Raw genomic sequence first — 72089 nt, forward strand, 5'->3', positions numbered from 1 at the left:
CTCTTTCGGAGTACACACTGGAGGGGGGGCAACTTAGGTAGAATAAAGCCAGTTTCTGCAAGGGCCTCCAAATTGCCCCTTTTTCCTGCCAGTATACGTACGGACTGTCTGACGTGCCTACTTGGATGCGGTCACTCATATAATCCTCCACCATTTTTTCAATGGTGAGAGAATCTAATGCAGTGACAGTAGACGACATGTCAGTAATCGTTGGCAGGTCCTTCAGTCCGGACCAGATGTCAGCACTCGCTCCAGACTGCCCTGCATCACCGCCAGTGGGTGGGCTCGGAATTCTTAGCCTTTTCCTCGCACCCCCAGTTGCGGGAGAATGTGAAGGAGGAGATGGTGACGGGTCACGTTCCGCTTGACTTGACAATTTTCTCACCAGCAGGTCTTTGAACCTCTGCAGACTTGTGTCTGCCGGAAAGAGAGATACAACGTAGGTTTTAAATCTAGGATCGAGCACAGTGGCCAAAATGTAGTGCTCTGATTTCAACAGATTGACCACCCGTGAATCCTGGTTAAGCGAATTAAGGGCTCCATCCACAAGTCCCACATACCTAGCGGAATCGCTCTGTTTTAGCTCCTCTTTCAATGTCTCTAGCTTCTTCTGCAAAAGCCTGATGAGGGGAATGACCTGACTCAGGCTGGCAGTGTCTGAACTGACTTCACGTGTGGCAAGTTCAAAGGGTTGCAGAACCTTGCACAACGTTGAAATCATTCTCCACTGCGCTTGAGTCAGGTGCATTCCACCTCCTTTGCCTATATCGTGGCCAGATGTATAGGCTTGAATGGCCTTTTGCTGCTCCTCCATCCTCTGAAGCATATAGAGGGTTGAATTCCACCTCGTTACCACCTCTTGCTTCAGATGATGGCAGGGCAGGTTCAGGAATGTTTGGTGGTGCTCCAGTCTTCTGTACGCGGTGCCTGAATGCCGAAAGTGGCCCGCAATTCTTCGGGCCACCGACAGCATCTCTTGCACGCCCCTGTCGTTTTTTAAATAATTCTGCACCACCAAATTCAAGGCATGTGCAAAACATGGGACGTGATGGAATTTGCCCACATGTAATGCACGCACAATATTGCTGGCGTTGTCCGATGTCACAAATCCCCAGGAGAGTCCAATTGGGGTAAGCCATTCTGCGATGATCTTCCTCAGTTTCCGTAAGAGGTTGTCAGCTGTGTGCCTCTTCTGGAAAGCGGTGATACAAAGCGTAGCCTGCCTAGGAACGAGTTGGCGTTTGCGAGATGCTGCTACTGGTGCCGCCGCTGCTGTTCTTGCTGCGGGAGGCAAATACATCTACCCAGTGGATAGTCAATTGCTTATTGGAAGTGGTACAAGTGGTCTTCCGACTTCCCCTCTGGGATGATGACCGACTCCCAGCAGCTACAACAGCAGCGCCAGCAGCAGTAGGCGTTACACTCAAGGATGCATCGGAGGAATCCCAGGCAGGAGAGGACTCGTCAGACTTGACAGTGACATGGCCTGCAGGACTATTGGCTTTCCTGGGTAAGGAGGAAATTGACACTGAGGGAGTTGGTGGTGTGGTTTGCAGGAGCTTGGTTACAAGAGGAAGGGATTTAGTGGTCAGTGGACTGCTTCCGCTGTCACCCAAAGTTTTTGAACTTGTCACTGACTTATGATGAATGCGCTGCAGGTGACGTATAAGGGAGGATTTTCCGAGGTGGTTAACGTCCTTACCCCTACTTATTACAGCTTGACAAAGGCAACACACGGCTTTACACCTGTTGTCCGCATTTGTGTTGAAATAATTAAACACCGAAGAGCTGATTTTTTTTGTATTTTGACCAGGCATGTCAAGGACCATATTCCTCCCATGGACTACAGGTGTCTCCCCGGGTACCTGACTTAAACAAACCACCTCACCATCAGAATCCTCCTTGTCAATTTCCTCCCCAGCGCCAGCAACACCCATATCCTCATCCTGGTGTACTTCAACAGTGACATCTTCAATTTGACTATCAGGAACTGGACTGCGGGTGCCCCTTCCAGCACTTGCAGGGGGCGTGCAAATTGTGGAAGGCGCAAGCTCTTCCTGTCCAGTGTTGGGAAGGTCAGGCATCGCAACCGACACAATTGGACTCTCCTTGGGGATTTGTGATTTTGAAGAACGCACAGTTCTTTGCTGTGCTTTTGCCAGCTTAAGTCTTTTCTTTTTTCTAGTGAGAGGATGAGTGTTTCCATCCTCATTTGAAGCTGAACCACTAGTCATGAACATAGGCCAGGGCCTCAGCCGTTCCTTGCCACTCCGTGTCGTAAATGGCATATTGGCAAGTTTACGCTTCTCCTCAGACGCTTTTAATTTTGATTTTTGGGTCATTTTACTGAACTTTTGTGTTTTGGATTTTACATGCTCTCTACTATGACATTGGGCAGCGGCCTTGGCAGACGACGTTGAAGGCATTTCATCGTCTCGGCCATGACAAGTGGCAGCAGCTTCAGCACGAGGTGGAAGTGGATCTTGATCTTTCCCTTTAACCTCCACATTTTTGTTCTCCATTTTTTAATGTGTGGAATTATATGCCAGTATCAATAGCAATGGCCTACTACTATATTTACTGCGCAAAACTAAAATGCACCACAGGTATACAATGTAGATGGATAGTATACTTAATGGATGACGAGTGACGACACAGAGGTAGGTACACATCAGTGGCCTACCGTACTGCTATATATAGTATACTGGTGGACACTGTCAGCAAACTGCAAAACTAAAATGCACCACAGGTATAGAATGTAGATGGATAGTATACTTAATGGATGATGAGTAACGACACAGAGGTAGGTACACAGCAGTGGCCTACCGTACTGCTACATATAGTATACTGGTGGACACTGTCAGCAAACTGCAAAACTGTCTAAAATGCACCACAGGTATAGAATGTAGATGGATAGTATACTTAATGGATGACGAGTGATGACACAGAGGTAGGTACAGCAGTGGCCTGCCGTACTGCTATAAGTATATATATAGTATACTGGTGGACACTGTCAGCAAACTGCAAAACTGTCTAAAATGCACCACAGGTATAGAATGTAGATGGATAGTATACTTAATGGATGACGAGTGACGACACAGAGGTAGGTACACAGCAGTGGCCTACCGTACTGCTATATATAGTATACTGGTGGACACTGTCGGCAAACTGCAAAACTAAAATGCACCACAGGTATAGAATGTAGATGGATAGTATACTTAATGGATGATGAGTGACGACACAGAGGTAGGTACACAGCAGTGGCCTACCGTACTGCTATATATAGTATACTGGTGGGCACTGTCAGCAAACTGCTAAACTAGTCTAAAAAAATGCACCACAGGTATACAATGTAGATGGATAGTATACTTAATGGATGACGAGTAACGACACAGAGGTAGGTACAGCAGTGGCCTACTGTACTGCTATATATAGTATACTGGTGGACACTGTCAGCAAACTGCTAAACTAGTCTAAAAAAATGCACCACAGGTATACAATGTAGATGGATAGTATACTTAATGGATGACGAGTGACGACACAGAGGTAGGTACAGCAGTGGCCTACCGTACTGCTATATATAGTATACTGGTGGACACTGTCAGCAAACTGCTAAACTAGTCTAAAAAAATGCACCACAGGTATACAATGTAGATGGAAAGTATACTTAATGGATGACGAGTGACGACACAGAGGTAGGTACAGCAGTGGCCTACCGTACTGCTATATATAGTATACTGGTGGACACTGTCAGCAAACTGCTAAACTAGTCTAAAATGCACCACAGGTATACAATGCAGATGGATAGTATACTTAATGGATGACGAGTGACGACACAGACGTGGGTACAGCAGTGCACTCTGCACTGTACTACTCCTATATAATATTAATTATACTGGTGGTCCCCTGTCCCCACAATAAAGCAGCACACTGTGAGCACAGATATGGAGTGTTTTTCAGGCAGACAACGTATACTGGTGGTCACTGTCAGCAAAACTCTGCACTGTACTCCTGCTATAGCTGCTCCCCAGTCCCCACAATTAAGCAGTGTGAGCACTCAGCACAGATATATCATGCAGCACACTGAGCACAGATATGGTATGGAGCGTTTTTTTCAGGCAGAGAACGGATAAAAAAAACTGGTGGTCACTTATCAGCAAAACTCTGCACTGTACTCCTAACAGCTGCTCCCCAATCCTCCCCACAATCAAGCAATAAAAAACAAACAAGAATCAACTGTCTTCTACAATAAACGGAGAGGACGCCAGCCACGTCCTCTCCCTATCATCTCCATTGCACGAGTGAAAATGGCGGCGACGCGCGGCTGCTTATATAGAATCCGAATCTCGCGAGAATCCGACAGCGGGATGATGACGTTCGGGCGCGCTCGGGTTAGCCGAGCAAGGCGGGAAGGTTCGAACCTGCCTCGGACACGTGTAAAATGGGTGAAGTTCGGGGGGGTTCGGTTTCTCGGAAACCGAACCCGCTCATCACTACTTGTTACCAATCTTAAGCAGCATACTTGTTCTTCCTCTTATCCACACTATTTATTTATTTACTTATTATTTATTAACAGTTATTTATATAGCGCACACATATTCTGCAGCGCTTTCCAGAGAATATTTGACCATTCACATCAGTCCCTGCCCCAGTGGAGTTTACAATCTATATTCCCTACCACATGTACACGCACACACTAGGGTTCATTTTTGTTCGGATCCAATTAACTTACCAGTATATGTTTGGAAACTGGGAGGAAACTGGAGTACCCGGAGGAAACCCATGCAAGTACAGGGAAAATATACAAACTCCACATAGTTGGGTCATGGTGAGAAGTGAACCCATGACCTCAGTGCTGTGAGGCAGCAATGCTAACCATTACACCATCCATACTGTCCACGCTACAACAGAGAGGCAAGGATTCCTATCCCTAGATACACTAAATGAACAGTTTAGTACATCAAATAATTACTATATTATTGATCCTGAAAGAATGCTTATAGTCTAGGTCATGTTCTTTTAAGTGATAGTTATAGGATCTCTCAAAATATAAATCTTGGATGTTACAGTGGTCCACAATGAAGGTATAAAGAAAATATTAATCTTTTAATATTCAGTCACAATAATAACCCTTAAGATGTAGATTACTTGGAATAATTCAATTATAGTAATATGCTACATGGATTTACAATGTAATCTCTCTTGGTAGCAGAAATAATACTTTACAGTAAATAATATCTCAATGCTTTTACCACAAATCTAACATAAGTTACTCCTGCAAACAAATGTGGTTTTGGTGTACTCCTACAAACCTATTGACTATTGTGCAATTTTCCTACCGATACTTGCAGCTGCATTTGTAATAGTCACCAACCTCCAAAACTATCTCCCTGGGCGGGGCACAATTATTACAATCTGCATTTTTAATGCAGATTTGATACATATTTTCATCCTAAATTGCAATGTGAAAACGAATATTTTCACGTGAATGTAGTAAAATCCTTTTGCAAGGAGACGGGCTCTGATAAAAGCCTGCCATTGTGAAGAGCTGGAAGCAGCTTGATAGCCTAGCAGTATTCAACTATTGGTTTCCACTGGTGGTGCTTAGCATCAATGGCATAGTACCACTGACAGGAAAACATCAATGGTTTGACCCACTGAATGACATGCCTGCTTTGTGATATGGCAAACGGTGTGTGAATCAGAGAAGGGGACAGGCTTGAATGGCATAACATGGGACAAGGATAAGCTTCATGTCCCTGCAGAAGAAAAGAAAAAAACATTGCTGCCTCTGGCCCTCATTCCGAGTTCATCGCTCGCTGCTGTTTTTCGCAGTGCAGCGATCAGGTTACTACTGCACATGAGTATGCACCGCAATGCACACGTGCGTCGTACGGGTACAAACAGCATCGTTGCTGTGCAATGCTTCTAGCGACTAATCCATTCGCACAACCAATCGCATGGAGATTGACAGGAAGAGGGCGTTTATGGGTGTCAACTGACCGTTTTCTGGGAGTGGCAGGGAAAACTCAGGCGAGTCCAGGCGTTTTCAGGGCGGGTGTCTGACGTCAATTCCGGGACCGGACAGGCTGAAGTCATCGCAAGGGTTGAGTAGACTGCAAAAAACTTTTTCGTACTGCTCGGCTGCACATGTGATTGCACACTTGCAAAGCGAAAATACACTCCCCCGTGGGCGGCGACTATGCGTTTGCACGGTTGCAAAAAGTAGCTAGCGAGCTATCAACTCGGAATGAGGGCCTCTGTGCTAAAGATAGACTGAAACCATTGTTTCAAGTAAAACAAGACCAGCCCTGCAGCTACTTACCCAATGTGATGGATCCAGCGATGAAGGTCCCGGGTGTGACGTCAGACATCCGCCCTCCAAACACCTGGACACGCCTGCGTTGGACTCACCACACCTGGAAAATAGTGAGTATCCACCCCGGAACGCCTCCCGCCTGTCTGTCTTCTTGCGATCGCCACTGCGATCACTTTTATTGCTGGTGGCATCGCGGCCCAGCGAGACTCACATGCGCAATGTGTACGCTGCACATGCGCATTTCCAACCCGTTCGCACCACAACGAAGAACCACTGCGTGCGAATGGGTCGGAATGACCCCCAATGTACAGAGCAGGCACATACAAAGTACAAAACTTACAGAGCAGATGCACACGTAATGTACACAGCAGGCACATAGAAGATAACAAAGCAGGCACACACAGTGGACACATCAAGCACACACAAAGAACAAGAGCAGAACTTCAGCACAGATTACAGAGCATACACACAGTTGCCACTAGTTTTGAAGAACACTGCACAATAAACAAGATTGTGGCTAGTGGTATAACGGGTGTAGTAGGGTATGCCGGCGGCCGGGCTCCCGGCGACCAGCATACCGGCGCTGGAATCCCGACCGCTGGCATACCGACAGCTGGGCGACTGCAAATGAGCCCCTTGCGGGCTCGCTGCGCTCGCCACGCTGCGGGCACGGTGGTGCACTACGCACGCCACGCTATTTATTCTCCCTCCAGGGGGGTCGTGGTCCCCCAAGAGGGAGAAAAAGTGTCGGTATGCCGGCTGTCGGGATCCTGGCGCTGGTATACTGTGCGCTGGGATCCCGACAGCCGGCAAACTGAAGACCACTCGGTATAACATTATACAAATGATATGCAGAGGCAGAGAGGGCACATTGTTAGAGTCTGCGCTGTGGTTGACAGACATTTCTAAAGGATATCTGCAACACTTGATAGGATTTGGTGTCTTTCTTTCATAAACTTAGGGAAGCATTCGAAAAACATGAACAATTTTAAATGTAAAATGGATAGTTCTAGAGCGGTAGTAGGTTATACTTTATGTGAGAATGTGTGCCACTTCAGATTTTTCTGCCTGCCTGAATACCTGGGCTGAATACTACTTTGCAGAGGAGTCAGGGGTTCATGCAGGCAGAGTTCTATGTACCCCATCTCTACGATGGCCAGTATTCTCCCAATATATTGAGAGGTGGGCATAGGCGTGCGCAGCACATTTTATTAGGGGGTGCACCATTGGAGGGGTGTGTCTAGCACCGCCTTTTGGGCTTGTCTAGAACCATCTATTGATGGTCAACGCAATATAAATTTTCCACCCTTGTACCAATCCTAATAAAGCAGATACATTGTCAGATGTTGTGGTGTGCACCAAACAAACACCCCTGATGGCACTCACTGCAATTACACTGCTCCTCCTCAGCCTGGTCTGGCTACCCCTCACTTTTCCCTGCAAGCTGCAGCAGCTTACTTACAAATCAGTCACTCACTGACACTGACAGTCACAGACTAGTACTGCTTCCGCTGCTGGAATAATGAGTGACGTGTCAATGCTGCTGCTGACCGCCTGCCAGTATTGAATTTGTCTTCCTAAGAGTAACGCTGGCTGCATGCTGATCCTCATCAGTGGCTGGCATTGTCATAGCATAGAAGGAGAGAGGTGGGCGTGTGGCGGGTGTGACGGGTGGGCGTGCGAGCAGCATGACGTCATCACGTCACATCACGCTGTTTTTGTACATGGAGGTGGAGCCGGGAGTTTGAAAGCCGGTGGCAGTGGCACCCTTGATTAACCCAGGCGTCCAATCAGTAATGCAGTCCTGACAGGGTGCAACGCAGAGGGGACAGTAATCAGCCTGCTCGGCGATCGCTGCGTCAGGCATGTGAGATCAGGGTGCCAGATATTAGGGGGTGCCTGTGCGCACCAGGCACCCCACCTGCGCACACCTATGGAGGTGGGTTTACACACACCAAGGCTATTTTTTGATTGAAGCAAGCATGGGGAGAGTATACAAACTCTGCACAGTCAGGGCCGTAGTGAGAAGTGAACTCAAGACCTCAGTGCTGTGCGGCAGTAGTGCAATCCATCACCCCATCCGCGCTTCCATATTCCCCTGTATTTAAAACACATTTCTCAGCATGACATACCTGGGATTTGAACTCAAAAGTTCATGCACTGCAGTCAGACACCTAGCGCATGGAGGTGTTTGCTCCTGCATAGGAAGCCTGGGTAGGTCTAACTACATGAAGCTAAATGTAATTATCATTAAAAAACCATTGCAACTAAGCAAATCTATGTATTGTGTGGCTGCACAGGACATGAACAAACAAAAAATGTTTTATTGAACTGAAACAGTTTGCAATTTATTTTGAATTCATATTATGGGTCCGATTTATCATCATCCGCATCTGAGGAAGCGTATTTGCTGTGATAAAATCGACCCAATCGCAGTGCAATAATTGATTACGTTGCACAAATGTATCAATTATCGCATGCTTGCAAGAGAGCTCTATCTAGGGAGGCCAATCCCGGGCCGTTTTTTCAATCCCGGGATTCCCGGGATCCCCGGGATTGAGTTGGTCAATGAAAATATTATTTATTCTATACTTTTTCTAAGATAAAAATGAATAACCAGTACAAATAAAAAGGTGTGAAAATGACTTGCTTTTATTGTCCTTATAAAAATAGAAAATACAAGTATTAAATCCTTAAAAGGCAAGCTTAAATTATTCAAGTATCAACAGAATGGTGAATGGACCTTGATCGGAGCCAGACTATCAAATATCTAAATCAGACACTGAGCATAGCAGCAAGTATTAAAGGCTATTATTATTTTATTCTTAGCCTTTATTTATATGGCGCCACAAGGGTTCCGCAGCGCCCAATTACAGAGTACATAAACAAAATAATAAAAACTGGAAAATAGTGAGTTATAGTTGAACACAATATAGGACAAGTACAGGGTATATAACATAGCTACAGCAGCAGACGACACTGACATAAGTATCAAGGTGGCAGAAAACCGTGAGATTTGGTGCCATCGAAGATGGTTTAAGTAAGAGAAGGATATGCACATGAGGGTTGACGGCCCTACTAGTGAGAGCTTACATTCTAAAGGATATAGGGCAGATGTACTAAGCCTTGGAGAGTAATAATGTGGAGAGAGTTGAAGTAAAAGCCAATCAGCTCTTAGCTGCCATTTTTCAAACACAGCCTGTAACATGGTAGTTAGGAGCTGATTGACTGGTACTTTATATCTGTCCACTCTCTCCAATGGGCTCTACACACTGGCCGACATGACTGCACAATATGAACGATCTCGTTCATTAATGAACGAGATAACGTTCATATCGTGCAGTGTGGAGGCTCCAGCGATGAATGATGCGCGGCCCCGCACTCGTTCATCGCTGGTCCCCCGTCGGCTGTGCATGCAGGCCAATATGGACGATCTCGTCCATATTTGCCTGCACTTCAATGCAGCCGGGTGACGGGGGGAGTGAAGAAACTTCACTCCCCCCGTCACTGCCCCCCCGCCGCCGGGTCACTCATCGGCCGTATCCTCCGTCGGGCAGCTCGGCGGCAGATCGGCCAGTGTGTAGGGCCTACAAGGCTTATTACATCTCCCCCTATTTGCCTTTAAAAGTCAAACTTAACAGAATAACGTGGACCCACACTCCTTGGCCTGAGTCTGACTATTACCATCTGGCAGTCAGCACTCCAGGCTGTCACTGCGTCAGCAGCACACAATATAGTATTATTATCCACAGGAATAACATAACATTTATGGACCAGCAGCACAAGTCCACAGAAAAATAATAACTCTTCAGAGACCCACGGCCGTGCCTAGGGTTGTTGCCACCTCATCCCTTTAATTCTGGACACACATTAATTACACAGGTTCTGTGGCTGATTAAAACCAGGTGAAGTGGTGGAGTCTTTAAGTCATCCAGCCACAGAATCTGTGAAATTAATGTGTGTCCAGAATTAAGGGATGAGGTGGCAACCCTAGCCGTGCCCCAACAACATCACAGAATTTAACATCATTTATGGCCCAGTGCAGCACAGGCCCATACAAAAATCTAAAACTATTTATTTTTCCTTGTGGGCCTGTGTTGGGCCATGAATAATATTTTATTCCTGTGGTGTTAGGGCTCAGACTGGGGCCCCACCACCACAGGTATTAAAAAATAAAAAATAAAAATTCATGGCCCAACAAAGTCCCACAGGAAAAAAAGACAATTTTCATGGTCTCAGCCAGGCCCCAACAGTGCCCACAGGAATAAATTAACATTCATGGCCCACACTGGCCCCAGACCCCCACAGGAATAAATAACTTTCAGGGCCCCCAGTCGAACCCTGTCCCAGCCACCCTTACACACCACAAAAATCAAATAAAATATACATATTCATGGCCAGCACCACAGTAAATAAAATTGTCATGCTGCACCATTGCACTCCCTTGGAATAAAATAATTTCACTGACTCACCCTCTTCCAGTGTGACTCCAGTGACAGTCTTCCCCCCCCCCCCCAAAAGAGCAGCAACAGGGGGGTGCCCACAATGTGATGGAAGCAGGACCCAGGCAGCGGGCACTGTCTTACTGAACGTGGGGTCTGAGCGGTGTGGTGCTGGTCACTGCAGGCATCCCTCCTCCTCCCATCCCTCAGGGTCCCGACTCCATCCTATCTATATAGTCTCCAGTCCAGGGCTGGCCAACCCAATACTGATCGCGGCGCGGGGCATCGGTGCACAGACGGCTAGCATGAGTGAAGGGGCGTCCCGGCGCAGGGCTGCGCTGTGCGGCTGGCAGGGCTGAAGGGGCGTCCCAGCGTGGGGCTGCGCTGTGCAGATGGCGGGCTGGTAAGGCTGGAGGGTCATCCCGGCGCGGGGCTGTGTGCGGCGCCATGCACGGTCGTGCAGCTTCTGAGCAGAGTGCTCAAGATGCTCAGCGCTACCCGGTAGAAAGAGAAACCACGCATGCGCAGCTCAATCCCAAAATCCCGGGATTGGAAGCCCCAATCCCGGGATTGAAATCCCGGCAATTTTGGCCCCCACCCTAGCTCTGTCCCTGCGATGACACTCCGCAGCCAAATTGCAGCTGCCCTGCAGCCCCCAACCCTGATCATACTCACCAACACCCGTGGATCAATGACCAGAGCTCCTGGAGGGCTTCCGGTCATCAGGGCTCCCTGCTGCCGTGACCTCCGGCGCTGTAAAGTGAGCTGCCGCTTTATAGCATTACTTTACTGCACCGTAGGTAGATCACAGGAGCAGCAGGGAGCCCCGATGATCGTCAGCCTGCACCAGAGCACCGATAACCGGTCCCTGCGTAGGTAAGTATGTTTTCTTTTTTTTCACAGTGATCAGCTCGTGTGTCTGCCTAGGGGCAGTGAAAGGTGTGCAGGAGTACAGGATCCGCAGTGAGCCCTGTGATTATGCCAGCAGGAGCTGGCGTAATTATCACAGGGCTCACTGCAGTATATTTTTTGCAATTGTTTTTTTTAGTAAATTTGTCCACATCGCATTTTTCATTATAAGTATGGCAAATGCTATCTGGTTACTAGAAAAGTGAATTAAAGGGTCTGGAGCAGTTTTTCACGAAAACAGCACCAAAAGCCCTTTAATACATTCAGGTGATACTAAAATAATGCGAAAACACAATTTTTCACATTATTTTAGTAAAAACAAAATGTTACTAAAAATGCCCATCTCTTTAAACTAGCAAGGAATACTGGGGATCATTCCGAGTTGATCGCTAGCTGCCGCTGTTCGCAGCGCAGCAATCAGGCTAAAAATAGGAATTTCTGCGCATGCGTATGGTACAATGAGCATCGTGGGTTTGCACAGAGTCTTACGAAGATTCCAGTCGCACGGTCGAACGCAGGAAGATTGACATGAAGTGGGAGTTTCTGGGTGTCAACTGACCGTTTTCAGGGACTGCTTAGAAAAACGCAGGTGTGCCAGGGAAAACGCAGGCATTGCTGGGCGAACGCTGGGTGGTTGTGTGACGTCAAAAGCCGTCCCTCCATAGTTAGAATCAACGCACACGAAGAGTAACTACAGGACTGGTCTTGTTATTAACAAAATGATTTTGCAGGCGCTCTGCTGCACAAGCGTTCGCACTTCTGCAAAGCGAAAATACACTCCCCAGTGAGCGGCGACAATGCGTTTGCGCGGCTGCTAAAAACTGCTAGCGAGCGATCAACTCAGAATGACCCCCACTGGCAAGTATTGGGGCTTTACTACACAGCAGTGTTGAGGTGCATATTGTATGGGGAGCCACTATACCATGCTGATCACATGCACAGTACATTAAAGCTGCATCAATGACACGTGTGCTAACATAGGAATCAATGATCCTGAAGGCTGCTCATTTTTAATGCAGTGCATTCAGTCAACTTAGTAACCTGCAAGTTAAACAAAAAAATATCATACTGTATCTGTGATGTAAATTACATGCTAGCACCCTGTCCTCTAAATAATAAAATGTACCTCTTAGAACTGATAAGTCTCTATTCTGTACTTTAATCGCTGGGACATGCTGACCCCAACGTCCTGGTCTAAATGATCAGGTAGGAATTTGCACATTTGGAATTCAGTATCACTGATGGTGAGCAGAGTACTCAGCATTGGTTAAAGGGGTCATTCAGATCTGATTGCTGGGCTGCGTTTTTTGCTGTCCTGCGATCAAATAGTCGCCGCCTTCAGGGGGAGTGTTTTTTCGCTGTGCAAGCGTGCGTTCCTATGTGTTAGCAGAGCTTCTAAAAATTAGTTTGTGCAGTCTCTGCGCAGCCCAGGACTTACTTTTACAGTGCAATTAAATCCTGCTGATCGGGGCCGGAGCTGACGTCAGACACCCTCACTCAAGACGCTGGGACGCGATTGCGTTTTTCCGGACACTCCCTGTAAATGGTCAGTAGCCACACACAAACGGCTTCCTCCTGTCATTCACCTTGCGTATGCCCGTGTGGATGGTCCTTTGCACCATTCCGTCGCTGATCGGCGATACCCGTTGTAGCTGTCCGACGCGCCTGCGCATTGCAGTGAAAACGCATGCGCAGTTTGGACCTGATCGGCATAGCAGCAATCAGATCTGAATTACCCCCAAAGTCGTGTACGCATGCTGCTCATACAGTGTGGGCATAGTGGTTAGCATTGCCTCACAACACTGGGTCATGGGTTTGATTTTCAAATAGAGCAGTGGTTCTCAAACTCTTTTGAATTAATGTGTCCTAGAGTATCAGCATTATTTTCACGCCACTCCTAGAATTAAAGATACTTATTGGGAAAATCTGAAAAAAAAAAAAAAAAAAAAATTGTGGCTACATGTCATCCTCAGGTTCAGTTATGTGGTGGTGGACAGGGTGCACTTCTGCTTGTCCATATATTTTATGATTGGCAGCCACCAGCACTGGTTTTCCTAACACATTGATCATAAATAATTTGATTAATTGTGGCACCTCCTATGTGTGCCCCATGGTTCCCCAGGGTGCTATGACACTCAGTTTTGGAACCACTGATCTAGTGCACTGAATGTGTGAAGTTTGCATGTTCTTCCCTTGTTTGTGTGGTCTTCCTCTGGGTAATCCAGTTTCCTCCCACACTACAAAGACACATTGGAAACACACTGGGGCAGGGATTGATGTGAATGAGTAAATATTCTTATGCTTTGTAATATGTAGGCACTATATATAACTAATAATAATAATAATAATAATAATAATAATACTACTACAGTGCTTGCCTCTTGAAGAGAGAAGGTTCTTTGTTTGATCAGATTCAGTTACTGAGATATATAACAGTACAGAATGTATGTAACTAACAATAGACAATGAGGGGTTATGTTTGTAAAACAGGTCCTATAGATTATTATTTGTATTATTATTATTATTATTATTATCATCATCATCCTATATTTATATGGCGCCACAAGGGATCCGCAGTGCCAGTTACACAGTACATAACCAAATGAGCAAACAAGAAAACAGCACTTACAGTTCTTTTAGAATGTAATCTCTCACGAGCAGGGCCCTCTTCCCTCATGTGCTTATCCTTTATCTTACTTTAATAATCTTCAACTGTACCACATCCAGCAGTCTTCTGCCACCTGATACTTATTCCAGTGTCATCTGCTGATGCAACTATGTGTATTTACCCTGTACTTGTCCTATACTGTCATCAACTGTAAGTTGCTGTTTTCCTGTTTGATTATTTATGTACTCTGTAATTGGGCACTGCGGAACCCTTGTGGCGCCATATAAATAAAGGATAATAATAATAATAATAATAATAATAATAATAAGGCAATACAGAACAGGTATGGAAAGCCAGTGGTTAGATGCCATAAAAGTGAGTATGGAGTATAAGATAGCGTAAAGCCCCGTACACACGGGGAGAGGTGTGTGCTGAGCAATCTATCACAGACTACTCAGAATACATCTCCCCCCCGCTCAGCACACAGGGCGATGTGTGCTGAGCGAGGGAGGGGGGCGCGGTGGAGGCCGCTCATTTCACCCAGCGGCCTGCTAGGCCAATCTAGCACCGGCGATAGTAACGCGCAGTGCCGCGCATCGCTATCGCTGTGGGACATACACACGGAGAGATCCGTGCTTAACTTCTAAGCAATCTAGTCAGATTGCTTAGAATTTAAGCACGGATCTCTCCATGTGTGCCCCCTTAAGTAAGAAAAGGAAAGGCACATGAGGAAAGAAGGCCCCCATGCTCTTGCAAGTTACAATCTAAAGGTGACGGGGTGACAAACCGGGGTGACACAGAAGGGGTAGACAGTGAGCATTGACAAGAGTGTTTGGAGGAGAGTTGGCTGGGTTTGGTGAAGAAGTGGATCTTGAGAGCCTGTTTGAAGTTTTGAAGAGAGGTGGAGAGTCTAATGGGAAGAGGTAGAGAATTCCAGAGATAGGGAGCAGCATGTGCAAAATCTTGTAGGTAGGAGTGAGAGGAGATCTGTTGCATTTAACTATAAAGAAATGTGTCCACAAAGGTACAGTAAGTTGAATCCCACATTACAGCCTGCATTTGTTACATCTCTAGGTACCATTCCCATTTGCTAGGCATGTATACAGCTTATCTATATTTACAAATACTCATTTACGCAATAGGAAACCTCTACAAATATTTTATTAAGCATTTACGTGTAAAAAATGGGGTCGTTTTTCTTTAAATAAATCGTATCCACTGTAATGAAAATATAATACTGTCTGTTTTATGTTCTTTTAATGAGGAATCATATAATAAAATGATCTTACTTCCCATCATCTCCTCACACTTAGCACATACTAAAAATCTAATATATTGTGTAGAGTCCTAACAGAATATCAACTCGCACACACTCAGAATTATCTATCTGTCTAACACATGATCTCATTCTATTGTGTGGGATTGTCTGCTAAGCGGCCGTGTTACAAGGAACAAGTATTCAGTGCTGGGATATTGTAGGTTGAAGGTAAGACACAAAGGTACATGAGGGTTAACTGTGACCTTCCTGGTTATCAAGATGGATGGAGTGTGGAAACTGGGGGAGGAATATTAACCAGGGATTTGCCTCAGTCAATATTTACTGTTCCTTTGCTCTTCCTGGACTGATCGGTCAATATATCTTCATGTTCACCCTAACAAAACTCAATAGCCACTTGATATATTGATATCTTTTTGTGCTATTTACCTCAGTGACAATCCCTGCTGCAGCCTCCAGACTCATGAAGGTTTAGCAATGATGAAATTTCTGCAAGATACAAAGGGCCCTGGAGGACTTGGGAAATTAGAAAAAAGTTCACGTGGTGTTATGTAAATTTGCATGACATATTTAGGAAAGGTATGAGCCAGCTACCGCAATGTACACTAACATCAACCCATACAATGACAGACATGCTAAGGATTCAACCCAATGTGCAAAATGATCAAAGGCTTGATGAGATCCTTTAATAAAAAGCAAACATTGTAAATAATGGCTGATTATACTTCAATAAAAACTGCAAACTCAGCAGTAAAGTTCTACTTTACTCTCATTAATCTAAATGAATGTGTTTATAAAAGTGTTATGATGTGCGTTGTATTTCGTGCTGGAAGCCAGGTCACAGAGGGAAGGGGGACTCCATAGCTGTAGATGTTTAGGGCATGCAGGTACTGTTTTATTCCTTATCTCCTCTGACGCTTGTGTCCTCCGGCCTTCTGTGTCCTCCAGTATTCTGTGTTCAGGCAGCCAGTAAAAAAACCAGGAGCACCACTTCAAGATTAACCACATAGAACATTTAGAAACACTGAGGCTTGGGAATGTGATGCCACTAATGTTGTGCTACAGATGGGCATTATAATATGTAAACTTTCATCTTCTATCATTGCCATTTGGCATTGAAACTACACCATAGCAACTAAGTGATGCTCAGCTCCCCTGGTAAGGCTGACCTTAATGCTTTGCCAGGACACTGCAGAGGCAACTAATACCCCTTTCAGACCGCCAGCTTCTAACACGGGTTATTGCACATGAGCTCGCATAACCTGTGTTGTTGTGCGGTCTGAAAGGGCCCAGGGGAAATATCCCGGGTTGACCCGGTATTTGAAGCCTGGTAGCAACCAGGGTTGAACACGGTTTCAACCCTGGTCGCTGTGCGATGTGAATGGGTTGCTGAGTTGATGCGACTGGTTTCCTGTTCACACTGGATGGACGTGAGTCGCAGGGAGATCATCTGATCGCCCCGGTCCCCACAAGCATCACTGCTGAAAGCCACCAACCCGGCAATATGCCGGGCTGGAGACGCCAGTGTAAAGGGGAAAGAGGCGGATCACAACCGGGAAGCATCCGTATACGACTCCCGGGTGCGACACACCAATAGCGGCGTGAAAGGGGTTAGTATGACTGACTCGGCTTTCTAGCTTACACATGGGCAGTGGACTGGAAACTCACATTCAAGACTTACGTCGGCTATACATGTGTAGCTGGTCAATCTGATGGGCAACAAGACACTGCTTCGACGAGTACATACAAACTTGCCAGTGCAGGGGAGCGACGGAACGACGGAGGATGCCATGCAGCAGGGCCAACCAGAAACATTGCTAATAATCGTGGGAACGTGCAAATCGGGCATACACACTGCCCGATATACCCAATTTGTTGTTTCAATGTGCCCCGAAAACTACAACTCAGGCACTAGTCTGGTAAACATGCTGATCTGGAAGGGTGATGCTGTCACAAGAAAGAAGAAGAAAGAATTTGAATTTAATAAATTAAATATTTTACAAAATATAGTGGTGAAGCTATTGCTGGAGGTAACTACTGCTGGTCACAGGCTTATTAAATAGGGAGAAGCCCTATCAAGCTGAAAATATATATATTTTTTTGGCGTATTTAGGAATCTTCTCTCTATAATAGACCCCTATGGGCATGATTCTGAGTTGCACGCAATGCAATTCAACTGAACATGCATCTAAGAAGCTACAACGTCGCACAGCGCATGTGTACCACTCAGAGTTGCAGCTGCAATTGAGAAGCACAGTCCCAGAAATATATAGGAAATGTATTAGACATTCCTGGGTGGTGACTGGGAGGTGGAAGGGAGGTGACTATTTAGAAGTAGGGTGTTATGGGAGTGTTGTGGGAGTATCACATAAATGGTTGCAAACTCAGATGTTTAATCGCTTACACTGGAGGCCATACTCTGATGGAGAATCTACACCTAGCAAGGGGCTGGTGCAAGTTTTGATGGTGCTTTAGATGTTAGCATGTAAAAACACACCGAATGGGATTGTTGTATCTAAAGGCACAAAGTGGGCGTCCCAGCCCTGGAACAGTCATACACATGGCTGTACATAAGGAGAAGGCCAGATACAAGCTTTGGCATAAAGTCACAGATGTGACTAACCGCTATATGGAGCTTATCCATATTTACAAATAGAGAATTGCAAAGGAGCACACAGCTATGTAGAGAGAAGGTAAAATCTGCTCAAATGGATGTTTAAGTCATAGCAGCAGGAATGGTAGGTTAATGCTTTCTATCTTTTACTGAAATCCTTAGGTCCTGATGCCAGCCCCATAGGCTGCCCCATCCTTGTGACATTATATGGTGTCCCTAGTGACTGACTACCAAACTGGAATGCAGACCCTAGTTCCATATCCATTTCATAGGAAGAGAATAACTGTTCATTGTATGATATACGCAGCTAGGGCCATATTCAGTTAGCAGCATTGTGTGGTCACTATGTGCGTCTGTGCACATCACTGTCGAGCTTCACAGATTTTCTGTGCCCCACTATGGTACACAAAGAAATATCGCTGGTGATGGTGGAATTGAGATGCTAGCGTCTCACAATCATCTTCGCTAATTGAATACTGTGCAATTGGGCTGATTCAGAGTCAGACAATGCTAAAACCTCTTCAGTGTCTTTTGCCGATCTTTTATTAGCGGATGCTAATAAAGGGGGTCATTCCGAGTTGATCGCTAGCTGCTTTCGTTCGTTGGCAGCGATCAGGCAAAAAAATCGGCACTTCTGCACATGCGTATGCGGCACAATGTGCACGCACATCGTACTATTACAACGAACGATGTAGTTTCACACAAGGTCTAGTGAAGCTTTTCAGTCGCACTGCTGTCTGCAGAGTGATTGACAGGTAGAGGGTGTTTCTGGGTGTCAACTGACCGTTTTCAGGGAGTGTTCGGAAAAACGCAGGCGTGCCAGGAAAAATGCAGGCGTGGCTGGGCGAACGCAGGGCATGTTCGTGACGTCAAAACAGGAACTGAATAGTCTGAAGTGATTGCAAGCGCTGAGTAGGTCTGAAGCTACTCTGAAACTGCACAAAATAATTTTGTAGCCGCTCTGCGATCCTTTCATTCGCACTTCTGCTAAGCTAAAATACAATCCCAGTGGGCGGCAGCATAGCGTTTGCATGGCTGCTAAAAACTGCTAGTGAACGATCAACTCGGAATGACCCCCAAAGACCCTTCCTTGGTGTACAAGTGTGCGCCTAAATTTTAGAGATGTGTACTGGAAATTTTTCGGGTTTTGTGTTTTGGTTTTGGATTCGGTTCCACGGCCGTGTTTTGGATTCGGACGCGTTTTGGCAAAACCTCCCTGAAATTTTTTTGTCGGATTCGGGTGTGTTTTGGATTCGGGTGTTTTTTTTACAAAAAATCCTCAAAAACAGCTTAAATCATAGAATTTGGGGGTAATTTTGATCCCATAGTATTATTAACCTCAATAACCACAATTTTCACTCATTTCCAGTCTATTCTGAACACCTCACACCTCACAATATTATTTTTAGTCCTAAAATTTGCACCAAGGTCGCTGGATGACTAAGCTAAGCGACCCAAGTGGCCGGCACAAACACCTGGCCCATCTAGGAGTGGCACTGCAGTGTCAGACAGGATGGCACTTAAAAAATTAGCCCCAAACATCACATGATGCAAAGATAAATAAAATAAAAAAGAGGTGCAAGATGGAATTGTCCTTGGGCCCTCCCACCCACCCTTATGTTGTATAAACAGGACATGCACACTTTAACAAACCCATAATTTCAGCGACAGGGTCTGCCACACGACTGTGGCTGAAATGACTGGTTGGTTTGGGCCCCCACCAAAAAAGAAGCAATTAATCTCTCCTTGCACAAACTGGCTCTACAGAGGCAAGATGTCCACCTCCTCCTCATCCTCCGATTCATCACCCGTTTCACTGTGTACATTCCCCTCCTCACAGAGTATTCATTCGTCCCCACTGGAATCCACCATCTCAGGTCCCTGTGTATTTTCTGGAGGCAATTGCTGGTGAATGTCTCCACGAAGGAATTGATTATAATTCATTTTGATGAACATCATCTTCTCCACACTTTGTGGAAGTAACCTCGTACGCCGATCGCTGACAAGGTGAGCGGCTGCACTAAACACTCTTTCGGAGTACACACTGGAGGGGGGGCAACTTAGGTAAAATAAAGCCAGTTTGTGCAAGGGCCTCTAAATTGCCTCTTTTTCCTGCCAGTATACGTACGGACTGTCTGACGTGCCTACTTGGTTGCGGTCACTCATATAATCCTCCACCATTCTTTCAATGGTGACAGAATCATATGCAGTGACAGTAGACGACATGTCAATAATCGTTGGCAGGTCCCTCAGTCCGGACCAGATGTCAGCACTCGCTCCAGACTGCCCTGCATCACCGCCAGCGGATGGGCTCGGAATTCTTGGCCTTTTCCTCGCAGCCCCAGTTGCGGGAGAATGTGAAGGAGGAACTGTTGGCGGGTCACGTTCCGCTTGATTTGACAAGTGTCTCACCATCAGGTCTTTGAACATCTGCAGACTTGTGTCTGCCAGAAAGAGAGATACAACGTACGCTTTAAACCTAGGATCGAGCACGGTGGCCAAAATGTAGTGCTATGATTTCAACAGATTGACCACCCATGAATCCTGGTTAATCGAATTAAGGGCTCCATCCACAAGTCCCACATGCCTAGTGGAATCGCTCCGTTTTAGCTTCTCCTTCAATCTCTCCAGCTTCTTCTGCAAAAGCCTGATGAGGGGAATGACCTGACTCAGGCTGGCAGTGTCTGAACTGACTTCACGTGTGGCAAGTTCAAAGGGTTGCAGAACCTTGCACAATGTTGAAATCATTCTCCACTGCGCTTGAGTCAGGTGCATCCCCCCTCCATTGCCTATATTGTAGGTAGATGTATAGGCTTGAATGGCCTTTTGCTGCTCCTCCATCCTCTGAAGCATATAGAGGGTTGAATTCCACCTCGTTACCACCTCTTGCTTCAGCTGATGGCGGGGCAGGTTCAGGAATGTTTGCTGGTGCTCCAGTCTTTGGAACGCAGTGGCTGAATGCCGAAAGTGGCCCGCAATTCTTCGGGCCACCGACAGCATCTCTTGCACGCCCCTGTCGTTTTGTAAAAAATTCTGCACCGCCAAATTCAATGTATGTGCAAAACATGGGACGTGCTGGAATTTGCCCACATGTAATGCACGCACAATATTGGTGGCGTTGTCCGATGTCACAAATCCCCAGGAGAGTCCAATTGGGGTAAGCCATTCTGCGATGATGTTCCTCAGTTTCTGTAAGAGGTTGTCAGCTGTGTGCCTCTTATGGAAAGTGGCGATACAAAGCGTAGCCTGCCTAGGAACGAGTTGGCGTTTGCGAGATGCTGCTACTGGTGTCGCCGCTGCTGTTCTTGCTGCGGGAGGCAATACATCTACCCAGTGGGCTGTCACCGTCATATAGTCCTGAGTCTGCCCTGCTCCACTTGTCCACATGTCCGTAGTGGACATTGGTTACAACTGCATTTTTTAGGACATTGGTGACTCTTTTTCTGACGTCTGTGTACATTCTCGGTATCGCCTGCCTAGAGAAATGGAACCTAGATGGTATTTAGTACCGGGGACACAGTACCACAAGCAATTCTCTAATTCCCTGCTAATTAACATTGGATACCGGACACACGTTTAACACCACCGCAGCTGCCAAGACCTGAGTTATCCGCTTTGCAGCAGGATGACTGCTGTGATATTTCATCTTCCTCTCAAAGGACTGTTGGACAGTCAATTGCTTACTGGAAGTAGTACAAGTGGTCTTCCGACTTCCCCTCTGGGATGGCGATCGACTCCCAGCAGCAACAACAGCAGCGCCAGCAGTAGTAGGCGTTACACTCAAGGATGCATCGGAGGAATCCCAGGCAGGAGAGGACTCATCAGACTTGCCAGTGACATGGCCTGCAGGACTATTGGCTTTCCCGTCTAAGGAGGAAATTGACACTGAGGGAATTGGTGGTGTGGTTTGCAGGAGCTTGGTTACAAGAGGAAGGGATTTAGTTGTCAGTGGACTGCTTCCGCTGTCACCCAAAGTTTTTGAACTTGTTAATGACTTCTGATAAATGCGCTCCAGGTGACGTATAAGGGAGGATGTTCCTAGGTGGTTAACGTCCTTACCCCTACTTATTACAGCTTGACAAAGGCAACACACGGCTTGACACCTGGGGCAATATTTACTAATATTCGTGTTTGAGTCAGTTTGTGTAGTGTTTTTTAAACTCGTTTTGTATCGGGTGCATTTTCATGCAACTTTTTGAAACTATATACGCAAAGTTACGAAGAAGTCGACTTTATGGTTTTCGTGTTTTCCGATGTCGATGCCAGTCGGGTTTTTTTTGGACCATTCTCATCCGTCATTATCATTTGCGTACATCTTTTGGTTGTTTTTACCGGTATTTTTTCTAAGTGAAACGCGGCAGGGTTTTTTTAAGACCCCGGCCGCATTTTCACTTTTAGTTTCGTTTTTCATCCCCGTTCATGATTGGTTGTGTTTCAGATGGTAGGAGTGTCTGTGCGCAACCATATAAATATGCCCCAAACCGTCCGCACCTCGTGGGTTTAGTTAGTGGTGAGGAGGAGGGAGGTTGTGCTGTGGAAGTAGGTGAATTTGTGGTTTGGTGAGGAGTGTTGGTAGCGATTTCTGAGTGTGGTATTGTGTTTGAAAGTCGTCTTGTCATTCTTGTAGTCTTGTTTTTTGTGGTTTTGTCTCATTTTTTGTCCAAGTTATTTTTCTTTATAGCCCCTTGTCAGTGTTTGTGTGTGTGTGTGTGTGTGTGTGTGTGTGTGTGTGTGTGTGTGTGTGAGTTGTGTAGTGGTAGTGGAGGAGTGTGTTGTTTGTCTTTTTTTTTTCTGTGTTAAGTGTTTAGACACACAATTATGTGTGACTCAGAGGTGGGTGAGGTGGAGGGTGTGAGTGAGGGGGAGGAGGTCGGTCAGGTGGAGGAGGTGGGTGAGGTTGCTGCAGCAGCCTCAAGTGACAGTGATAGTGACAGTCAGACAGCTCTGCAGCCACGCACCACTACTAAGACTGGGCGGAATGTAAAGTTTAGTTTTGCTGAAAATGTGGCATTGGTGCGTGAGCTGATGAAGTATCAGCGGCAGCTATTTGGGCCTGAGTCCGCCAAGGTGCCAACATGGAGGAAGACGGTGTTGTGGGCGAAAGTTGTTGCTGCTGTCAATAGTGAGGGGGTGGTCAAGCGGACGGAGGACACGTGCCGCAAACGGTACTATGACATAAAGCGACGTGTCAAGTCCAAAATAGCCAAGGAGGCGAAGTCGGCTCGAAAAACCGGTGGTGGCCAGCCCTATATTGCAAGATATCTGGAGTATGAGGAGCCCATGCGGAGTGTAATACCTCCTGAAGTAGTCTCTGCAACCCATGTCTGGGATTCAGATAGGCCCAGGAAGAATGGTGAGCATGTGTTTTTGAATTAACATTCTATGACCTTTTTTTTTTTTTTAAATGTGTGTCATGTGACGTTGCATATTACTCCCATCTTCAAGTGTGTGTCAGCAAATATATTGTTTTGGGTAATGTTTTATACAAAAGCCAATGTAACATCTTACTTTATTGTATGTCATGTGTTTTTTTTCCAGTATATTTTGCATGTGTAGTTTGGACTTGGTGTGTCATTGAATTGTCCTGCAATAATGTTTTCCTTTTGGACATTTTTTGTTTTTTAAGTTGGACTATGTTTTATATTTAGGTTATCCATGTGCAATGTTTCAAAAACAGTGGTTGTCATGTTAGAGGCTGGAGTAGTGTAAAGTGGTTTGAAAACCACTTACATGTGTAATGTCATTATTACAGAATGTAATATTTTTTATTCAAAAAACACTATTTGTTTGTTCAGTTTGAGTTTGTATTTGTACCGTGACACAACACTGCAGTGTAATTTTTTTTTTTTTGGCTCATATAGTGGCAATGTGTGTTTGGAGTGCCACATCACAGAGCAATTTATATATTGCATCTGTAATATTTTTCCTTTCATTACAAAATGAAGATGTGTGTGTTTGTGGTTGTTAATGTATGTATTTTTACTTGTGGCCTATGTCAGTGTCCTGTACATGTTTTCCTGTGTTGAACTTTCCATAGGGCATATGGCTATTGGACAATGTTGATTGTTTTATGTAGTGTTTTTTTTTGTTTCCGGTCCTTATGTTTTTCATAAAAATAAAGCAAGCATTTCTTAAAGAATACATGTTTATAAGCATAATGGGTGGATGTATCAACAATAGCATGAATACATGAGTGTTTTTTTTTTTACAGTGTTTGAAAAAAGCAGTACTACTCGTCCTCCAGTAACTCCCAGCACATCTGATGATGATGACGCTGCGGAAGCAGGTAAAGTGTCCATTGTAGTATAGGGTATGTTTGTAAAGGAATGGCCATAACAAAATTTCACTTTCATTAATAGGTCCATCAAAAGAAGTCTGGAGCAGCAGAAGTGGGACTTCTGTAAGACATCACCACAAAAAACCTGTGGCAGCAAAGAAAGCAAGGTCTGATGTCCAGGGCCAACCACAGCAGGCTACCCCGCCACGAAGATTATCGACAGTATGTTCGGTCCCCCCACTCCAAATTTTGGACGCACCTCCAAGACGTCATCCACACTCCCCTCATCTTGATTGTGAGTATCAAACTGAAATAAATGTAAACAATTTTAGATCGTAATCAAACTTTTTCTTAACCGCATTAAGTCAAAACACATCAAAAACTTATATACTTACCAAAGTAAGCAAAACATGAAATGGAATCCAAGCAAAATGGCCTTGTCCACATCCATTAAAGATATGTATGTCCACTTGAGCCATACGGTAGCACATTGTGTGTAAGATGCTGCAACAGAAACTCATGTTTAATGTTTGCAAAAAGTAAGGTTGTTTATCAAATTTTCAAATGTGTGTTTGAGCTCACATTGCCAAATACATATAAAAACATTACTATGTTTGTTTTAGAAAAGCTATAAGGTAACACATTATGGATTACAATGTGTTTTTATGGTGGAGTATGTCTGATCTACAATAAAACTAAAGTGTTTGCTTTCACAATAAAGTAACCAGACACATTTGCCACAAACAGGCATATGTGTGTATTTAAGTTATGAGTGATGATGTTGCTAGGCAGAATATCTGAAAGCAACAGTGAATGACATGTGTTCCATGTGTAGTGATTTGTTTTCATTTATCAAACATATGGATAGCTAACGGCGAATTTTTCCACATTTCAGCTTCTAGTCCTGGTAACAGCATCCCTCCGCAACAACAGCAACACAGTGACATGGAGGAGACAATCATCTTAGAAATGCAGCCATTAAGCCAAGGAATCAGCCCCCCAGCACCTGTGAGTACACCACCACAGCAAAGCACACTACCACCACAACACAGCCCAACAACATCAGTATCACAAGGCCCTGATCAGGTGTTTTGGACCATTTGGGCTAGACAGCAGGCCACTAATGAAGATAGCCTGCGTAGGCAGACACAAATGTTTGCAAGCCTACCATGTCACCTCAGAAGAATAACCAGAAATATGAGTAGACAAAATTAACAAACAACCAGAATTGGAAATACCATGGAACTCATGCGTACAGACATTACACAGGTCATGGGCAACTTACAGTGCATAATGGAAGAACAGCACAGACTAATGGAAGAACAGCACAGACAACAGCAAAGTTATATGAACATTTTTCAAAACAATCAAAAGATTCATGAAAGTTTATTCCGAATTGTAGCCAATCAAAATGCAGCTACACGTGAACTCAATGCCACCCTCACTAGCCTGAATGAAATACTCAGATCCATGCACCAACAGCAAACAAGCAGCAGTTCTGGTACGACTACTCCAAATATCACGCCAGTCTCATCACCACGAAGACGCTCCACCAGAGCACGACAACATGACAGTGCTAAAGGCAAAGGGCAGGACAAGCAGGCACCCAAAAAAAATTAACACAAAACAAACAAATTTTAAATTTCTGAGAAGTAATTCAAAATAGTTAGTAAGTGTATGTTTGGCAAAATATATATAACACTTAGCTCCTTGACAATTTATACAACATCATTAATTATAAGTGGTACAAACAACAGCATAACATTTGTACACACATTTATTCTTTACCATCTTTGTTTTCTTTTGGAGGAGGGAAATGTTGTTGTAGCTGCACATACATGTTAGCAGGAAGTAACCAGACCACTTTATATTTTTTCTAATCATTACTCTTTCTAGATTCTAATCATTCTCCTATCCTGCACACACAATGATTGCCAGGCAGCCACATACATGTTAGCAGGAAGTAACCAGACCACTTGATTTTTTTCTAATCATTACTCTTTCTAGATTTCAATCATTCTCCTATCCTGCAGCCAATCCACATTACAATGTGATTGTTAACTATTTTACCTTTTTTCTCTATACAACATTACAAGAATAACACAATTGAGTTGCGTAAAAAGCTTTTAATATGTTGTCATTGAATTGAGATAATTCATTGCCAAAATGAATGTCATTATTGTTGGGCCATGTTTGTGTGTGTTAAAAATGAGTAATAATGTTATTACACATGATGCAGAAACCAAAAAATAATAAATTTTTAACCAAAAAAAATAATGTGTATAATAATGTATATATGTGGCTGTGTATTTACTTACAAATCAGCAAGTTTACTGCAGGAAACATTACAAAATAAATAATTTTGGATGAGAGTAAGTTTGTGTCCCTTAAATATGATGGAGCATCACACATAGGGACACGTGTATTCCTCAAGGCTAAGATATTATATGTTGAGGACTGTTTATTTAGAACACAGGTTCTCAAACTCGGCCCTCAGGACCCCACACAGTGCATGTTTTGCAGGTCTCCACACAGAATCACAAGTGACATAATTGGCTCCACCTGTGAACCTTTTAAAATGTGTATGTGAGTAATTCATACACCTGTGCTTCTACTGGGTTACCTGCAAAACATGCACTGTGTGGGGTCCTGAGGGCCGAGTTTGAGAACCTGTGCATTAGGACGTTACACACAATCATAAAGTAAAATACTAAATAAATTACTATGTGGATTATGTGTGCTTGTAATAAATTATCAGTGCAAGTTTACGAACACTTATCCAGACTTAATGCATGCCACTCATAATCTGTTGCTTTGATTTTTAAAATAAACACAATACACATGCGACATTAGTTTTGCATAAAGCGAGGGTATGTTTGTATGTCTCAAGGAGACAGACACATTCTGAGTAATGGTTTTTACAATAAAAATGGCCCAACATCTATTTCTGATTACACAACAAATGAAATAAGCAAACCAAACTTACCTTAGAAATAGCGAGTGATGAGCTTTTGCCTAACCTGCCTCCCTACATCTGTACTCCAAGTATCACCAGATGTCTCTAATTCCTCTGCTTGCTGGCTACTTTCTTCATCCTCCTCCTCCTCAACATGTGGCAGATGTTGTTGCAAACACATGTTATGAAGAAAGCAGCAGCAGAACACAATTTGAGTCACCTTCGAGGGACTATAAAAACAAAAGGCCACCAGACTTATCCAGACACTGAAACCTAGATTTCAGCACACCAAAACATCTTTCTATCACATTCCGCGTGGACTTATGTGCATGATTGTAATTGTGTTCAGCAGGGGTATCAGGTCGGGACAAAGGAGTTAGAAGCGAAGAGAAACAGCCATATCCTCCTTCACCTAAAAGACAGATATAGTAACGTGATTCATGTTAAGATTCAGCAACACATAAGTAACACACTGTGGGGCAGATGTATTAACCTGTAGAAGGCATAAGGAAGTGATAAACCAGTGATATGTGCAAGGTAATAAAGGCAGCGGACAATCTGTTCCTAAATGTTCATTTACATATTGGAGCTGATTGGCTGGTGCCTTTATCACCTTGCACATATCACTGGTTTCTCACTTCCTTATGCCTTCTACAGGTTAATACATCTGCCCCTGTATTTGGACAAAGTATACGCAGGCCTACACATATCAAATTACATACCCAGCAGCCATCCATCTGGCATTTGTCCGTCCTCAAACTTATCAAAGAGGGATGACTGACTGAGGATGAAGGAGTCATGGCAGCCCCAAGGGTAACTAGCAACAACACTCATTATTTTGAGATTTGCATCACAAACCACCTGCACATTTGTGGAGTGTTCTTGATGGCGATTAGTATATATGTGCTGCCTGCCCCTAGGTGGTCTCAGCTGAATGTGTGTGCAATCTATGGCTCCAAGCACATTGGGCATGCCAGCCAGCTCATAGAAATCTACCCTGACGGCATGCCACTGAGACTCCTGGGTAGGAAAGCAGATTGAGGCATCGATGTGGGGCTGCAAAACAGCCAACACCTGTGTGTATATTTGAAAGAACAATAAACATGAGATTTTAGGACAGAACTGTCCACCGAGAAATTAAAACAAACAAAAAAAAGAAGAGGTAGTTAGGTATACATCACCTGTGTTAATATTCTCGAAAATGAGGGCTGTGAGATTCCTATGACATCCCCAGACACAGCCTGAAAGCTACCAGTAGCCATAAAGTGCAACACAGCCAGGAGTTTGTGCAGGCCTGAGACAGAGCGAGAGCGTGCTGTCTCAGGGTCTAGGCCCAGTTTGACAAGGTCATACAGACGGAAAATGTTGTTACGATTTAGACAGAACATCTGTATGACCATATCATCGGACAATGCGTTCAAGTTTAAACGCCCCCTAAAAAAACGAGTCCTGCGCAGCCTCCGCGGAACCTGTACAACCTGCTGACCATGTTGTCTGAGGAATCCCACAGCACACAAAATATCACTGGTCCATAGTCCTGCTGCCATTTCTGAGTGTAGGTGGATTGAATTGGGCCTAACATCCTTTTATAGGCATCCGTATTCAGGTGTGATTGATTTTTGAGTTGCAACACATGTAAACACGCCTGAAAAAAGCAGGTCTATTTTTTTGCCGCTTTTTTTAACGATTCGCAAAAAAATACGACCGCATTTGAGCACTCAGAGACTAACACCCAAATACGAATGAATAGTGAATTCCCGTATTGTATGAAATAACCGCCGTGTTTGACCGATGGTCTATTCATTAGTATTTCTGAACTTTGCAAATTAAACCATTACGAATAGTCCAAAAACTGCCGAGATTGGTGCTTAGTGAATTTCCGGATTGGGACTTAGAAAAAAAAAACACAAATAGGGCAAACTCGGATTTTTAGTAAATATAGGCCCTGTTGTCCGCATTTCTGTTAAAATAATTCCACACCGAAGAGGTGATTTTTTTTTTGTAAGTTGACCAGGCATGTCAATGGCCATATTCGTCCCACGGACAACAGGTGTCTCCCCGGGTGCCTGACTTAAACAAACCACCTCACCATCAGAATCCTCCTTGTCAATTTCCTCCTCAGCGCCAGCAACACCCATATCCTCATCCTGGTGTACTTCAACAGTGACATCTTCAATTTGACTATCAGGAATTGGACTGCGGGTGCTCCTTCCAGCACTTGCAGGGGGCGTGCAAATGGTGGAAGGCGCCACCTCACCCCGTCCAGTGTTGGCAAGGTCAGGCATCGCAACCGATACAATTGGACTCTCCTTGGGGATTTGTGATTTAGAAAAATGCACAGTTCTTTGCTGTGCTTTTGCCAGCTTAAGTCTTTTCATTTTTCTAGCGGGAGGATGAGTGCTTCCATCCTCATGTGAAGCTGAACCACTAGCCATGAACATAAGCCAGGGCCTCAGCCGTTCCTTGCCACTCCGTTTCGTAAATCGCATAATGGCAAGTTTACACTTCTCCTCAGACGCTTTTAATTTAGATTTTTGGGTCATTTTACTGAACTTTTGTGTTTTGGATTTTACATGCTCTCTACTATGACATTGGGCATCGGCCTTGGCAGACGACGTTGATGGCATTTCATCGTCTCGGCCATGACTAGTGGCAGCAGCTTCAGCACGAGGTGGAAGTGGATCTTGATCTTTCCCTATTTTACCCTCCACATTTTTGTTCTCCATCTTTTAATGTGTGTAATTATATGCCAGTAATATATCAATAGCAATGACATACTGTACCGTACTGCTATATATATATATATATATATATATACTGGTGGTCAGCAAAATTCTGCACTGTCCTCCTACTATATACTGCGCGCAACTATAATGTAGCACAGATATGGGTAGTAAACTTGACGACACAGAGGTGGAGCAATGGACTACTGTACCGTACTGCTATATATATACTGGTGGTCAGCAAAATTCTGCACTGTCCTCCTACAATAAACTGCGCACAACTACAATGCAGCACAGATGTAGATAGTATACTTGACGACACAGAGGTAGAGCAATGGACTACTGTACCGTACTGCTATATATATATATATATATATATATACTGGCGGTCCGCAAAATTCTGCACTGTCCTCCTACTGTATACTGCGCACAACTACAATGCAGCACAGATATAGATAGTATACTTGACGACACAGAGGTAGAGCAATGGACTACTGTACCGCACTGCTATATATATATATATATATATATATACTGGTGGTCAGCAAAATTCTGCACTGTCCTCCTACTATATACTGCGCACAACTACAATGCAGCACAGATATAGATAGTATACTTGACAACACAGAGGTAGAGCAATGGACTACTGTACCTCACTGCTATATATATATATATATATATATATACTGGTGGTCAGCAAAATTCTGCACTGTCCTCCTACTATATACCGCGCACAACTACAATGCAGCACAGATATGGATAGTATACTTGACGACACAGAGGTAGAGCAATGGACTACTGTACCGTACTGCTATATATATACTGGTGGTCAGCAAAATTCTGCACTGTCCTCCTACCATATACTGCGCACAACTACAATGCAGCACAGATATGGAGCGTTTTCAGGCAGAGAACGTAGATATTTGCAGCACACTGAGCACAGATATTTGCAGCACACTGAGCACAGATATTTGCAGCACACTGAGCACAGATATTTGCAGCACACTGAGCACAGATATTTGCAGCACACTGAACACAGCAACTGAGAGAACGCAGCCACGTCCTCTCGCTATCATCTCCAATGCACGAGTGAAAATGGCGGTGACGCGCGGCTCTTTATATGCAATACAAATCTCGCAAAAATACGACAGCGGGATGATGACGTTCGGGCGCGTTCGTGTTAACCGAGCAAGGTGGGAACATCCGAGGCTGGCTCGGACCCGTGTAAACCACGTGAAGTTCAGGGGGGTTCGGATCTCGAGGAACCGAACCCGCTCATCTCTTCTAAATTTGCAAGGACTGAGATGCCCACTATGCGTTTTTAGATGCCACACTCTCATTTGATGCATACTTAGTTGCTACCATCAGACACACCACTAAAAATTGCACCTGCCCCCTGCTAAGTGCAGATTCTACATCGGAGGTTGACTTCCAATGTAAGTGATTAAGGTGTCTATTTACTAAGCCTTGGACGGAGATAAAGTTGATGGAGATAAATGACCAGCCAATCAGCTCCTAACTGCCATGTCACAGGCTGTGTTTGAAAAATTACAGTTAGGAGCCGATTGGCTGGTACTTTATCTCCGTCCACTTTATCTCCATCCAAGTCTTAGTAAATAGACCCCTGTGACGCCCCCATAACATGCCCATCACAGTACACCTCCGTGCAACTGAAAATCCAGTCACCACCAAGGAACGGCCAGTACATATCCAATACATTTCTGAGAATGTGTGTTGTGTGGTGTATATAGGAACTGATTCAGAGATGGACGCAGATCGCTGCACACGCAGCAAGATCTGCATCCATTTCTGCGCATGCTGGGGGCCACCCAGCACAGGGCAAGGCCACCCAGTATGTGTGGCAATGCCTCCCAATGCATCCACAATTATATTGCAGATGCATCAAATTAAGGTTGACCCATTGGAGAGCAGCCTGGCTGCACTGTCAGATGGTCAGCTGCCAATTTATTTAATGTGATGTCATTCAGCCACCCCGAAAACACTCCTGGCATGCACCCGTTTGGCCCACCTCGCCCGCCGCCTGCTGCTGTCAATAATCTTGTGGGATGCAGCCGCAAGGTGTTCTTCGGCTGGTGCTCATGTGCACATCACTTGTAGGCAGCCACTGTGTACAAACGCATGGCTGTGTTCGGGTCTGAATGACCCCCACAGTTCCTATTGCTGTGTGTGTATTCTAGAGGAGGGATACATGGATCTTATGCCTCTCAATCACTACTGGAACTCTGTGAGAAACACACATTGGACACATGCACTTGTGACAGTTGAAAAGCATCAAGCATTTGTGCGGCTATCAGCACTGCAGGCGAATAGGTTCCATAAAGTCTATCTGAAATATCACATAAATACCATCAGATTCTCAGACACACTTTCTGTAACTAACAAATACATCACTTCTTTTTCAGATTCTTTATTATAATAATTGCATTATCAACTATATTAATGAATAATAGACAAATGCTCACATCAGTGCTTGACCAAACAGGATAATCAATATGTGGACAAATGTTTGGGCAGTCAACAATATGGTATTGAGGGTTCTTTTCAGATCTAAATATTACTCGGTTTACTTTCCTTTTGTGAATTCAGTCACATGAGAGAATGATTGTGATTTTATTGCTTGTACAGGGTGCTATACACAAGCATTAATCTGAGTAATCATCACTATTATATTCATCTTGTTTATACAACGTGACATCTTTCAGACAGATAATGACTCATGACACATTACAATTGGAAACAGTTATTTGTTTAACTTTATTTTGGCTGTGTGTCCATTTACATAGCAGTTATATTTGTTTTTAGCTCCATAAGGGGTATGCAGAGCCACCCTTATAATGTAAGAATTAACATAGAACTGGATACAGGAGATAACAAGAGCACAATACCCAAAACACATGAGGAAACCGGGTCCTGTCCAAAAGAACCTGCATCTATCATAGATGCTCCAGTGGGGAATTGTTGTTTAACGCCAGCCTTAGCCATCTGGGAGATGCCATGATGAATATTTTAAAGGAGAACTTGTCAGCATATTCTCTACTCCTTATTATTGCTCTGTTACATAGTATTAATTTACAGGCAGAGGGTGCGAATTGCCTTTGCCGTGGCATTTAAACGCCAACAATGCAACCCTATCTTACACCCTCCGACCGTATGGCCGAATCTGGCATTTGCATAAAAGTGATCACGACCACATGGGGTAGCGAACACTTTTGCGCAAGATTTATTTATTTATTAACAGTTTCTTATATAGCGCAGCATATTCCGTTGTGCTTTACAATTAGAACAACAGTAATAGAACAAAACTGGGGAACAACAGTCATAGAACAAAACTGGGTAAAAACAGACAGACATTGAGGTAGGAAGGACCTCCTCGTAAGCTTACAATCTATAGGGAAATAGCCATTGATACACAAGGATAGATGTTACCTATTGCATAATGGTCCACCAGATTGCTAGGTTCTTAATGGGTTGTATGACATGATCTCCCAGCAATGTTGGCCAAGTGTCAGGAGGGTGTGAGAGTAAAGAAAGACAAGATAATTAGATATGGAAGCACTGAAGGTTATGTGAGTTGGTCTGGAATTTGATAGGCTTGTATGAAGAGGTGAGTTTTCAAGGAACATTTAAAGGTTTGGAGACTAGAGGAGAGTCTTACTGTGCTTGGGAGGGCATTCCACAGAGTGGGTGAAGCCCGGATAAAGTCCTGTAATTTTGAGTGTGAACAAGTAATGAGTGTGGATGAGAGACGTAGATCTTGTGCAGAGTGGAGAGGTCGGGTAGGGAGATATTTTGAGATGAGTGAAGAGATGTACATTGGCGTAGTTTGGTTAATAGCCTTGTATGTAAGTAAAAGTATTTTATATTTAATACGATAGAATACCAGTAAACAATGGAGGGCCTGACAGAGCGGACCTGCAGACGAGTAACATCTAGCGAGGAAGATTAGCCTCGCAGCTGCATTCAAAATGGATTGTAGTGGTGAGAGCCTATGTTTGGGAAGACCGGTCAGGAGACTATTACAATAATCAATGCAGGAGATTATGAGAGCTTGGATTAGAGTTTTTGCTGTGTCTTGTGTAAGATATGGTCGTATTGTGGATATGTTTCTTAGATGTATTTAACATGATCTTGAGACAGATTGAATGTCACCTAGGCAGTGAGCTTGTGAGGTAGGGATGATTGCTGAGTTATCAACAGTGATCGAGATATCAGGTTGGTAACTACTATTGGCCGGTGGAAATATAATTAATTCTGTTTTGGAAATATTAAGTTTGAGGGGGCGAGATGTAATCCAAGATGAAATGGCAGAAAGGCATTCAATGACACGGCCCAATACAGATGGTGACAAATCTGGGGAGGATAGGTAGGTTTGAGTATCATCCGATGGTACTGCCATAAAGTGCAGTGGCTGCCGCGTTTACTTGGCATGGCGGGATCATTTGCATTCAATTGAATTACCCTATAGTGCCCTGTACATCATATTGCACATACACTGAAGAAACCAATCGCAGGCCGAGCATGTGCCTCACCATGCATATGCACCATAATGGAGGATACTAGAGTGGATAATTCGCTCCATTCATGAAATAGAAGTTTTGGCAAGTAACTGGTTGGTTACTGGGCAGAATCTTCTCATGGAAGTTTAGCCTGACTTTTATGTTTGAGGTGTGCGGATGGAGGTGGGAAGTCGGTTTCAGATGGATCTTCTGAACCCGGCATAGGTTGGACATACCTCCCAACATTTGGATGTGTGTAGGAGTAACACCATGGCGCTGTGAATTCGCACCTGCCCAAAAAGGGGGCGTGGTCTATAGAAAAAGGCGTGGTTTCACAGGAGTGCTGCGATCGTGAGCCACACCATCATTTTCCGGCACTATGGGGGCATGGCCAGAGCTCTGTGAGCTGCTGGCATGCCCCTAGTCCCTCTGACTCCGATGAATAGACGCAGTGTGCACGTGCACAGAGTCTATTCACCGCTGCTCTGGGTGTGCAACAGTATGCTTGAAAATGAACAGATAGCATTAGGTTGTAAATCTGGCTTCTGTGGACGTCCATAATTGTGGCAACTTTGCGTCCGACTCAGCTTCAGGCTCAGAGTATTTCAAATAAAATGTAAAAAGGAAAGCACGATTTCCTTGCACCTGACTCGGGTGCTGGATCAGAGAGGGCACCAGGACAGTCACTTTAACAACCCCGCCCCCCCCCCCAACACCTCCCCTCCCTCTGCGGATGTGCTTGCAAGGAGCCAGGTGCATTGCAGTGATAATAAACTACAGTTCCCAGCAGCCCTTGCAAGGGCTGTAGTTTACGTTCAGTTTATTAATTGCAGTGCGTCCTGCTCCTTGCAACTGCAACCAGAGATGGAGGTGGTGTTCGGGGGAGCCAGATTAAGAGGGATCAGAGGGGGAAAGTAACCTCAGCCCCCCAAGTCATTCATCAGCAACGTCCAGTCACAGTGCAGCCGAAGCTACAGTCAGAAAAGGGGGCGGGGCTACAAGGCCAGCACAGCCAGCATGGGAGAGAGGAGGAGAGTGGAGACCTCACTTTTCAGCATCAGCCTGAGCCCAGGGGCAAATGCAGGATTTGCACAAGGGGGTTTCCAAAGAGGGGTGGAGCCAACCACGGGGGTGGAGACTGAGGTGACCCAGTATATGCTGGGTCTGTTAAACTAGTGTAGATAGGTGGCTGGGCCACCTTGGGGCATCACCATCTTACATTTACTTTTAACACTTATTTCACATTGTGTTTGTTTTATATTTATGTAGCTTTTTTCACATAATTTTTACACTTATAACACTGCTCAGCTAAACTTCACATTCTAACACTCTGACACTTTACTGCTGTCCTCTTCTTTTCTTTTACATTCAGCAGCCTCTTTCATTTGCTCAAGACTGATCTTTCACTCCTATCCTTTTTCTGTGTGATGCCCTGGGGTGGTTTGGCTGGGGTTGTCTGGGGGTGCTCTGCGTCCCGGAGGTGAACCCCTATAGTGTTAGGGACCTGTCCGATGAGGTCACCGTGAAGCAGGTGGGCAGGCTCATATACTGGTCAATATATGCCAAGAACCTCAAATATTATATTATGGTTATAATAATTTTAATGGTGTATGGTGCACCTGCACCCTTTGTTCCTATGTTGTAGTATTACAGTACTTAGTCCCAGCAAGGTAGCACATCCCATTATAATAAGCTAGGGTGTGCAGTCCAGGCCCCGTTTCTAAATAGATAAATGAGCCAGCACAGGGTAATAAATGTGAGCTCCCGCTCCCCGTTACTTGTGTAGCGGGAAGGTGACAATACGCTCCGGCTATCATCGCAGGCTATGGGAAACAGCTGCGGGAGGCTGAGCTATGCTGCGACGAGTACGCATCACAGCAACGCCACACTATGCAGCCTCCCACAGCAAGGATGTTAGAGGACACTTTTGTATATATGTGTGTGTGTGTGAATATATGTATATATGTATATATATATAGGAATCTGTGGTATTCTAGAGAGGGGTTAGCCTCGGCCCGCTCCCAATCAATAAAAACCAGGCGGCACTCCAGGGACTTGTAAACTCAAATAGAGTGTATTAATGAATCAAAAAATTGTGAACAAAGGCATATCTTGCCGACGTTTCAGCGCCACGCAGGACGCTTTTCTCAAAGCTATATGCAGTGCAGGAACCAAAAAACAAACAGAATGTGACACATACCTTTATGTGCTGGTAAATCATTCAGACCGCGCGTTGGGACAGCGGGAGCCAGCGTCCGGCGGGATTTCCGGTAAGTTCCTGTACCCCGTTACCAGGAAGTGACGTCCTGTGGTAACCAGGCAACCGCGGGCGTCACCACCGCCGCTAGTAACCCGCTGTTCCTGGCGGAAAATACATAACATAAGTGCTGGTGACAAGTAACTAAAATTTTATATATATATATATATATATGTGTGTATATATATATATATATATATATATATACATATATACACACATATGTACAATATATATATATATGTGTGTACCAAAGGAGCTAGCAGCGCCACAGATATAGTATCTAGGTTAAAACGACAGTATGGGAAAATTTGTGTTCTAAAATGATTATCAAAATATGACCTGGTGGACACTCCCTTAAGTATTAGGGCGTCAGCTTATAAACCTCAAAAAAGTAGATAGGCACTGGTATATATGCCTAGAAGTGCAAAATGGTGTGGGGGGATGAGGTGTTAGCAAGCGACCAAAAGGTGTCAGATTAATATTGTAAAACCAGGTATTATGAAAACATAAAATTTATTCAAAAATACAAAGCACTAAAAAGGGGGTAATAATGGGATCATAGCAATTAAAATTTAAAAAAGCCTAATTCAGAGTATTTTAAAAAAACAAAGGCAGAGCTTTTTAAAAAATTCAGGGACATGAATGTCGAAGTACATAAAAGGTAAAAAACACGTAAGAGATAAGGTATAAAATGTAAACAGTATATGATAAAAGAGGTAAAAAGGTAAAAAATATGTGAAGGTAGCTTAACTTCAGTGGTTGAGGTATAATCAGAGTGTCACCCAACGCGTTTCGTCCTACATGGACTTCATCAAGGGGTGGTGAGAGGCTAGAGACAGAGCATATTTATACCTTAAGACTAGGGGAGGTACTATCAACCTCACTTCCTGTTAGTTAATTAGTGTGGTATTAGCATATGGTCAAAGTGCATAATTGCATATATAAACATAAACCTAGTCTATTGGAAGAACCTGCTGTTATATTTATAGTTAGAAACGAGGCAGTTAATTGCTTCAAAAAGGCAAAAAACGGACGAGTTCGTTGATTTTCGGGTCCGGGCAGTGGGGAGCGTCACATCCGCCCCACATCCGCCCCGCTTCCGCCCCACTTCCGGCGTTGTAAAGTCAGTTCTGCGCCTGCGCCGGCTGGTCATATTGCGGCTGAGGTCTTCAGTGGTCGTCACCTGAATGCGGCGGCCATCTTTCTGGTTGTCAAACACCTAAACTTGTAGACCTCCGCCGGCGGAATGAATAGGAATGGAGTCTTGTGGATTTCTTTATTCCGATGCGTGTTGGAAATGCGTCCATGGTCTTTTTTTATATATAGTGGTTTACATATTAACGGTGTAGCTCCCCGAGGAGTTCATGGAAGAAAAAGGAAAAAAGGCAAATGAGTAGATGGGGGTGACGGTTCGATTATAAAAGATTCATAATATAGAAAATGGAACATTAGTAACTTCAGATGCGGGTAGATGATAATTAAAGCGAATGAATTATGTCAATAAGGCTTATATATATAAACAGGATAGGACTATGTCAGAAATTAGCCCGCAGGAACAGAAGGGAATAGTGAGTTATAGTTAGGTGGGCAAATTGGAATAAGTCCTGGGCTACCTCCTAGGTAATAAATAAAGCATCCAATTAGTTTCTGAGAGACCCCAAAAAGAGAATTCCCTGTTGCCTCCGAGTTTACAACACCCGGTGTCCCAAGGAGGTCTCCCATCCTTGTACTGACCGGGCCCAACCTTGCTTAGCTTCCAAGATCGGGCGGTGTTGGGCATCCCCAAGGTGGTATGGTTGTAATAATTAGGGCAGGGATGAAGCCAAGGTCTCTCATCACAGTGGACACAGTATTGAATAAGAGATCCCCAATAGCCATGGGGGATAGAACTAGAAGGTATAGTACAGAGTAGAAGAGATAGATACGTTGCTGGTAAGAAAAAGTAAGAGTAGGAAGGAGGATGGTACGTTTTATCGTGTTAGTGCCCTAGAATACAAGGCAGTACACAATACGTTATCTCGGCTCCTGGTATTCCCTGGGGGTCTCCCATCCAGGTACTGGCCAGGACAGGTCACAATACCGCTTATAAGGTCGGCCCAAGTATAAGTGGTCATATTGGTATTCGTGCGGGGACATAAATGGAAATTACAGAGGCGGAGAAAGAGGATAAATAAGCAGAGGGATTTCTTACATCACAGGAAAGGTGCTATTTCATATCCTTCGTTGAAGCCATCGGGATGAAGTGTGTTTAGTTCGTATATCCAATACATCTCCCTCCTGGAGAGAAGGTTCGAAAGGTCTCCTCCTCTATCTCCTAGCGCCACCAGTTCAATACCCTTGTATGTAAGCGCCTCCGGGTCAGAGTTGTGACACAGGTTGAAGTGTTTGGAAACTGCATGAGTGAGGACCTTATTCTTAATGTTCCTGACATGTTCCTGGATGCATAATTTGAGGGGTCTCTTGGTTTTCCCAATATATTTCAGTCTGCACGGACATTCCAGAAGATATATCACTGATGGGGTATTGCAATTGATGAATTGTTTGATCCGATATTCCTTATTAGTTTTATTGTTGTGGAATGATTTCCTGTTCTGGTGAAGATATCTGCATACATTGCAACGACCACATTTGAAGCTTCCTACACATTTAGGCATGGTGTTTCGGACATCTGGATTCCTCAGCATGCTTGGGGCTATTAGGTCTTTTAGACTCCGGGATTTTCGAAAGACCAATTGGGGTTCCTTGGTAAGGTAGTCTTTCAGAATGGGGTCCATTAACAATATGTTCCAATGCATCTTGAGGACATCCTTGATAAGGTTTTCATGTCTGCTGTATGTGGTGATGAATTTGACTGTTTCCTCCTTTGTGTCCTTTGTTTTATACTTTAGAAGGTCTTTTCTTTCCAATGTTTTGGTCTTGATGGTGGCTTCTTCCAGGAGTCGGGTTGGGTATCCCTTTTCCTTGAATCTTCCTTTGTACTCTCCAAGTTGTTGGTCTCTATCCTCTGTTTTCTTTCAATTCCGTGCTATTCTAGTAAACTGGGAAAGGGGGGTATTGTCCTTCCATTGTTGGCGGTGGTTGCTCCTGTAATGCACATAACTGTTCATGTCCACCTTCTTTATGTAGTTGCTTGTAATGATTTCCTCCCCTGAGTGAGTAAGAACAAGGTCCAGGAACTCGATTCGTTCCATATCATCGTTGGCCGTGAACCTTAAGTTCATGGTGTTGTCCGAAATGTAGGTTAAAAATTCTTTAAAACTCAACTGGTCTCCTTCCCATATTATTAGGATATCATCTATATAACGTTTCTAAAAAATGATATTTTGTTGGTATGGGTGGTTGGTAAAAATGTATTTGTTCTCCCATTGTCCCATGAATAAATTGGCAAAGCTCGGTGCAAAAATGGTGCCCATGGCTGTTCCACATATTTGGAGATAAAACCCATCTAAAAAGGTAAAATAATTATGTTTAAGTATAAAATTCATAAGTTCGCATAAAAACAATCTATGATCTTCTGTGATACAAGGGTCCGAGGAGAGGAAATTATTACATGCCTCGGTGCCCTTTTCATGCTCTATGCAGGTATATAAAGACTGCACATCAATTGTGACCCACCTATAGGTGTCCTTCCATTGTAGTGGTTCCAACAGGTTCAGGACTGATGTGATGTCCTTAAGGAAAGCCGGCAGGTCCATCACGTATTTCCTCAAGAATATGTCCACATATTCTGACAAATGTGAGGTCAAGGAGTCAATGCCTGCCACTATGGGCCTGCCTGGGGGGCTGTCCAAAGATTTATGTACTTTCGGGAGAAAGTAAAATATGGGGGTAGTGGGGTTGGAATTTAGAAGATATTGGTATTCATCCTTGGTAAGTATCTCCTTTCTGAAGGCCTTCAAAAGCATTAGCCTCAATTCTTCCACAAATGGTTCCTTAGGGTCACTGGGCAATGGGATGTATGAGGATCGATCTCCTAGCAGTCTGATTGCTTCTGTGACATATGCCTCTCTGTCCATAATGACCAGCCCCCCCCCCCCTTTGTCAGCAGGTTTTACAACAATGTTTTTATTTTCTTGTAGGTGTTTAATGGCTTCCGTCTCCCTGTTGGTAAGGTTCTTCTCCTTTACTGGTGGAATGTTGGCATCACAAAAATACTTCTTTACTAGCTCGTAGAAAAGGCCCACATTATGACCCTTTGATTCCAAAGGGTAAAATTTCGAGGTGGGTTTCAAGCCGGATTTCGATTGTTCATAATTTTGTATCACAGCATCCTCTTTTTTTAGAAAATGGCGTTTGAGGGTGATTTTTCTTATGAATTTGTTCAAATCAATGAAAACATCGAACTTATTCATACCCTTCGTGGGTGCAAATGAGAGGCCTTTGTTAAGGAGTGTAGTGTCATGATTCGTCAAAGTGTGACTAGAAAGATTAAAGATGCCTTTTGGTATAGGTGGTTCTAGGCGAGGTTTCGTCTTTTGTACAGCCTTTTCCCGCCTACCCCCACGGCATCCTCTTCTTCTTCGAATCTTCTTTTGCGAGGTGATGTGTTTGTAGCTTTCATTCTTGCAGGTGTTTTCGTAGCGTCTCGGGGGTGATGATTCACACCTGGTGATAAAAAAGACTCCTCTGTGTTGGAGTCAAGTCTCTGTAACGTTGAAAATCTATTATTAGTTTTAAGATTGTGAGATTCCTGGGTCTCCTTCTTAGTGGTTGTTCTAGGGCCTCTGTTTTTAGTGGGGACCGTTTTCCAATATTCCCTTCTTCCTTTGGGGGCTTGCTGTCCTCCTCCAGAAAGACGGCTCCAATTCTTGACCATGCTGTTTTCGTAGTCATGTCTGTCTCTAGCGAAGTTCCTTTCTTTATTTCTGATGACCTCATCTTCTATATGATCCAGCTTTTTATTCAATACCTTTTCATTAATCCTGAAGTCCTCTTTGTCCTTATGTACTTCCATTTTATTCTCAGCCTCTTTAATCTCAGCTTCTAGGTCTGAGATAATACGTTTTTTTTCCGTGATTAATAGTTTCATGAGATTTACTGAACAGTTATGTAGTGTCTTGTCCCATTCTTGTATGAATTCTTGGTTATCCTTACCAAAGGTGGGCTGTTTCATAATCCTTAGGCCCCTCGGGACTCTATTTACACTAACATAATGTTCTAAACCCCTGATGTCCCACCATGCTTTAACTTCCTTGGTTAGCAATCTCTCAATGTTCCAAAACATGTCATCCAGATCGTCATTGGTAGGTCCAGTTTCGGGGATAATAGTCTCATTGAAAAATTTTTGGCAGAAATTACTCCTTTTGTTAGTGCGTTCGTTTATTCCAAACATACTGTGTTCGATACCAGTTCCCTCCAGGCAGCTGGAAGCAATAATACCAAAGACAAATATGTGTACCAAAGGAGCTAGCAACGCCACAGATATAGTATCTAGGTTAAAACGACAGTATGGGAAAATTTGTGTTCTAAAATGATTATCAAAATATGTCCTGGTGGACACTCCCTTAAGTATTAGGGCGTCAGCTTATAAACCTCAAAAAAGTAGATAGGCACTGATATATATGCCTAGAAGTGCAAAATGGTGTGGGGGGATGAGGTGTTGAGGTGAGGTGTTGGCAAGCGACCAAAAGGTGTCAGATTAATATTGTAAAACCAGGTATTATGAAAACATAAAATTTATTCAAAAATACAAAGCACTAAAAAGGGGGTAATAATGGGATCATAGCAATTAAAAATTAAAAAAGCCTAATTCAGAGTATTTAAAAAAAACAAAGGCAGAGCTTTTTAAAAAATTCAGGGACATGAATGTCGAAGTACATAAAAGGTAAAAAACACGTAAGAGATAAGGTATAAAATGTAAACAGTATATGATAAAAGAGTTAAAAAGGTAAAAAATATGGGAAGGTAGCTTAACTTCAGTGGTTGAGGTATAATCAGAGTGTCACCCAACGCGTTTCGTCCTACATGGACTTCATCAAGGGGTGGTGAGAGGCTAGAGACAGAGCATATTTATACCTTAAGACTAGGGGAGGTACTATCAACCTCACTTCCTGTTAGTTAATTAGTGTGGTATTAGCATATGGTCAAAGTGCATAATTGCATATATAAACATAAACCTAGTCTATTGGAAGAACCTGCTGTTATATTTATAGTTAGAAACGAGGCAGTTAATTGCTTCAAAAAGGCAAAAAACGGACAAGTTCGTTGATTTCCGGTCCGGGTAGTGGGGAGCGTCACATCCGCCCCACATCCGCCCCGCTTCCGCCCCACTTCCGGCGTTGTAAAGTCAGTTCTGCGCCTGCGCCGGCTGGTCATATTGCGGCTGAGGTCTTCAGTGGTCGTCACCTGAATGTGGCGGCCATCTTTCTGGTTGTCAAACACCTAAACTTGTAGACCTCCGCCGGCGGAATGAATAGGAATGGAGTCTTGTGGATTTCTTTATTCCGATGCGTGTTGGAAATGCGTCCATGGTCTCCCATCCTTGTACTGACCGGGCCCAACCTTGCTTAGCTTCCAAGATCGGGCGGTGTTGGGCGTCCCCAAGGTGGTATGGTTGTAATAATTAGGGCAGGGATGAAGCCAAGGTCTCTCATCACAGTGGATACATCCCATTGCCCAGTGACCCTAAGGAACCATTTGTGGAAGAATTGAGGCTAATGCTTTTGAAGGCCTTCAGAAAGGAGATACTTACCAAGGATGAATACCAATATCTTCTAAATTCCAACCCCACTACCCCCATATTTTACTTTCTCCCGAAAGTACATAAATCTTTGGACAACCCCCCAGGCAGGCCCATAGTGGCAGGCATTGACTCCTTGACCTCACATTTGTCAGAATATGTGGACATATTCTTGAGGAAATACGTGATGGTCCTGCCGGCTTTCCTTAAGGACACCACATCAGTCCTGAACCTGTTGGAACCACTACAATGGAAGGACACCTATAGGTGGGTCACAATTGATGTGCAGTCTTTATATACCTGCATAGAGCATGAAAAGGGCATCGAGGCATGCAATAATTTCCTCTCCTCGGACCCTTGTATCACAGAAGATCATAGATTGTTTTTATGCGAACTTATGAATTTTATACTTAAACATAATTATTTTACCTTTTTAGATGGGTTATATCTCCAAATATGTGGAACAGCCACGGGCACCATTTTTGCACCGAGCTTTGCCAATTTATTCATGGGACAATGGGAGAACAAATACATTTTTACCAACCACCCATACCAACAAAATATCATTTTTTAGAAACGTTATATAGATGATATCCTAATAATATGGGAAGGAGACCAGTTGAGTTTTAAAGAATTTTTAACCTACATTTCGGACAACACCATGAACTTAAGGTTCACGGCCAACGATGATATGGAACGAATCGAGTTCCTGGACCTTGTTCTTACTCACTCAGGGGAGGAAATCATTACAAGCAACTACATAAAGAAGGTGGACATGAACAGTTATGTGCATTACAGGAGCAACCACTGCCAACAATGGAAGGACAATACCCCCCTTTCCCAGTTTACTAGAATAGCACGGAATTGCAAGAAAACAGAGGATAGAGACCAACAACATGAAGAGTACAAAGGAAGATTCAAGGAAAAGGGATACCCAACCCGACTCCTGGAAGAAGCCACCATCAAGACCAAAACATTGGAAAGAAAAGACCTTCTAAAGTATAAAACAAAGGACACAAAGGAGGAAACAGTCAAATTCATCACCACATACAGCAGACATGAAAACCTTATCAAGGATGTCCTCAAGAAGCATTGGAACATATTGTTAATGGACCCCATTCTGAAAGACTACCTTACCAAGGAACCCCAATTGGTCTTTCGAAAATCCCGGAGTCTAAAAGACCTAATAGCCCCAAGCATGCTGAGGAATCCAGATGTCCGAAACACCATGCCTAAATGTGTAGGAAGCTTCAAATGTGGTCGTTGCAATGTATGCAGATATCTTCACCAGAACAGGAAATCATTCCACAACAATAAAACTAATAAGGAATATCGGATCAAACAATTCATCAATTGCAATACCCCATCAGTGATATATCTTCTGGAATGTCCGTGCAGACTGAAATATATTGGGAAAACCAAGAGACCCCTCAAATTATGCATCCAGGAACATGTCAGGAACATTAAGAATAAGGTCCTCACTCATGCAGTTTCCAAACACTTCAACCTGTGTCACAACTCTGACCCAGAGGCGCTTACATACAAGGGTATTGAACTGGTGGCGCTAGGAGATAGAGGAGGAGACCTTTCGAACCTTCTCTCCAGGAGGGAGATGTATTGGATATACGAACTAAACACACTTCACCCCGATGGCTTCAACGAAGGATATGAAATAGCACCTTTCCTGTGATGTAAGAAATCCCTCTGCTTATTTATCCTCTTTCTCCGCCTCTGTAATTTCCATTTATGTCCCCGCACGAATACCAATATGACCACTTATACTTGGGCCGACCTTATAAGCGGTATTGTGACCTGTCCTGGCCAATACCTGGATGGGAGACCCCCAGGGAATACCAGGAGCCGAGATAACGTATTGTGTACTGCCTTGTATTCTAGGGCACTAACACGATAAAACGTACCATCCTCCTTCCTACTCTTACTTTTTCTTACCAGCAACGTATCTATCTCTTCTACTCTGTACTATACCTTCTAGTTCTATCCCCCATGGCTATTGGGGATCTCTTATTCAATACTGTGTCCACTGTGATGAGAGACCTTGGCTTCATCCCTGCCCTAATTATTACAACCATACCACCTTGGGGACGCCCAACACCGCCCGATCTTGGAAGCTAAGCAAGGTTGGGCCCGGTCAGTACAAGGATGGGAGACCTCCTTGGGACACCGGGTGTTGTAAACTCGGAGGCAACAGGGAATTCTCTTTTTGGGGTCTCTCAGAAACTAATTGGATGTTGTATTTATTACCTAGGAGGTAGCCCAGGACTTATTCCAATTTGCCCACCTAACTATAACTCACTATTCCCTTCTGTTCCTGCGGGCTCATTTCTGACATAGTCCTATCCTGTTTACATATATATACCTTATTGACATAATTCATTCACTTTAATTATCATCTACCCGCATCTGAAGTTACTAATGTTCCATTTTCTATATTATGAATCTTTTATAATCGAACCGTCACCCCCATCTACTCATTTGCCTTTTTTCCTTTTTCTTCCATGAACTCCTCGGGGAGCTACACCGTTAATATGTAAACCACTATATATAAAAAAAGACCATGGACGCATTTCCAACACGCATCGGAATAAAGAAATCCACAAGACTCCATTCCTATTCATTCCGCCGGCGGAGGTCTACAAGTTTAGGTGTTTGACAACCAGAAAGATGGCCGCCGCATTCAGGTGACGACCACTGAAGACCTCAGCCGCAATATGACCAGCCGGCGCAGGCGCAGAACTGACTTTACAACGCCGGAAGTGGGGCGGAAGCGGGGCGGATGTGGGGCGGATGTGACGCTCCCCACTGCCCGGACCGGAAATCAACGAACTCGTCCGTTTTTTGCCTTTTTGAAGCAATTAACTGCCTCGTTTCTAACTATAAATATAACAGCAGGTTCTTCCAATAGACTAGGTTTATGTTTATATATGCAATTATGCACTTTGACCATATGCTAATACCACACTAATTAACTAACAGGAAGTGAGGTTGATAGTACCTCCCCTAGTCTTAAGGTATAAATATGCTCTGTCTCTAGCCTCTCACCACCCCTTGATGAAGTCCATGTAGGACGAAACGCGTTGGGTGACACTCTGATTATACCTCAACCACTGAAGTTAAGCTACCTTCCCATATTTTTTACCTTTTTACCTCTTTTATCATATACTGTTTACATTTTATACCTTATATCTTACGTGTTTTTTACCTTTTATGTACTTCGACATTCATGTCCCTGAATTTTTTAAAAAGCTCTGCCTTTGTTTTTTTTAAAATACTCTGAATTAGGCTTTTTTAAATTTTAATTGCTATGATCCCATTATTACCCCCTTTTTAGTGCTTTGTATTTTTGAATACATTTTATGTTTTCATAATACCTGGTTCTACAATATTAATCTGACACCTTTTGGTCGCTTGCTAACACCTCATCCCCCCACACCATTTTGCACTTCTAGGCATATATACCAGTGCCTATCTACTTTTTTGAGGTTTATAAGCTGACGCCCTAATACTTAAGGGAGTGTCCACCAGGTCATATTTTGATAATCATTTTAGAACACAAATTTTCCCATACTGTCGTTTTAACCTAGATACTATATCTGTGGCGCTGCTAGCTCCTTTGGTACACATATTTGTCTTTGGTATTATTGCTTCCAGCTGCCTGGAGGGAACTGGTATCGAACACAGTATGTTTGGAATAAACGAACGCACTAACAAAAGGAGTAATCTCTGCCAAAAAAATTTCAATGAGACTATTATCCCCGAAACTGGACCTACCAATGACGATCTGGATGACATGTTTTGGAACATTGAGAGATTGCTAACCAAGGAAGTTAAAGCATGGTGGGACATCAGGGGTTTAGAACATTATGTTAGTGTAAATAGAGTCCCGAGGGGCCTAAGGATTATGAAACAGCCCACCTTTGGTAAGGATAACCAAGAATTCATACAAGAATGGGACAAGACACTACATAACTGTTCAGTAAATCTCATGAAACTATTAATCACGGAAAAAAAACGTATTATCTCAGACCTAGAAGCTGAGATTAAAGAGGCTGAGAATAAAATGGAAGTACATAAGGACAAAGAGGACTTCAGGATTAATGAAAAGGTATTGAATAAAAAGCTGGATCATATAGAAGATGAGGTCATCAGAAATAAAGAAAGGAAATTCGCTAGAGACAGACATGACTACGAAAACAGCATGGTCAAGAATTGGAGCCGTCTTTCTGGAGGAGGACAGCAAGCCCCCAAAGGAAGAAGGGAATATTGGAAAATGGTCCCCACTAAAAACAGAGGCCCTAGAACAACCACTAAGAAGGAGACCCAGGAATCTCACAATCTTAAAACTAATAATAGATTTTCAACGTTACAGAGACTTGACTCCAACACAGAGGAGTCTTTTTTATCACCAGGTGTGAATCATCACCCCCGAGACGCTACGAAAACACCTGCAAGAATGAAAGCTACAAACACATCACCTCGCAAAAGAAGATTCGAAGACGAAGAGGATGCCGTGGGGGTAGGAGGGAAAAGGCTGTACAAAAGACGAAACCTCGTCTAGAACCACCTATACCAAAAGGCATCTTTAATCTTTCTAGTCACACTTTGACGAATCATGAGACTACACTCCTTAACAAAGGCCTCTCATTCGCACCCACGAATGGTATGAATAAGTTCAATGTTTTCATTGATTTGAACAAATTCATAAGAAAAATCACCCTCAAACGCCATTTTCTAAAAAAAGAGGATGCTGTGATACAAAATTAAGAACAATCGAAATCCGGCTTGAAACCCACCTCAAAATTATACCCTTTGGAATCAAAGGGTCATAATGTGGGCCTTTTCTACGAGCTAGTAAAGAAGGATTTATGTGATGCTAACATTCCACCAGTAAAGGAGAAGAACCTTACCAACAGGGAGACGGAAGCCATTAAACACCTACAAGAAAATAAAAACATTGTTGTAAAACCTGCTGACAAAGGGGGGGGGGGCTGGTCATTATGGACAGAGAGGCATATGTCACAGAAGCAATCAAACTGCTAGGAGATCGATCCTCATACATCCCATTGCCCAGTGACCCTAAGGAACCATTTGTGGAGGAATTGAGGCTAATGCTTTTGAAGGCCTTCAGAAAGGAGATACTTACCAAGGATGAATACCAATATCTTCTAAATTCCAACCCCACTACCCCCATATTTTACTTTCTCCCGAAAGTACATAAATCTTTGGACAACCCCCCAGGCAGGCCTATAGTGGCAGGCATTGACTCCTTGACCTCACATTTGTCAGAATATGTGGACATATTCTTGAGGAAATACGTGATGGACCTGCCGGCTTTCCTTAAGGACACCACATCAGTCCTGAACCTGTTGGAACCACTACAATGGAAGGACACCTATAGGTGGGTCACAATTGATGTGCAGTCTTTATATACCTGCATAGAGCATGAAAAGGGCATCGAGGCATGCAATAATTTCCTCTCCTCGGACCCTTGTATCACAGAAGATCATAGATTGTTTTTATGCGAACTTATGAATTTTATACTTAAACATAATTATTTTACCTTTTTAGATGGGTTTTATCTCCAAATATGTGGAACAGCCATGGGCACCATTTTTGCACCGAGCTTTGCCAATTTATTCATGGGACAATGGGAGAACAAATACAATTTTACCAACCACCCATACCAACAAAATATCATTTTTTATAAACGTTATATAGATGATATCCTAATAATATGGGAAGGAGACCAGTTGAGTTTTAAAGAATTTTTAACCTACATTTCGGACAACACCATGAACTTAAGGTTCACGGCCAACGATGATATGGAACGAATCGAGTTCCTGGACCTTGTTCATACTCACTCAGGGGAGGAAATCATTACAAGCAACTACATAAAGAAGGTGGACATGAACAGTTATGTGCATTACAGGAGCAACCACCGCCAACAATGGAAGGACAATACCCCCCTTTCCCAGTTTACTAGAATAGCACGGAATTGCAAGAAAACAGAGGATAGAGACCAACAACTTGAAGAGTACAAAGGAAGATTCAAGGAAAAGGGATACCCAACCCGACTCCTGGAAGAAGCCACCATCAAGACCAAAACATTGGAAAGAAAAGACCTTCTAAAGTATAAAATAAAGGACACAAAGGAGGAAACAGTCAAATTCATCACCACATACAGCAGACATGAAAACCTTATCAAGGATGTCCTCAAGAAGCATTGGAACATATTGTTAATGGACCCCATTCTGAAAGACTACCTTACCAAGGAACCCCAATTGGTCTTTCGAAAATCCCGGAGTCTAAAAGACCTAATAGCCCCAAGCATGCTGAGGAATCCAGATGTCCGAAACACCATACCTAAATGTGTAGGAAGCTTCAAATGTGGTCGTTGCAATGTATGCAGATATCTTCACCAGAACAGGAAATCATTCCACAACAATAAAACTAATAAGGAATATCGGATCAAACAATTCATCAATTGCAATACCCCATCAGTGATATATCTTCTGGAATGTCCGTGCACACTGAAATATATTGGGAAAACCAAGAGACCCCTCAAATTACGCATCCAGGAACATGTCAGGAACATTAAGAATAAGGTCCTCACTCATGCAGTTTCCAAACACTTCAACCTGTGTCACAACTCTGACCCGGAGGCGCTTACATACAAGGGTATTGAACTGGTGGCGCTAGGAGATAGAGGAGGAGACCTTTCGAACCTTCTCTCCAGGAGGGAGATGTATTGGATATACGAACTAAACACACTTCATCCCGATGGCTTCAACGAAGGATATGAAATAGCACCTTTCCTGTGATGTAAGAAATCCCTCTGCTTATTTATCCTCTTTCTCCGCCTCTGTAATTTCCATTTATGTCCCCGCACGAATACCAATATGACCACTTATACTTGGGCCGACCTTATAAGCGGTATTGTGACCTGTCCTGGCCAGTACCTGGATGGGAGACCCCCAGGGAATACCAGGAGCCGAGATAACGTATTGTGTACTGCCTTGTATTCTAGGGCACTAACACGATAAAACGTACCATCCTCCTTCCTACTCTTACTTTTTCTTACCAGCAACGTATCTATCTCTTCTACTCTGTACTATACCTTCTAGTTCTATCCCCCATGGCTATTGGGGATCTCTTATTCAATACTGTGTCCACTGTGATGAGAGACCTTGGCTTCATCCCTGCCCTAATTATTACAACCATACCACCTTGGGGACGCCCAACACCGCCCGATCTTGGAAGCTAAGCAAGGTTGGGCCCGGTCAGTACAAGGATGGGAGACCTCCTTGGGACACCGGGTGTTGTAAACTCGGAGGCAACAGGGAATTCTCTTTTTGGGGTCTCTCAGAAACTAATTGGATGCTGTATTTATTACCTAGGAGGTAGCCTAGGACTTATTCCAATTTGCCCACCTAACTATAACTCACTATTCCCTTCTGTTCCTGCAGGCTCATTTCTGACATAGTCCTATCCTGTTTATATATATAAGCCTTATTGACATAATTCATTCGCTTTAATTATCATCTACCCGCATCTGAAGTTACTAATGTTCCGTTTTCTATATTATGAATCTTTTATAATCGAACCGTCACCCCCATCTACTCATTTGCCTTTTTTCCTTTTTCTTCCATGAACTCCTCGGGGAGCTACACCGTTAATATGTAAACCACTATATATAAAAAAAGACCATGGACGCATTTCCAACACGCATCGGAATAAAGAAATCCACAAGACTCCATTCCTATTCATTCCGCCGGCGGAGGTCTACAAGTTTAGGTGTTTGACAACCAGAAAGATGGCCGCCGCATTCAGGTGACGACCACTGAAGACCTCAGCCGCAATATGACCAGCCGGCGCAGGCGCAGAACTGACTTTACAACGCCGGAAGTGGGGCGGATGTGGGGCGGATGTGACGCTCCCCACTGCCCGGACCGGAAATCAACGAACTCGTCCGTTTTTTGCCTTTTTGAAGCAATTAACTGCCTCGTTTCTAACTATAAATATAACAGCAGGTTCTTCCAATAGACTAGGTTTATGTTTATATATGCAATTATGCACTTTGACCATATGCTAATACCACACTAATTAACTAACAGGAAGTGAGGTTGATAGTACCTCCCCTAGTCTTAAGGTATAAATATGCTCTGTCTCTAGCCTCTCACCACCCCTTGATGAAGTCCATGTAGGACGAAACGCGTTGGGTGACACTCTGATTATACCTCAACCACTGAAGTTAAGCTACCTTCACATATTTTTTACCTTTTTACCTCTTTTATCATATACTGTTTACATTTTATACCTTATCTCTTACGTGTTTTTTACCTTTTATGTACTTCGACATTCATGTCCCTGAATTTTTTAAAAAGCTCTGCCTTTGTTTTATTAAAATACTCTGAATTAGGCTTTTTTAATTTTTAATTGCTATGATCCCATTATTCCCCCCTTTTCAGTGCTTTGTATTTTTGAATAAATTTTATGTTTTCATAATACCTGGTTTTACAATATTAATCTGACACCTTTTGGTCGCTTGCTAACACCTCATCCCCCCACACCATATATATATATATATATATATATATATATACTGTATATAAATACATATAAGACATTTAAATCTTTTTTGCAGGAGGAGCTACAAATACAAGTATTGTATTTTGGAGCAATCTAAAGTTGTAATACTTACAAGTGACTGAGCCTCCAAGAAGGGGATCCTGGCACTCAGACAGAAAGCAGCAGCAAGTTGAGGGACTGGCGACTGAGACAGTCACAGAGTGGAGACTGCAGCAGCTGCAGTGCCAAGATACACGCAAACTGATACCCCTTTTCCACTAGCTGTTTTTACCCGTGTTTTTGCACGGGGGCGTGCATCGACACGGGTTTTTAGGTGGAAGCGGGTCAACACGGGTTGAGTGACCCGGGAATCCAACCCGGCTATTTACCTGGGTAGAACACGGTAATGACACGGATAGCGGTGCAGTGGAAACGGTCATTACACGTGTTTTCAGACCCGAGTAACGCTCTGAGACGCTGATTGGTGCTTCTGGGGCACTGGAAGATGATGTCATCCCTGGGAGACACGCTGGGCACATGCAGGCACCGCAGCAGCAAACAACACTACGCTGGGCACATGCAGGCATTGAGGCAGCTTGCAAACAAAACACTCGGAAGTCACGCTGGGCATACAGATATTTTTATTGCAGCAGCTTCCAAACAAACAGACAATATACAGCAGCAGAAGCTCCAGCACAGCAACATGGCTAGCCATACCTGGTCAGACACAGAGATCAAAGAGCTGCTTAATATTCGGGGAGAGGAAGAAATTAGAAGGCAGGTGACTGGAACAGTTAAGGATGCTATCGTCTACAAGAACATATCCCTTATGCTGGCAGAAAGGGGCATCCAAAAAACCCAGCAACAAGTCGTTAACAAATTGAAGGCACTACGCAGACAATTCACCAAAGTACACGACCATTACCGCAAGAAAAGTGGTGCTGAGCGTATGGAATGGGCATATTATGACCTATGCTAACTATAGTGTCTTCGGCAAAACTGCGATAACAAATCCCATAGCACTATCGTCATCCAGCTCTGCCAGTCGCCAAATGTCAATCGACGAGGACTGTGACGAAACACAGCACAGCCTTCCCAGCTCACAATGCAGCCCATCATCCCCGCTGCTTATATCGGACAGCAGTTTCGAAGACTCGACCGTCAATGAGGATTCCATCAGTGCCACTATTGAGGACGTACCACAGTCTCAGGCGGAGACGTCGCAACCCCCCAATACCACGACTTTGCGCTCAAATAGTAAGTATTACCATTACAAATACAGTTGCAGCAGTCCCTATACAGAATCTATGTAAAGGCATGGTAATGTTGCAGAGTATAGCTAGTGTGCAGGTGGGAGAAGGCCACAAACACGTATATGCTACTACTGCTATTTTTTAATAGAATCATGGTAATGTTGCAGAGTATAGCTAGTGTGCAGGTGGGAGAAGGCCACAAACACGTATATGCTACCACTGCTATTTTTATATTGTTGCTTACATTCTGTTTCATCTCCTTCACAGTCTACAACGTTCCACAGCGGAAAAAGAAACTGAACAAAACTGAACAAACGGTCAGAGCAATGAAGTCCATTATCGTGGATCACCTGCGTGAGGCGGATAGTGAGCTCAATGCCCAGGAAGATGCACGGCTTGAGAGATTTCTTGCGTCAGAAAAAGAAATGCATCAATCTTTTATGAGGCAGTTAATGACCATGCATGATAGGCAGATGACATTTTTTGAATGCACGTTTGCACGTACCATAGGGAATACCACACAAGCACAACAGCAAGACACAGCCTACCCACAGCACCCATATGGTCCATACAACTATGAGCCTCCCTCAAATCCCCCAACACAAATCCCTCAATCCTCAGAATTTCGGGTATATAGACAACTGCCTTAGAGCAGCGGGTTATAAAACAATGTTTGTGTTTTAAGGTTCTGTTTGCACTGTATCCTCAACCCTGATACCTACAAATGCAAACATTATTTTGATTTTACAGAGTGCCCTGTTGGCACTTTAAACTTTTATATTGTTACCTCAGAAAATGGGCAGTGGGATCCAGATATTGGGGCTACCTTTTATATTGTTACCTCAGAAAATGTGCGGCAGTGTGATCCAAATATTGGGGGTAACCCGATACCTGCCAAACCAAACATTAGGTTTTTTTTTTACAGAGTGCCCTGTTTGCACTTTACTCTTTTACCTCAGGGCAGGTGTCTTCACCATGTGGCCCTCTAGCTGTTGTGGAAACACATAGCAACACATGCTGGTACATGTTGTTCCACAACAGCTGGAGGGACACATGTTGAAGACCCCTTGCGTTATGTGGAATTTTACAGTGTCATGTTTGCACTTAAATATTTTTTATTGTTACCTCAGAAAATGTGCGGCAGTGTGATCCAAATATTGGGGGTAACCCGATACCTGCCAAACCAAACATTAGGGTTTTTTTTTACAGAGTGCCCTGTTTGCACTTTACTCTTTTACCTCAGGGTAGGTGTCTTCACCATGTGGCCCTCTAGCTGTTGTGGAAACACACAGCAACACATGCTGGTACATGTTGTTCCACAACAGCTGGAGGGACACATGTTGAGACCCCTTGCGTTATGTGGAATTTTACAGTGTCATGTTTGCACTTAAATATTTTATATTGTTACCTCAGAAAATGTGTGCCAACTGTTTAAAAGAAAAAATATAATAACATAACTTTTGAACCAAATTTTTATAACTGAAAAACGAAATAAACAAAAATTGTTTGCACACAAAAACTTGTCTGTCTTCTCTACTGCAACATTGTTTGAAGATTAGCTGCAATGGTGACCCTTATGCACTCGCTGGCAGCGTCATGCCCCCCCACCAAGCCTGGTGCATCATGTACAGTGACCCCCGCCCCATGATCATGTACATTCCACTCGGGGAGAAAGTTTTCCTTTTGAATCTCACATATGTTATGGAGAATGCAGCAGGCTGCTACTATATCTGGCATTATTTTCAAGTCCACATCATTCCTCTTCATGAGGCAGCGCCATCGTCCTTTTAAACGCCCAAACGCATTCTCCACTGCCATACGGGCCGAACTTAGGGCATGGGTATATGATGTCTGTTCGGGGGATAAGTGAGCATGCTGGGTGTAGCCCTTCATTAGCCAGCGCTGTAATGGGTATGCTGCATCACCAATGAGGTGGACCGGGATGTCCACACCATGTACGATCACCGATTTCTGTTAATAAAACATTAATATTATTACAGGGGTAAAACTTGACTATTGGTTTATGGGCGAACATTAGTTTAAGTAGTAAATAATCTTACCTCTCGAGGGAAAAGCCATCCACCAAGCTTGTCCTCAGCAATACTGTAAAGATCGGAGTTGGCGAGAACCCTTGCGTCATGTGACCGTCCGGGCCACCCTATGAAGACATCTGTGAAACTAAAAATAAAGGTTTATGCATTATCATAAAACAGCCCAAGCCTATTTCAAACACATTAGTGAAACAGTGCTTACCGGTATTTGTGGTCCACTACAGCTTGCAGAACAATGGAATGCCAACCCTTATGTAATAGTCTGCTGGGTTGTCACGGGGGGCGATGATGGCGATGTGGGTCCCATCTATGGCACCAGCGCACTGTGGGTAGCCACGCTTCTTAAACCCTTTTATAGTCGCATCTAGCCGCTGTCCTTGTGGCAAGGAAATAAAGCGATGGTACATGGTATCCAGCAATGCCCGCGTGACCTGGTAGACAATCTTGCAGACCGTGCCAATCCCTACTCCAAATAAACTGGAAACTGTGCGATACTCTCCAGGGGTAGCATACCACCAGAGAGCAATCACTAATCTCCTGGCTGGCTCAATGGGCTTCCGGAACCTGGTGGTCTGCATGGTTATTGCGGGGGACAGTAGTTCCAAAACATACTCGAATGTAGCGCGAGACATCCTGAAGTTTGCCATCCACTGCTCCTCCTGATATGCTAGAATAGTCTGCATGAATGCTTCCCCATGTCTGCGATCTCTCATTCACATTCTTCGGCTTGGTGTAGAGTTCATTGTTATCAGAGAAATAACAACAGTGGATGATATACGCGCTCTCCTCCTTTTCAAATATTTGCGTCGATAGGTAGCCCTCTCTGCAAAGAATTGAGCTCTCCTTCTCCAGCTCTGCAGAAGGTAGCACAAGGTGAAAAGCTGCATCAAGCTGTCTGTAGCAGAAAGCAGCAGTAAACGGCAAACAGTCTGCGACTCCATGCTAGACACAGCTACTGCACCGGCGTCCATTGCTGCAATGCTGTGAGCAGGCCCCACCCCTCCGTTTTGGTCCTTTTGATGACATCATCTTGATGAGACAGTAAAAAGTCCATTTGTAATGACAGCAATAGGCTTTTACAGAGCTTACCCGGGTTAGGTGGAAACAGATCAGACACGGAATAACCCGTGTCGAAGTGTAGTGGAAACGGGGGAGCCGACACGGGTTGTAGCCGTGTTAAACATCCCGGATCGGACACGGTACGTAGGTGGAAAAGGGGTATAAGTGCACAGCCCGCGATTTGCGGGTCATTTGAAGGGGTGGAGCCTATTGCCAGGGGGCGGAGCTTAAATCGCGGGCCGCGACGACGGCTCTTTTACCTGAAAAAAAAACCAATCTGGTCTGTCGGGGGGGGGGGGGGGGGGGGGGGGGTTCTGGGTACTCAGAAACCCCCCTGCGTGCGCTAGTGGAGCCTGCCTAAATGTGTGACTCAGGGTTGGGGCACTCTATGTACTTTTGTGTGTGATTACTCTGTCTCCCTCACCCCTTTCTCCCATCTCTCTCTCCTTTCTTTCTTTCTTGTTATTTATATAGCGCACACATATTCTGCAGCGCTTTTATAGAGAATATTTGCCCATTCACATCAGTCCCTGCCCCAGTGGAGCTTACAATCTAGATTCCCTATCACATGTACACACAGACACATTCACTAGGGTTCATTTTGTTGGAAGCCAATTAACCTACCAGTATATTTTTGGATTGTGGTAGAAAACCGGAATACCCGGAGGAAACCCACGCAAGTACAGGGAGAATATACAAACTCCGCACAGTTAGGGCCATGGTGAGAATCGAACCCATGACCTCAGTGCTGTGAGGCAGCAATGCTAATCATTACACCGTCCATACTGCCCTGTTTCTTTCCCTCTCTCCCCTGTGGGGGGGCGTAATGAGGGGTACTACTGTGCAGTGTAATTAGAATAAGTTTGCACTACTGCGTGGCGCAGTTGTTATTTTTTTCCATAATTTTTTCCCCATTTTTTTTATTTATGCATTATTATTTTTTGCCAAATGCCTTGCCCGAGGTGCCGAAAATCCTAGTTTCGGCCCTGATTTAATGTAGCACACAATGAGCAATTGGAGGTAAAGAGATAACCAATCTGAGTAGAGACTCGCAAGCCGGGAACACACAAGAATAATCTCAGCCCTATATGTTGTTTCCAGACAAATTGGAATGACATATCAGCCCCACAGATCATTAGCGAAGTCTTCTGGATGGCCCTGCGGCAGGGTCGACCAGAAGACATTGCTAATGATGCCATGCTGCCAAATTCACCATGGCATCCTCCATCACTCAATCGTCCCCCCTTGCCCCTGCATCATGCAAGTGTGTATGCACTTGCCGATGCAGGGTCCCGTTGCCTGACGGATCGGCCAGCTACGCATTGTTCTGATGTGTAGCCGGCTTTTGGCAATCAGGAGATTTTGGATACACAGTACATAAGGTATTATGTAATAAAGCAATAAAAAGGTCCTTGATAGTATGTTGGCAAGTTCTCGTTAAAGGTGGTTGTACCGCTCAGCCAAGAACAAATAATATTTTAGAATAAAGGAAATGCTTTGGGCTGATGGTGTATAATCTAAAATGTGTGTGTGAACAGGTAATTGACATATGGATGGCTTGTTGTAACATAGACATTTGCTGGGAATGTGGGACAGGCTTTCTTATAAATATGGCAGAATACTTCAAAAAACTTCTAATGGATTTTTTGATTCGACAGAGCTATTTTGCCATTCATTGAAACAGAAGACAATACAGCTTAGCCATCACCATATTTCAATTTTATTTTTACTTTTATACTTGAACAGTAAGAGTTGCTTATGACCTGCATAAGTGTATAATGGCCCTCATTCCGAGTTGATCGCTCGCTAGCTGCTTTTAGCAGCATTGCAAACGCTAGACCGCCGCCCTCTGGGAGTGTATCTTAGCTTAGCAGAAGTGCGAACGAAAGATTAGCAGAACTGCTTGAAAATCTTTTCCTGCAGTTTCTGAGTAGCTCCAGATCTACTCCTAGATTGCGATCACCTGAGTCCGTTTAGTTCCTGCTTTGACGTCACAAACACGCCCTGCGTTCGGCCACCCACTCCCTCGTTTCCCCAGGCACGCTGCGTTTTCACCTGACACGCCTGCGTTTTTTTAGCACACTCCCGGAAAACAGTCAGTTACCACCCAGAAACACCCACTTCCTGTCAATCACTCACCGATCAGCAGTGCGACTAAAAAGCGTTGCTCGCCCCTTTGTAAAATTGCTTAGTTTTGTGTGAAATTAATTGGCGCGTGCGCCCTGCAGCCCATACGCATGCGCAGAACAGTCGATTTTTAGCCTGATCGCTATGCTGCGAAAAACAGCAGCGAGCTATCAACTCGGAATGAGGGCCATTATACACATTGGCAGCACAAATGTTGCTTTTTTTGTTGTGATGTGCTTGTACACAATTATGCATCAAAGAAATTGAAGCATCTTCAAGTTGACTGCTGGAAGCACATAGACATATCTAGGGGTCAACTTTGCAAAGTATGGATTTAGAGCCTTATTCAAGTTTGTTAGCAAACCAAATAAGCACACTAATGGGCAAAACCATGTGCACTGCAGGGGGGGGGGGGAGGGGGAGGAACGGGGGGGGGGGGGACGGTCAGATGTAACATGTGCAGAAAGAGTTAGATTTGGGTGGGGTGTGTTCAAACTGAAATCTAAATTGCGGTGTAAAAATAAAGCACCCAGAATTTACTCTGCACAGAAACAATATAACCCACCCAAATCTAAATCTTTTTGCGCATTACATCTGCCCCACCTGCAGTGCAACATGGTTTTGCCCATTAGTGTGCTTTTTTGGTTTGCTAACAAACCTGAATAACCCCCTTAGCACATAAGTGCCTCAAAATACTATCAATGCAAAAATAAGATAGCATTTTACAGAACGATGTTAATGCACAGGGACCCTACACACCCATTCACAGGAATAAATAAATGTAAAAAATCATAACTTACCCCTCTTGCGTTCCCACACCATCTCTCCAAATGCTTACATACAATGAATAGCTGTTAGCACTCTGATTGGTGGATGGCTCCAGCAATCCACCAATCCGCAAGTTAAATGCCATTCGCTGTCTGTCAGCACTGCCTGGCAGCACTGATTGTGTGTAGTAATCAGAGTGGCCGTGCAGCATTCTCTACTTGCCTCCCAGGAAGATCCAGAGGCAACAGCCCTGGCCCAGCTTAAAATGCCTCTAAATCATGGGGCCCAGGGCACCCCCGCCCAGTGGGCCCATATGTTAAGATGGCCCCAGTGGCACCAAAGGGGGGGAGGGTACTAATTACTAGAGATGAGCGGGTTCGGTTTCTCTGAATCCGAACCCGCCAGAACTTCATGTTTTTTTTCACGGGTCCGAGCGACTCGGATCTTCCCGCCTTGCTCGGTTAACCCGAGCGCGCCCGAACGTCATCATGACGCTGTCGGATTCTCGCGAGGCTCGGATTCTATCGCGAGACTCGGATTCTATATAAGGAGCCGCGCGTCGCCGCCATTTTCACACGTGCATTGAGATTGATAGGGAGAGGACGTGGCTGGCGTCCTCTCCGTTTAGAATAGATTAGAGAGACACTTGATTTACTAATTTTGGGGAGCATTAGGAGTACTCAGTACAGTGCAGAGTTTTGCTGATAGTGACCACCAGTTTTATTTATAATCCGTTCTCTGCCTGAAAAAAGCGATACACAGCACACAGTGACTCAGTCACATACCATATCTGTGTGCACTGCTCAGGCTCAGGCCAGTGTGCTGCATCATCTATTATCTATATATAATATTATATATATCTGTCTGACTGCTCAGCTCACACAGCTTATAATTGTGGGGGAGACTGGGGAGCACTACTGCAGTGCCAGTTATAGGTTATAGCAGGAGCCAGGAGTACATAATATATTATATAGTGAGTGACCACCAGACACACAGTGCAGTTTATTTAATATATCCGTTCTCTGCCTGAAAAAAGCGATACACACAGTGACTCAGTCAGTCACATACCATATCTGTGTGCACTGCTCAGGCTCAGGCCAGTGTGCTGCATCATCTATATATATTATATATCTGTCTGACTGCTCAGCTCACACAGCTTATAATTGTGGGGGAGACTGGGGAGCACTACTGCAGTGCCAGTTATAGGTTATAGCAGGAGCCAGGAGTACATAATATTATATTAAAATTAACCAGTGCACACTTTTGCTGCAGGAGTGCCACTGCCAGTGTGACTAGTGACCAGTGACCTGACCACCAGTATATATAATATTAGTAGTATACTATCTCTTTATCAACCAGTCTATATTAGCAGCAGACACAGTACAGTGCGGTAGTTCACGGCTGTGGCTACCTCTGTGTCGGCACTCGGCAGCCCGTCCATAATTGTATATACCACCTAACCGTGGTTTTTTTTTCTTTCTTTATACATACATACTAGTTACGAGTATACTATCTCTTTATCAACCAGTCTATATTAGCAGCAGACACAGTACAGTGCGGTAGTTCACGGCTGTGGCTACCTCTGTGTCGGCACTCGGCAGCCCGTCCATAATTGTATATACCACCTAACCGTGGTTTTTTTTTCTTTCTTTATACATACATACTAGTTACGAGTATACTATCTCTTTATCAACCAGTCTATATATTAGCAGCAGACACAGTACAGTGCGGTAGTTCACGGCTGTGGCTACCTCTGTGTCGGCACTCGGCAGCCCGTCCATAATTGTATATACCACCTAACCGTGGTTTTTTTTTCTTTCTTTATACATACATACTAGTTACGAGTATACTATCTCTTTATCAACCAGTCTATATATTAGCAGCAGACACAGTACAGTGCGGTAGTTCACGGCTGTGGCTACCTCTGTGTCGGCACTCGGCAGCCCGTCCATAATTGTATATACCACCTAACCGTGGTTTTTTTTTCTTTCTTTATACATACATACTAGTTACGAGTATACTATCTCTTTATCAACCAGTCTATATATTAGCAGCAGACACAGTACAGTGCGGTAGTTCACGGCTGTGGCTACCTCTGTGTCGGCACTCGGCAGCCCGTCCATAATTGTATACTAGTATCCAAACCATCCATCTCCATTGTTTACCTGAGGTGCCTTTTAGTTGTGCCTATTAAAATATGGAGAACAAAAATGTTGAGGTTCCAAAATTAGGGAAAGATCAAGATCCACTTCCACCTCGTGCTGAAGCTGCTGCCACTAGTCATGGCCGAGACGATGAAATGCCAGCAACGTCGTCTGCCAAGGCCGATGCCCAATGTCATAGTACAGAGCATGTCAAATCCAAAACACCAAATATCAGTAAAAAAAGGACTCCAAAACCTAAAATAAAATTGTCGGAGGAGAAGCGTAAACTTGCCAATATGCCATTTACCACACGGAGTGGCAAGGAACGGCTGAGGCCCTGGCCTATGTTCATGGCTAGTGGTTCAGCTTCACATGAGGATGGAAGCACTCAGCCTCTCGCTAGAAAAATGAAAAGACTCAAGCTGGCAAAAGCAGCACAGCAAAGAACTGTGCATTCTTCGAAATCCCAAATCCACAAGGAGAGTCCAATTGTGTCGGTTGCGATGCCTGACCTTCCCAACACTGGACGTGAAGAGCATGCGCCTTCCACCATTTGCACGCCCCCTGCAAGTGCTGGAAGGAGCACCCGCAGTCCAGTTCCTGATAGTCAGACTCAGATTGAAGATGTCAGTGTTGAAGTACACCAGGATGAGGAGGATATGGGTGTTGCTGGCGCTGGGGAGGAAATTGACCAGGAGGATTCTGATGGTGAGGTGGTTTGTTTAAGTCAGGCACCCGGGGAGACACCTGTTGTCCGTGGGAGGAATATGGCCGTTGACATGCCAGGTGAAAATACCAAAAAAATCAGCTCTTCGGTGTGGAGGTATTTCACCAGAAATGCGGACAACAGGTGTCAAGCCGTGTGTTCCCTTTGTCAAGCTGTAATAAGTAGGGGTAAGGACGTTAACCACCTCGGAACATCCTCCCTTATACGTCACCTGCAGCGCATTCATAATAAGTCAGTGACAAGTTCAAAAACTTTGGGTGACAGCGGAAGCAGTCCACTGACCAGTAAATCCCTTCCTCTTGTAACCAAGCTCACGCAAACCACCCCACCAACTCCCTCAGTGTCAATTTCCTCCTTCCCCAGGAATGCCAATAGTCCTGCAGGCCATGTCACTGGCAATTCTGACGAGTCCTCTCCTGCCTGGGATTCCTCCGATGCATCCTTGCGTGTAACGCCTACTGCTGCTGGCGCTGCTGTTGTTGCCGCTGGGAGTCGATGGTCATCCCAGAGGGGAAGTCGTAAGCCCACTTGTACTACTTCCAGTAAGCAATTGACTGTTCAACAGTCCTTTGCGAGGAAGATGAAATATCACAGCAGTCATCCTACTGCAAAGCGGATAACTGAGGCCTTGGCATCCTGGGTGGTGAGAAACGTGGTTCCGGTATCCATCATTACTGCAGAGCCAACTAGAGACTTGTTGGAGGTACTGTGTCCCCGGTACCAAATACCATCTAGGTTCCATTTCTCTAGGCAGGCGATACCGAAAATGTACACAGACCTCAGAAAAAGAGTCACCAGTGTCCTAAAAAATGCAGCTGTACCCAATGTCCACTTAACCACGGACATGTGGACAAGTGGAGCAGGGCAGGGTCAGGACTATATGACTGTGACAGCCCACTGGGTAGATGTATGGACTCCCGCCGCAAGAACAGCAGCGGCGGCACCAGTAGCAGCATCTCGCAAACGCCAACTCTTTCCTAGGCAGGCTACGCTTTGTATCACCGCTTTCCAGAATACGCACACAGCTGAAAACCTCTTACGGCAACTGAGGAAGATCATCGCGGAATGGCTTACCCCAATTGGACTCTCCTGTGGATTTGTGGCATCGGACAACGCCAGCAATATTGTGTGTGCATTAAATATGGGCAAATTCCAGCACGTCCCATGTTTTGCACATACCTTGAATTTGGTGGTGCAGAATTTTTTTAAAAACGACAGGGGCGTGCAAGAGATGCTGTCGGTGGCCAGAAAAATTGCGGGACACTTTCGGCGTACAGGCACCACGTACAGAAGACTGGAGCACCACCAAAAACTACTGAACCTGCCCTGCCATCATCTGAAGCAAGAAGTGGTAACGAGGTGGAATTCAACCCTCTATATGCTTCAGAGGTTGGAGGAGCAGCAAAAGGCCATTCAAGCCTATACAATTGAGCACGATATAGTAGGTGGAATGCACCTGTCTCAAGTGCAGTGGAGAATGATTTCAACGTTGTGCAAGGTTCTGATGCCCTTTGAACTTGCCACACGTGAAGTCAGTTCAGACACTGCCAGCCTGAGTCAGGTCATTCCCCTCATCAGGCTTTTGCAGAAGAAGCTGGAGGCATTGAAGAAGGAGCTAAAAGGGAGCGATTCCGCTAGGCATGTGGGACTTGTGGATGCAGCCCTTAATTCGCTTAACAAGGATTCACGGGTGGTCAATCTGTTGAAATCAGAGCACTACATTTTGGCCACCGTGCTCGATCCTAGATTTAAAGCCTACCTTGGATCTCTCTTTCCGGCAGACACAGGTCTGCTGGGGTTGAAAGACCTGCTGGTGACAAAATTGTCAAGTCAAGCGGAACGCGACCTGTCAACATCTCCTCCTTCACATTCTCCCGCAACTGGGGGTGCGAGGAAAAGGCTCAGAATTCCGAGCCCACCCGCTGGCGGTGATGCAGGGCAGTCTGGAGCGACTGCTGATGCTGACATCTGGTCCGGACTGAAGGACCTGACAACGATTACGGACATGTCGTCTACTGTCACTGCATATGATTCTCTCAACATTGATAGAATGGTGGAGGATTATATGAGTGACCGCATCCAAGTAGGCACGTCACACAGTCCGTACTTATACTGGCAGGAAAAAGAGGCAATTTGGAGGCCCTTGCACAAACTGGCTTTATTCTACCTAAGTTGCCCTCCCACAAGTGTGTACTCCGAAAGAGTGTTTAGTGCCGCCGCTCACCTTGTCAGCAATCGGCGTACGAGGTTACATCCAGAAAATGTGGAGAAGATGATGTTCATTAAAATGAATTATAATCAATTCCTCCGCGGAGACATTGACCAGCAGCAATTGCCTCCACAAAGTACACAGGGAGCTGAGATGGTGGATTCCAGTGGGGACGAATTGATAATCTGTGAGGAGGGGGATGTACACGGTGATATATCGGAGGGTGAAGATGAGGTGGACATCTTGCCTCTGTAGAGCCAGTTTGTGCAAGGAGAGATTAATTGCTTCTTTTTTGGGGGGGGTCCAAACCAACCCGTCATATCAGTCACAGTCGTGTGGCAGACCCTGTCACTGAAATGATGGGTTGGTTAAAGTGTGCATGTCCTGTTTTGTTTATACAACATAAGGGTGGGTGGGAGGGCCCAAGGACAATTCCATCTTGCACCTCTTTTTTCTTTTCTTTTTCTTTGCATCATGTGCTGATTGGGGAGGGTTTTTTGGAAGGGACATCCTGCGTGACACTGCAGTGCCACTCCTAGATGGGCCCGGTGTTTGTGTCGGCCACTAGGGTCGCTAATCTTACTCACACAGTCAGCTACCTCATTGCGCCTCTTTTTTTCTTTGCGTCATGTGCTGTTTGGGGAGGGTTTTTTGGAAGGGACATCCTGCGTGACACTGCAGTGCCACTCCTAGATGGGCCCGGTGTTTGTGTCGGCCACTAGGGTCGCTAATCTTACTCACACAGCTACCTCATTGCGCCTCTTTTTTTCTTTGCGTCATGTGCTGTTTGGGGAGGGTTTTTTGGAAGGGACATCCTGCGTGACACTGCAGTGCCACTCCTAGATGGGCCCGGTGTTTGTGTCGGCCACTAGGGTCGCTTATCTTACTCACACAGCGACCTCGGTGCAAATTTTAGGACTAAAAATAATATTGTGAGGTGTGAGGTATTCAGAATAGACTGAAAATGAGTGTAAATTATGGTTTTTGAGGTTAATAATACTTTGGGATCAAAATGACCCCCAAATTCTATGATTTAAGCTGTTTTTTAGTGTTTTTTGAAAAAAACACCCGAATCCAAAACACACCCGAATCCGACAAAAAAAATTCGGAGAGGTTTTGCCAAAACGCGTTCGAACCCAAAACACGGCCGCGGAACCGAACCCAAAACCAAAACACAAAACCCGAAAAATGTCAGGCGCTCATCTCTACTAATTACCCAGCCTCAGGTCTGATGAAGGGGCCCAGTGGGGGCCCAGGTCCCCCGTTACCTGGCAGCACCAACTGCAGCTCTTCTCCTTAGCCTAGCACAAACTGATGTGTGCGGGACTGCAGTGTGTTCAGGGAGGCAATTAATACAATCTTTTCTGTATTTCTTTCTAAGGTTGCATGACCACACCTCCTGTGATTAGGCCACACACCCTGAAAAGTACTTGGGACCAGCCAGGCCTGGATGGCCCCACCTAGTACTAAACGGGTTGCAGTCATTAGGTAGACATGCATTAGGTCGACATGCATTGGGTTGACCACTGAAGGTCGACAAGCACTAGGTCGACAGGGTTTCTAGACTGACAGGTTCATTAGGTCAACATGTGCAAGATCGACAGGTCAAAAGGTCGATATGAGTTTTTCACGATTTTTTCATTTTTTGATCTTTTTCATACTTTACCATCCACGTGGACTACTAATGGGAACGGTAACCTGTGCCGACCGTAGTGATAGCGGAGCGAGGCACCTTGCCCGAAGCATGGCAAGCGAAGCGAGCCATGCAAGGGGACGCGGTGCACTAATTGGGGTTCCCCGTCACTCTACGAAGAAAACGACACCAAAAAAAGTCAAGAAACCCATGTCGAGCTTTTGACCTTCGACCTTACACATGTCGACCTAACAACCCTGTCGGCATAGACACCCTGTCGACATAGTGCATGTCGACCTTTAGTGGTCGACCTAAAGCACGTCGACCTAATGTGTGTCTATCCAGCGACCCATACCTGTACTAAACTGGTTGCCTCCCAAAACACTACTGCTTCAAGGAAGGACAATGAATAGAAAGTTGCAGAGCTTCCTGCTGCACACAGAGCATGAATAACCAATTAATAGTTTCTGTCAACAACACCAGAGACCATTTTTGTTCCTTGCAACAGTATCATTATCTCCCATAGAAGTCTGGTTAGAAGTCACTAAAACAGTTTACTTCATGCCATCTGTTCTAGGCATTCACAAAACTATGTATCCAACAGCAGATAATCTACCAAACACATCTCCACTAGCAACTGCAGGGATATAACATCCTATTCGCATAGTTTTGCTTCTAAAACGTAGCACTGCAAATAGGATGCACAAGCAGCTCCTGTTGTTTAAAGTGATATGCAGCATGTCTATTTTCTGGATATAATAGCATCTGTATTTACATACAAAATTTTATGCTACAGTGTATTCCAGCCAAACACTAGCATAAATTAGATACAGTCACATTTACACACTGAATATAGGCCCTCATTCCGAGTTGTTCGCTCGCAAGCTGCTTTTAGCAGCATTGCACACGCTAGGCCGCCGCCTACTGGGAGTGAATCTTAGCTTAGCAAAATTGCGAACGAAAGATTCTCAAAATTGCGAATAGAAATTTCTAAGCAGTTTCTGAGTAGCTCCACACTTACTCTGCCACTGCGATCAGTTCAGTCAGTTTCGTTCCTGGTTTGACGTTCGCCCAGACACTCCCCCGTTTCTCCAGCCACTCCCGCGTTTTTCCCCAGAAACGGCAGCGTTTTTTCACACACACCCATAAAATGGCCAGTTTCCACCCAGAAACACCCACTTCCTGTCAATCACACAACGATCACCAGAACGAAGAAAAAACCTTGTGATGCCGTGAGTAAAATACCAAACTTCTTAGCAAATTTACTTGGCGCAGCCACAGTGCAAACATTGCACATGCGCAGTTTGCGGAAAATCTCTGCGATGCGATGAAAAAGAACGAGCGAACAGCTCGGAATGAGGGCCATAGCCAAGCCGCATATCATTTAAATCAGCATAAGATGCTTGAGGACTGGGGATTATTTAGGGTGTGTTGCTTTAATCATTGGGCTTTTGGGGTCCAATGGCTGGCTTTCTCTGACACTGTGGTCCTCCTATACTAAAAGACGCACTTCGGTTGGTCCGTAAATATCGGATGTTTTCTAGTCTAAATACCGTGACACCTCAGACCTGATATGCAGAAGCTGGGAAATAAACGCACACCATTACATTGCCTGAGTTCCAGGAAATAGATGCACATTTGTAATGTCTGATATGGTGCAATAATTTCCAGGGCGGCATTATCGGCTCCCATTACATTCTGGCTTATGTTTTCTTTAGTAGACTATATATTTGCCCTTCTCAAAGTGTTCAGCATAAATCACTAGTGAGGCCACATCTTGAATACTGTGTGCAATTCTGGAGCTAGAAAAGGTTCAGAGGCGGGCGACCAAACTAATTAAGGGCATGGAGACGCTGGAATACGAGGAAAGGATTGCAAGGCTAGGCATGTTTACACTGGAAAAGAGGAGACTAAGAGGGGGCATGATCAACATCTACATATATATAAGGGGACAATACACAGAGCTTGAGTGGGACCTGTTTTTGGTAAGATCAGCACAGAGGACACGTGGACACTCGCTTAGGATAGAGGAGAGTAGATTCTGCACAATGCGGCGTAAAGGTTTTTTCACAGTAAGGACAATACGTGTTTGGAATTCCCTGCCTGAGGGAGTTGTAATGGCGGACTCAGTCAACACCTTTAAGAATGGGTTAGATAAATTCCTAATGGATAAGGATATTCAGGGTTATGGTGCACAGTCACGCACTTTAGTTACTATGAAAAGAGGAATAAAACACAACGGCTGACATCAGCATCAGACAAAATTTAGACCAAAATAATCCTGCATAGGAGACCACAAATAGGTTAAACTTGATGGACAAATTGTCTTTTTTCAACCTTAGATACTATGTTACTATGTTACTATGCTATCCTCATTGTGGTCCAGACCATTACAGATATTACCAATGCATGCCGTTCTCAGAGCTATCCAGAGCACGCCTTGAAGAATGGCCAATAAGTCTCTGGATTGTTCTAGTTTGGCAAATACAGTCCAGTTCACTGAAGGAGTGAAGGCTCACCATAAAGTCCACAAGTCATTTCTTCAATAGTGGTCATGGCCCATTCAAGTAACATTTCAAAAGGAGGAACAGGTTGGAGAGCTGCACAAATATTACCAATGGTCTGGAAGATTACAAAAAAGATATTTTTGACATAGGGGGTAATTCAGATCTGATTGCTGCTGTGCGTTTTAATATAGCGGGCGATCAGGTCCTAACTGCGCATGTGTATGAACCGCAATTTGCACACACGTCGGACAACAACAACGGGCATCGCCGGTCAGTTACGGGATGGTGCGAAAAATCCGATCACACGAACGCTCGCAAGGTGATTGACAGGAAGAGGCCATTGGTGGGTGGCAATTGACCATTTACAGGGAGCGCCCAGAAAAACGCAGGAGTGCCCAAGAGTTTTCAGGGAGGGTGTCTGACGTCAGCTCCGGCCCCGATCAGCCTCTTCTCATCGCACTGCAGGAGTAAGTCTTGGGTTGTGCACAGACTGCACAAAGTGGATTTTCGCAGCTCAGCGTACACATGCGATCACACACTTTCATGGCAAATTTACACTCCCCCTGGAGGCGGTGACTATCTGATAGCAGGACAGCAAAATTAGCAGCCCAGCGATCAGATCTGAATCACCCCCATAGATTCCACAGTGGGACATGCAGTGCCAAGTGAAAAGAGAAAGTATTATCTTATCCTAGTCTTCATCCCCCTTACAGTCACCGACACTCTACCTGTGTTGCAGCAGATCACAGACAAATGGTTGCACTGAATCAACCTTTTAGGTCTGGATGCATGTTACCATTATAAATGGAGAGCTCTGTGCTTTCATGTCTCTTCTTTTTTAGTATTATGAAATCTGGATTTTATTTACACTCATTGAAACAAAATGAAATCAGACACTCATAAATCTAGGATTTGGTAACCATAGCGATTGTGCTCCTCTTCCCACTACCCTAAGTATCGTAATCAGACCCATTCCTCTTACAATATACAGCCCAGTTTATGTGACTGCGGTAATACCTAGATCATCTATAGCAATCTCTGGTAACTTGTGGATTTCTCTTGTGGAACTAGATGTGAGGCTTAAGAGCACAGGGTGCCTAGTGCCTACCTATCATCCACAGTCTTGTTGCTGAAAATAAACGTCATATTTAGTGATCATTTAGAAACCTGTCCTGTTCAGCAGTGCTACTTTTAAGCTTTACCAAAAAAGCAACATTGATCTTACTAGGACTGCAATAGTTATTGTAGCTGGATGCGTTTAGCTAGCACCCCAACAACCAGGATATGGGGGGTTATTCTGACTTTATCGAACACTGACGTTCATCACAGCGCAGCGATCAGGTCAGAAGTGCGCATGCACCAGTGCCGCAGTTTTGTGGGCACAGTCCGGCCAACGCAGGCGTGGCCGGATCATGCGGGGGGCGGGCCACATCGGCTGCGTGACGTCACAAGCAGCCGATGCGACCCGGGCAGTGACGAGTAGCTCCCGGCCAGCACGCAAAAGCCTGGCCGGGAGCTACTCCTGAAGTCCAAAAGCATTCCCGCTGTGCGATGCTTTTGTTCTTCTGTGAGGTGGGGAAGGGGTCGGGCCTGACATGCGGGACGAACTATCCCTGTGCTGGGCGTTCCCCTGCATGTCAGTGTGCCTGATAGTAGCCCTGCAAAATTTTACAGGGCTACGATCAGGTCTGAATTAGGCCCATAGTATGTATTCCATTGTAGCAATAATGTTCCAATCAGGGCCGTCTTAACAGCAGTGTAGGCCCCTGGGCACAGCAATGCACTGGGCCCCCTACCCATCCTCCAGCGGTAGGGGAGGGGGGGCGCTATCAGCGGCAGCTTTGATGTCCCGTGGGCGGTAGGGGGTGTTCTATCTTCAGCTCAGCATGTAGGACCTGGAACAGTAATTTTTGATAATTACTCCTTTACTGCACAGATGGGGCTAAACTGTAGAAGGGGGCATTGGGCTGAATGAAGAAGCCCTGGTACATGACTTCCAGGGTGGTAGGGGGTGTTTAATACGTAGGGGAGGAGTGGATTGTGGAGTGGGCTTAATATTTATCACTTTCCGATGGGAGGGCAGCTTGCTTGACTGCAGATATCTCAAGTTCCGGAAAATATATTTCTTAGATTTGAATGGGATAAAAAAAAACTAGAGAGTCCCACCTTTCAGAAGGTGCTGGGGACTTAGGGATCAGAGTTCAGGAGCCAGATCAATCCACCAATGAAAATCTAAAACTGCATATTAGGCATGTGGGGCTGGAGCAGGGACCAGCTGCTGGAAGGCTGATATCTCTGGTTCTGGGCATAGTAAAGACAAGCTGCCAGTGTCCACCGAAAGGGGAGACTCCCAGTTTTTGGAGTATATCCTCAGAAAAACTCTAAGTCAGACAGAATCAAGCTATGTGGCTGGGAAGAGCAATTAACAGGCTTGGATGGGGACCACTGCTTTCAAGTCAGATATCTCCGGTTCCCCAGGGCCGATTTTCAAAAATCTGGTACCCCTGGAAAGAGGAGACCCTCAGCTATCAGCCTAGGGCCCTTATACTCCTGGGGCCCTTGGGCAAGAGCCCATTGAGCCCATACGAAAAGACGGCCCTAGTTCCAATATCTGTTTCTCAGTCGCTAGTAGGTAGGCCTACAGGGTTCTGGTATGAATGGTCGACCATGTTAAGGTTCACAGTCATTATGTCGACTACTATTGGTCAACTTCGACATGGTAAACATGGACAATTAGTCGACACATGAAAATGGTCGACACGTGACAGGTCGACACATGGAAATGTCGACATGGATTTTTGAACTATTTTTGGTGTCATTTTGTCCGTAACATGACCAGGAACCCCAATTAGTGTACCGTATCCGCTTGCAAGACTCACAGCTGCTGGCAAGGTGCCTCGCTCCGCTACCGCTGCACTCGGCACAGGTGCTATTCCCAATCGTAGTCCACGTGGATGGTAAAATATGAAAAAGTAAAAAATATATTTTTTTAATTTGTCCATGTCGACCATGCCAATAGTGGTCGACCTAGTGACTGTCGACATAAGTAGGGATGACCGGCCAAACAGATACCGGCCTACTGTATGCTGTGCTATTGCTAGCAGATATCTGTGGTACCATCAGAGAACAAGCACCTCACATTAGAGTAGCTGGTACAGTATACACTTTGAGGCTCAAGCAGACAATTTGTCATAAATCCTATTTGCTCTTTCTCTTACGTCCTAGAGGATGCTGGGGACTCCATAAGGACCATGGGGTATAGACAGGCTCCGCAGGAGACATGGGCACCTATAAAGAACTTTTAGTATGGGTGTGCACTGTCTCCTCCCTCTATGCCCCTCCTCAAGACCTCAGTTAGATCCTGTGCCCAGAGGAGAAGGGTGCACTGCAGAGAGCTCTCCTGAGTTTTCTGTGGATAAAATAATTTTGTTAGGTTTTTTATTTT

The 72089-nt window shown here is 44.5% G+C and overlaps 1 long non-coding RNA gene and 3 pseudogenes across 1 annotated transcript; 3 read left to right on the plus strand and 1 right to left on the minus strand.

Moving 5' to 3' along the window:
* The first annotated feature begins 24376 nt into the window (after window positions 1-24376).
* LOC135050630 (uncharacterized) lies at window positions 24377-25481 on the plus strand. Its single transcript, XR_010241703.1, has 3 exons — window positions 24377-24454; window positions 24528-24740; window positions 25341-25481. It is a non-coding gene; the product is annotated as an uncharacterized LOC135050630 (long non-coding RNA).
* A 13105-nt stretch (window positions 25482-38586) lies between these two features.
* Window positions 38587-38705, minus strand: LOC135052266 (5S ribosomal RNA; annotated as a pseudogene).
* Window positions 38706-45658: 6953 nt separating this feature from the next.
* LOC135052024 (5S ribosomal RNA) lies at window positions 45659-45777 on the plus strand (annotated as a pseudogene).
* A 5030-nt stretch (window positions 45778-50807) lies between these two features.
* On the plus strand, window positions 50808-50926 carry LOC135052025 (5S ribosomal RNA; annotated as a pseudogene).
* Window positions 50927-72089: the final 21163 nt, after the last annotated feature.

The sequence above is a fragment of the Pseudophryne corroboree genome, chromosome 2 (assembly GCF_028390025.1).
Source record: "Pseudophryne corroboree isolate aPseCor3 chromosome 2, aPseCor3.hap2, whole genome shotgun sequence".
NCBI lineage: Eukaryota > Metazoa > Chordata > Amphibia > Anura > Myobatrachidae > Pseudophryne > Pseudophryne corroboree.